Genomic DNA, 71900 nt, shown 5'->3' with positions numbered 1-71900 from the left:
TGCGAGGAGGAGGAAGAGATATTGGAAGAGAAATGGGAGGATGAAGTGATGGTTATGAAGATCAGAAGGAATCTTTAGTGAAGGTGAAAACAATTTATGTAAGACCAAGTGACCAGGGGATGGATGCCACCGATGCCAATCTAGATGGCGAGAGATGGTGATCTTTGTTCTTGAGGAACAGGGAGGCCAGAGAGAATCTGGATCACTGGGATGGGGGAGGCAGCTCCCTGATTCAAGAAGAGTTCAGGGATGGGATGAGGAAGGGGGAATAACGCAAGCCACCTGGAGATCCTTGCAGGAAAGATGGGTCATCAATGTAACAATCAATGAAAAAATTAAGATTTTTCCCCTCTTCATTTCTCTTCCAGGCAGCGATAGCAGTGAGGCCAGCAGCTCCAGTACAGCTCTACCCCGCTCCAAGACCCAGTTCTCCCTTCGCCCAAAACCCAAGTATCTAAATAAATAAATAATAGGGATGGGGGTTGCGCTGTGGGTTAAACCACAGAGCCTAGGACTTGCCGATCAGAAGGTTGGCGGTTCGAATCCCCACGACGGAGTGAACTCCCGTTGCTCTGTCCCTGCTCCTGCCAACCTAGCAGTTTGAAAGCATGTCAAAGTGCAAGTAGATAAATAGGTACTGCTCTGGCGGGAAGGTAAAGGGCGTTTCCGTGCGCTGCTCTGGTTCAAAAGCAGCTTAGTCATGCTGGCCACATGACTTGGAAGCTGTACACCGGCTCCCTCGGCCAATAAAGCGAGATGAGCGCCGCAACCCCAGAGTAGGCCACGACTGGACCTAATGGTCAGGGGTCCCTTTACCTTTATATATTTCAAAAACACTATGAGTCTCCAGTGTGGTCTCTCGTCACAAGGAAACAGACTTTATAAAGAGACAACCTTTCAAACTTCTTATAAATGGAAACTGGGGAAAGCCCCCTCCAAAAGAATAGACTGTGCCCAGTGACTAGCTGATCCACATGCCTGTTCAGTTGACGCTCTAGATGCCTGCTCAGTTGTTCTCAAAGGCTGTTGAAAGAGAGAATGGCCAGTGTGGCAGGCTGTGCGAGCTTCTGGCCTCCTGCTGTTGTGCCCCTAAAATCCACCCCTGGTCTGCGAGGAGGAGGAGGAAGAGCTATTGGAAGAGAAATGGAATGAGGAAGTAAATATAATTAAAGAAAGGGAGAATAGCGTAAGCCACCTGCAGATCCTTGAAGGAAAGATGGGTTGTCAACATAATAATAAATGGAAAGATTAAAAATCTTTTCTCTTCTTTTCTCTTCCGGGCAGCGATAGCAGTGAGGCCAGCTGCTCCAGCACAGATCTCCCTCCCCACCAAGACCCAGTCCCCCTCTTCCCCACAAAGCCAAATAGAAAAATAAAATAAAAATCATTATTATTATTCTAATCAAGTTCCTTTACAAGCATGCTATTCTGTGATCATCCTTTTATCCTAGGCGGTGCTTTTTCCTACGTTTGTGAGCATGAGTGGAAATTCTGAGTCTCGCTGCAGGAGTCGACAGTTTGGCTCCTTCTCTTGTTGTTGCTCCTAGATGGAACTGAGCATGTGCAAAGACAAGACAGAGCCTTCCAAACTGGATCAATAAACGTGTCACCCATTGTCTGAAAACCACTGTCCTAGTCACATGCCAGATTGTCTTTTGTGAATGAAATAAAGTTCTTTCAAATAGTTTTTTAATGTTGGCATTTGTCTGTCTTGAGAAGCAATGGAGTGCGTCTCTGGGGGTGAGGTCAAAAGTCAAGCAACGGTGTCAGCAGTCCCAAAGTGACCTCTCCAGGGAGCAAGACTGGGCAGTGTGTCTGGAGGTCCTGGGCTTCCCAGATGGCCTTGCAGATGTGTCTCCAAGGAAAGCAGAGTTAGGCACCAGTTGAGCTGCAGGAGTTGTCAGAAGGGGTTGTAAACGGCGCCATCCAACCACCTGAGGGACTCCACTCGAGATTTGTGTAGGATTTACTCCTTAGCCTTTTTAGCTCCCAAAGATATCCCACAAGGCAAATTAGGATCAGAGTTTTCCTTCTCCTTGATGGGCTATCTTTATAGGTGGATGAGCCCCATCTGCCCCTCACTTCCCTACACAGCATTGCAGAAACCACCTTCTTGACCACTGGGCCCACGCTTGGTCATGTCTGCTCAATCTGCTGGAGCCTGTCTTTGCACACAGGGGAAGTTCCTGAGCATTTGAGACTCCTTGGCTGCCCTCACCTGGTTTAGGTGGCCAGTCAAAGCCGTTCCCAGGATGTGGCCTCTGTCGCATGCTGACCGTTTCTAGGAGCAAGAGAACAGATTTTTAAATAAAAGAATGGAAATGGTTTATTGAATAGTTACAAACGGTAAACAGATAAGAACATTGGCAGGATTATTGGAATAACCTGCAGTTTAATAAGATTATATATTTAAAGCAGATGCATAAATGAAGAAATTAAGGTAATTTGGATATGCATAAGATATGAAGAATCAATTTAAGGAACTGCAGAAAGAGGGGGAAGGAAGTCAAGTTTTGAAATGTTAAAATGACTGCAAAATTATTGAAATGTATAAACTTAAAAATCATATTTTTTTTTTAAAAAAATATTTCGCCAAAAATCAGACGCCATCTGTTTCACTCCCAACTGGAGCCAAAGGACACAGGCCTGGCCAGGACAGCTTTCCAGTTACAGCTTCTGCGGTGATGAGGCATGTGAGCCTCAACTGTCCTGCATCTACTCCAGCTGAGGAATCGCACACCTCCTCCCCAAGCTAGCGAGCCCCACCTGGGCTGTGGGTCCTTGCCTTCTGTCCCTCCCAACTGACAGTTGTTAGTTCTGGAATCCTGAGCTTGAGGGGAGGTATGTCCCATTTCGCCCCGTGGGACACTCAGCACCCCTTAGCCCCCTGCCTTTGGCGCTGCCGCAGTGATGGCTTTGGTCCCTGAAAGAGCATGCAAGATCTCTCCCAAATCTCAATACATATTTTGCTTTCCTAGACGTCTTGCAAGACTTCAATGAGATCTCACAAGATCTTGCAGGAAATCTCCAATCTGTTTACCTGCAAGCACACACTTTTTTTTTATAAGATATTTATTAAAGATTTTCTTAATACAATAACAAAAAACAAAGTAACGTATAACATTATAATAACCATATTTTCTTCACTTCTTTGGACTTCCTCGCATCTCTCGTTCCTGCGTTCCAAGTTTATCAAACTTTAACCAGCAATTTATCACCTTGTTTCAATTCTTGTTTTATAATTTTCCAATATTGTGTCCCTAATTTTAGATATTTTTACCCAAACCTTAAAAGCTTAATTTTAACATAATATTTATCCAAAATTTATCTTTTCTTAGATTTTCACTTATCTTCATATTCCTTTCAACTAACTTAATGGTGCCATATTATTTATAATCTTACATCTTTCTTAACACTCATACAATTTACAATGTTTTTGTAAATAGTCCTTAAATTTCTTCCAGTCCTCTTCCACTGCCTCTTCTCCCAGGTCTCGGATTCTGCCGGTCATTTCTGCTAGTTCCATATAGTCTATCAGTTGCATCTGCCATTCTTCCAGTGTGGGCAAATCTTGGGTTTTCCAGTGCTTGGCGACAAGTATCCTTGCTGCTGTTGTTGCGTACATAAAAAATGTTCGGTCCTTCTTTAGGAAAGCACACACTTTTACCCCCCCCCTTTATTTAATACACATTTCTCAATCTAACAGATTTGCACATAGGATTCTGTATCACATGAAATGGCACATCTTGTTTTGTTCTATTGTTACATTATTTGTGGCCTTCTAACACTTTGGGAGAAGCCTTCTCTCCCTTTCCCCTTTAAAAATGAGGATCTATGCTTTACACTCAGCAGGAAGGTCTATTTAAAAGGAAACATGGAGTTGTTTTGCTGCTGCCTTTTTGTGTTCTCAGGTGTCCAAGTTAGCCTCCTGGCCCTGCTCCGCCAATATACGACAGCAACATCCTCCACTAGGAATCCCTACTTGGGCTTTCATTGGCCATCAGCAATATCCAGTGGAGCCAGGTGGAGAGAAATGCCCCATCTTGCCCATCTTTGGGTTTTCAAGATTTATAGCCTCTGTGCATGTACAGAATTTATGATTCAGCAAATCTATTAGCCCATTGAAAGAGTTATTTCCTCTGATTAAATTACCAAAGGAAGAGAGCAGGATTGGCTTTTCTCACCAGGGACACAAGGAAGGGGAAGGTGTACGTTTAAGAAATCAAATTCCCCAAGGGCTGAAACTCTGTTCAGCCAATTAAAAAAACCCAAATTCTCTCAGGAGAGTGCTTCATATCTGGCGGGCAGGGCTTGTGTGCTTTGCTCATGATCCCTTGGATGTCCTGAGGCTGTTAGAGCAGCGGCCGTAAGTCTTGGGGCTCTGGGAGTGAGACATTGTCCTCAGAAGGCAAATAGTAACTGAGGTTCCCTTTTCTCTCCCTTTTTTGGCCTTGAACAAGGAGCTGGCCAGTTCAGGGCCTCCATGGGAGAGAAAAGGGGGGCCAGCACTTGTGCTAAAATGAGCTTTCATACGCGGTCATTCTGCCCCACACTCACATTCCAAAATATCTGCATGCTCACCTATCCAAGAGGTGGTTGGTGTTGGGCTGGGGGGGGGGTCCTAGAAGGCTGAATAAGTTGAGAAGCAAAGCACAAGAAGTTTGAGGCATCCTCTTCGCATCCACCCAAACCCAATCTAAACAGCTTAGCTCCAGAACCAGCCCCTCCCTTCAGTTCTGTTCAGTTAAGAATGTCAGTTAAGAGGGACCACCTGTATATTCTTGATTCTTGCCTGAGGTCATAATGGGCATGCACACTGGTATCTGTTTACCTCTAAGCACACACCTTTAGTTTATCTTTTTAAAAATAAAAATAAAATACAGGTTTCTCAATGTACCAGCTTTGCACAAAACAGCAGCTGTTTTGTGATCCATGGCAGTGAAAACCCCACGTTTTATGGTGCCCCCCCAAAAAATGAGGCTTCAGTGCCCTAACCCACAGGGTCACGATTTCTCCAAAGGTCCAATGTCATCTGATTCACTCCAAAGCAGCACCAAACACCCAGAGAATGCCCCCTGCAACACTGGGGTGTGTGAAAACACTACATTTCCTATTGTTAGAGTGGCATACAAAGGATGAACAAGTTAAATCAGTGATGATAGATTGGGCAAGACATGTAGGACATAACATAATGTTTGAGGATTGGGAAAGATTGTGGAAGAAAGGGGTCAAGTTCACTGCATGTACTGTACTAAAGGAAAACATAATGAAAATGATGTATAGACCCCTGTTAAATTAGCAAAGATTTATCATAACTGTGATAACCACTGCTGGAAATGTAAAGAAAAAGAAGGTACCTTCTATCATCTGTGGTGGACCTGCCCCAAGGTGAAAGACTTCTGGGAAAAGATTTATAATGAATTGAAAAAAATGTTGAAATATACATTTATAAAGAAACCAGAGGCCTTTCTTCTTAGAATAACAGGCTTGGAATTGCCCCCAAAAGATGTTAAATTATTTTTGTATGCCACAACTGCAGCAAGAATTTTGTTAGCTAAGAATTGGAAAACGCAAGAAGTACCAACAGTGGAAGAATGGCAGATGAAGATGATGGATTTTTCGGAGCTAGCCGATCTGACTGGAAGAGTCCCTGACCAGAAGGAGGAGGAGTATCAGGAAGAATGGACGAAATTTAATGACTATTTAGTTAAATATGTTAAGTTAAATTGATTGGAAAAAGCTTGCATATAGCGGATAGGCTTAGGATTTAAATATGTAATATGTGACGAATTAATATGTTTAATACTGAACTGGGAAGTAAGAAAGATGTTAAGTGATTAAGTTAATTTTATAAGAATATTGATTTGGAAAACCGTTAAAATGATATGCACTGAAATCCAACCAGGAGGATACGAGGAAGTCACTTAACAATGTTAATTAGATTAGTCTTAATAAGGTTATGATTTCTGTTTGTTTGTCTATTTGTCTGTGTGTTTAAATTTTTGTGAAACAACCAATAAACTATTTTGAAAAAAAGAGAGAAAATACTACATTTCCCAGCACCCCACAAAATGAGCCCTCAGCGTCCTAACCTGCTGGGTTAAGATATCGCCAAAAACCCAAGGTCAGCTGAATCATAACAAAGGGTGCTAAGCTGCGGGGGAAAGCCTCTGCAACGTTTGTCGAGAAAACATTATGTTTTGCCAAATGCTTGGAGAAGGCCCCAGTCTCAAATAGTAACTCAGTCTAACTCAGTCTCTAGATCGGGAGTGGCTTTGTTTTAACTCATTACTGAATGTATTTTAAAAGGTAACTATCGTCAAACAAGGAAAATAAAAAATACCAACATAATTTTGTGATTTTACAAAGCATAATATAACTAATAATTTTCTTAAATTATTGAGGGGGCAGAGCCCCCCCAAACGAATTTTTGAGGGGGCTCGGGCCCCCTCAGACCCCATGGAGTCGGCGCCTATGGAGCCTTTGGCACTCTGACCGAAAACCTGACGCTCTAACCGAAATCTTAAAGCAGCGCCAAACTGCGGAAAATGGCCCCCTGCAACATTTGGCAGTGAAAATAGATATACAAAAGTCAGTGCTTTGTACGGTTCAGCCATCAGGTGTAGCAATGCACAAAGATTAAAGCCACGATAGCCAGCTCTGAAAAGCTGGGGTGATTTCTGTTTTCTGAGGCATGGCCATGAGGCTTGGAGTTAATGACTTGTAACACATCACAGTCATGTTGACACCATGAATCATGTTGACACGATTTAGCGCTTCTACGCATGCGCGAGTGGCGAAACACAGAAGTAACCCTTTCCGGTACTTCCGGGTCACCGCAGGACCCAACCTGAAAAAAGGTAACATGAAGCAAAGGTAACATGAGGTATGACTGTACTGGAAGAAGCAAAGATCCCCCGTGTCGAAGCAATGATTCTTCAACATCAACTTCACTGGACTGGTCATGTTGTTCAGATGCCTGATTATTTGTCTTCCAAAGAAACTACTCTATTCCAGACTTGAAAATGGAAAGCGTAATGCTAGTGGTCAACAAAAGAGGTTTAAAGACTCTATCAAGGCAAATCTTTAAAAATATAGTATAAACACTGACAACTGGGAAACACTGGCCTGCGAGTGCTCCAGTTGGAGAACACTCTTTACTAAAGGTGTCATGGGCTTTGAAGACACTCGAGCTCAGGACACAAGGGAGAAATGTGCTAAGAGGAAGGCACGCTTGGCAAACCCTCACCGTGATCAACTCCTGCCCAGAATCCAATGTCTACTGTGGAAGGACGTGGGGATCCAGAATTGGCCTCCACAGTCACTTACGGACTCACTGTTAAGACCGTGTTTGCGGAAGACAGTATTACTCGGCTACAAATGATCACCAAAGAAGAACAGTATTTGAAAGAATGGATTCCATATACAGTGGTACCTCAGGTTAAGAACTGGATTCGTTCTGGAGGTCTGTTCTTAACCTAAAACTGTTCTTAACCTGAAGCCCCACTTTAGCAAATGGGGCCTCCCGCTGCTGCCACGTCGCCGGAACACGATTTCTGTTCTCATCCTGAAGCAATGTTCTTAACCCAAGGTATTATTTCTGGGTTAGCATGAAGGAGGTGAGGACAGGTGACCCCACCTAGGCCCGAAGTCACTCCCCCAAAGCAGGCTCAAAGCTTCTCAAAGCTTTTCAAAATCAATTTCTCAGCAGCTAAAAGGCATTAGCTAAGCATCAGAAGCATTTCGCTCTGCTGTAACCAAGGTCACTTCTCAGGCTAGCTGACCTTGCCAAAAGGTACATTCAAGTTGCCACTTTTCTTTTGGGAACTGTGCCAATAGAACAAGAGAAAAGAAACATATCTTGGACATGCTGAATGCAAGGCTTCTCATCCCCCTTTCCTGGGAAGGGCGCCAAATTTCCAAATACTGGAAATCCCTATTCAATAGGAATTGTTGGGTGTATTTTTGACGAGATCACTGCAGAACACGTGAGTAACATTTTGCTCTGTGCTACTCAAACTTTGGCTGCAAACCTGCACTCATTGTGATCTGTTTGCAGAGAGGTTAGATGATGAGGCAACAAAATGCTACCCCACATTTTCCAGTGCATTTTTTTTTTAATTTTTCTTTTCACAAGAAGTCCATTTGGGGGGGAAATAGGGTTGTTCTGCTGGACTAGGTACAACCTGAATATGCTGGTATGAGATTGAACACTCCCCCGCCCTCCACACAAAAAAATAGTGGCAGTATGGAAGCACCCCTTAGTCCTGCTTGTCAGACTCTGCAATTTTCACCTTCAATTACCTGTCTTTTCAACGCATAACACATATGTTTACTTGTGCAGTGAACGGCCTGCTCCTCCCCTGCCCTGGCTCACTCATTCCATTTGCTGTCTTCATTTGTGTTCTTGAGCAACTGAACAACTTTAGAAAATGGATAAAGAGTTGGCTGCTCTTTGTCCACCACCACCAGTCTAGCTTTTGTAAGTCATAGAAACATAGAACTGTAGAGCTGAAAAGGACCAAGATGGTCATTAGTCCAACCCCCTGCAATGCAGGAATATTTTGCTGGAACTCACAACCCTGAGCTTAAGGGTCTCCTGCTCTACCCATTGAGCTATACCAGCTCCACTAAGCAATATAACCCCATCTCATGATCAAGGCTAGGAATCCCAAGCACCTCTCCTCTGCCTTTGATGCCCTCCTAAGGCCTCTGCCTCTTCACTCTCTAGTCAAGATTTTGCCTCCTTCAGTAGCAAAATTTATTCCATCCACTCAGACCTCTCTAGCTTTGTCTTCTCCCTCTTCCTTCTCTGGTACCTCCTTCGATCCTTTATTTCTTTTGCTCTATAGCATTGGCTCCCAGTACGTTTCCGAGCACAATTCAAAGTGTTGGTGCTGACCTTTAAAGCCCTAAACGGCCTCGGTCCAGTATACCTGAAGGAGCGTCTCCACCCCATCGTTCTGCCCGGACACTGAGGTCCAGCTCCGAGGGCCTTCTGGCGGTTCCCTCACTGCGAGAGGCCAAGTTCCAGGGAACCAGGCAGAGGGCCTTCTTGGTAGTGGCGCCCGCCCTGTGGAACGCCCTCCCATCAGATGTCAAAGCGATAAACATTCAGAAGACATCTGAAGGCAGCCCTGTTCAGGGAAGTTTTTAATATGTAACATTTTAGTGTATCTTTCATCTTTGTTGGAAGCCGCCCAGAGTGGCTGGGGAAACCCAACCAGATGGGCGGGGTACAAATAATAAATTATTATTATTATGAGGGGTTGATAACCCAGGTATCCTTTGGTGCCTTCCCTTTAATTCAGACATGCCACTGTTTCTCTTGTATGTGTGTTTTTCAGTACAAACACCCCTTTGACCCAAACATCCTCTCCAACGCAATTTCCCTTCTACTCTTTACCTGCAAACTCCTGCAGCATGTGGGCTGCTTACTTCCATTGTCTCAACTTCCTCTCCTCCAACTTCTCGTTTGCCCTACTCCAATCTGGCTTTTATTCCCTGCACTCTACTGAAGTTGCTTTCCTGAAAATCAGTGATGACCTTTACGCTGCCAAATCTATATGCCTCTATTCATTCCTCGTCACCCACAACTTTTCCATTACCTTTAATATTCATACCTTTATTCCTGTTACGTTGCAGGTCTCCCTGATTCTGTCCTCTGCTGGTTCACGTCCAACCTGTCTGATCACACCACGGGGGAGTTTCATCCTCTGCTTTCCCTCTCACCACTGGGGTTCCTTGGAGCTCTGTGCTTGACCGCTACTATTGCCTGCACAGTTCTGTAAAGTAGATCAGTGCTATCCTTAAATGAGAGATCGGCAGATCTTGAAGCTTCAAGGCTATGCTTATTATGAGATAGAAGAGAAATAACAAATGTGCTTACAAATATATTGAGGGAGCTTATTGGCGATTTAATGTTGGATATCTCAAAGAATGTAATTTGAGAAAGAAAAAGGAGAGAATGGTGCCTAGGCCATGAGAATGTACAGGGATGTTTTGCTGCATGTCCCGTTTCTACACTAAATTCCCATTTTACAGACAAGGAACTGAGGTTTGAAAGGGTGCATTTCTCAACGCCATTTTCCAGAATGACCCCAATTACCAAGGTGAAGTGGGATCAGAGGCTGCTCTCCTAAATTCATCCCCAGACTTCAGTATATTTATGCCTAGTTCTCTCTGATCTAACTTGGAAAGTATGTGAACCTTATAACTCTTCTTAGTTACATGTTAAATTCCACAGTAAACTATCATGTATTATGTACCCTTTACATATATAAATATGAGGACATTCCTTGAAGCATCTTCCAAGGGACAAGAATTTTTAAAAAATAAATCTATTATTGGATTACGATGTAGAGGGATTTTATCCCAGGGTTGATGTCAGTGTATAGAAATGTCCTTTGCAGTGGATTCAGCTGCTAGTAGCCCTTGCAAAACCTTTGCGTAAGGGTTTCTGGAGACCACAAGGTTCTGGTGGTTGGGAGGGGAGCTCTCATTAAAAAAATCATGTGGGATGGAGTTCCAAGAGGAAAATATGATGCTAGAATAAAGCACATATGTGGTTACTTCTCTCTGAAGTATGTCTGCCTATCCTGCAGTTCTATAATTACTACACATTTGGTTTCTCTATCACCCTTTTCCTTCTGACTTATTCTGTATGCCTATGAATCAGTTTACAGATATAACATTCCACAGCTTCTCAACTACTTCCTGATCATGATTAAGTGTGTGCTTCTTACCCAGTATTAAAAATTATAATGAGCCTTGCGCCATGAGATCAATGGCTGGAAAATCTTTCTCTATGCATGCATCTTGCATAACTGAAGTACATTCTTTTATTGTTCTGCGTGGGATCCCAGCTGAGCTATTTTCACTCCAGGAAGCAATAGCCCTGTAACCTCGTATCATATATTCTGCTGGTTAAGGTCAAGTTTGGTAAGTGCGGGCTATTGACACTAACTAGCAGAGTGTAACGTATGTTTACACTCTACAGTTCATCTACTAAGAATGTGTGTGAGGCATCCTATTGTATCCTTGCACAAGTCCTCTTGAAATATACTAGACTGAAAGAGAGTGACTGTTCAAAGCTCACTCATTGAGCTTCATGGCTGCAGAAGATTTGAACTCGGCTCTCCCCAGTTCATGCCCAACTCTTCGAGTACTACATTACGTAGGCTCTCCATTAAAAGTACGCAATTTCCTCATATACAAACTATGCCATTTGTAAGAGTTAGTTTGGAAAGAGGCAACACCCCACTAGTTAATCCACAAACCATCAGTTCCCCCAAATCTGTAACTCATACATGGACAATTGCATCAATGATATATTTGCACCTTGGACACTTCCAGACGGCTGCTGCTATCACATACTGGCCGATTCAGGTTACACAATTAAAGTGGATTCAGTGATCTCGCACAACAAACTGGCTCCCCCATCCCAAACAATACTTTTTGCGATAAAGACTTTGTGATAGGAGAAAGTGTGAGATAGCAATCGCTTGGCAGGATGTCATCTAACCTTCCCCAAAACAAATAAAAAAATAATTCAATAAAGAACCAATGCCATCTAATTTCCTTTACAAACTTTGTGCTAACAAATCAGTAAGGTAAAGGTAAAGGTACCCCTGACCGTTAGGTCCAGTCACAGACAACCCTGGGGTTGCGGCGCTCATTTCACTTTATTGGCCGAGGGAGCTGGCGTACAGCTTCTGGGTCATGTGGCCAGCATGACTAAGCCACTTCTGGCGAACCAGAGCAGCGCACGGAAATGCTGTTTACATAGCTGTCAACTTACAGATTTGAAAATAAGGGACCAGCAGCCAAAATAAGGGATTTTGCTCAGCTTATGAGTTCCATCGGCCCTTCCCCGCCTGAGAGAGAGGGAGAGAGACTCTCACCCATGCCGCCCGCGAGCCTGGCATGAAGTGATTGCGGCGCTGCGGTGGCCGCTGAAGCACCGCCCTTCTGCGTCCCTCCCCATCCCCTCCTTTTCCTCCTCCCTCAGGCCGCCTCCTCAGCTGCCGCCGCCGCTGCCGCCTCCGGCTTCCCCTGGCAGCACGGCGGAAGTCTCGCAAGAGAGGGGCTGCCTGCCCGCCTGCCGCCACCCATCTCCTCATGATGCACCCCTGAGGGGGGAAAGGGGGAGATGGAGACGCGGCAGCTCGTGCACGCTCTCCCTTGAGGCGGAGGACCCTGAGCTGCTGCTTCCCTCCTGAGCTGGGTGAGCATGAAACCCGGGAAATTTGAGGGATGTCACCAATCCGGGACAGCAGCAGGACACGGCGCTGGGATAAGGGAGTTTCCCGCCAAATAAGGGACGGTTGACAGCTATGCGTTTACCTTCCCGCCAGAGCGGTACCTATTTATCTACTTGCACTTTGATGTACTTTCAAACTGCTAGGTTGGCAGGAGCTGGGACCAAGCAACAGGAGCTCACCCCGTCGTGGGGATTCAAACTGCTGACCTTCTGACCAGCAAGTCCTAGGCTCGGTTGGTTTAACCCACAGCGCCACCCGCGTCCCTTCCAATTTTAGCAGTAGCCAGAAGCAAATTCTGTGCTATAGTTGGGCAATAGGGGCAGTGCAGGATTCCTATTGATGTACTGATCACCCTACTGCACCAAGGATCCCCTGCTCAAGCTGCTTCAGGTCGTGGTGGATGTTCTCCTGGAGATACCTAGTCTGGTGGTCCTAGCAAATACTTTCAAAAAATTAAATCTTTGTTTAGAAAATGCCTTTGGGGCTCTGAGAATACCCATGCAAAAAATGCAAATGCAAATAATTGTATAATTATTGTAGTTACATGACAGGATAGGAGACTCCCACAATTCCCAGCATCCTTAACAAACTGTAGCTGCTGATATTCTTTGCAGAAAACCACAATTGTGAAAGTGGTATAAAACTAATACAAATGTATAGCGTGAAAGAGGCCTGAAATTTGATTCTGTTCACATTTAAAGGCGAACCTACGGTACCTATTTTGCACTTTCTGAAACAATGCACAAACTGAAACACAGCCATCCTTTGAAATTTGTGTAACTCTGAATTTTGCACCACAGCAATATGTACAAAAATGCATATGCTAGCGCAAACTGTGCATTAAATGTGTATATAGCTGAACGTAATATACAAAAATGCATCATATTAGGGGAAATTGTTTTGCAAAAATGTGCCTAGTAGGCAAAATGGCAAACAATAATGTTCATATTAGGAAAAATTCACACTACAATGCTGATGGATTTTCATGGAGACTTAAAAACAACAACAACTCAGACTGATGTGGATATGTGAATTGAACTTAAGGCTGGAAAAATGAGAGACTGAAATAAACCAGAACTGACAGGTTTGTCCCTAATGTTAAAATAATGCAAATTCAAGAGGATGTATTTTAATTGCATTGGATCTGACTTTTACCCAGTCCCTATAGGAAAGCCAAGTGTGCATGTCTCTGTGTACATGTGCCTCCCCCTTTTCTGCCTGTGTGTGGTGAGTACGTCAGGGTGGGAAGTAACTAAATATTGCATGGAACCCATGGATAGAGTGGCTGGATTTGACCCATGGGAGACCTGATTCCAATCTCAGCTAAGTCAGGTGCCTTCTGAGAGACACACAACTCAAACTCCACTTCGTAACGTGTAAATTTGAAAGCAAGCTCTTGCTTTTAGCTCCCCGTTTGAATCCACCAGAACTTGGTTTCTCCAGCTAGAGTAAGAGACACAGACATGCCTTTCTTTTTCCATCCCTCTAGCCACATCCATCCTTCTGAGGAGGGAGAGAGAAAAACCTCAGAAGGGAACCACCCAAACATATCCATTGGTCCTTTCATCAGGTCCCAAAGAAATTTAAACCCCAAGAGGAGAGGAAAGGCATTGCCAGGCAAGTAAGAATAAGTCCATGGCCCTGTCTTTTCCTTTCACTAGGTGCCAACTGCATCAGATTCGACTGCTTGCCTGAGACCAGACGTGCATCTCCAAGGTAAGGAAGCCTTTTCTTAGAAAGCTTATTGTCTTTTCAGTGTTACGGGTGGTAGGATAAAGCAAATAACATGCAGGGTAAAGTCAACGTATTACGTGGTCTCAATTCAAAGAGTAGAAAGTCTTTGCTCAGCATGTTACAAGTACAATTCTCAGCCTACTACTCTTTTCTAAGCGAATGCTTTGCCTCAAAATGATTTTGCCATTAATAATTTGAATGTCCCCAGATAAAAACATGTGGCATTGGGGTATGTTTCTCCATAAACTCTTGTCATCTTAATTACAAGACAATTACTGTAATAGATTCTAATGAATGATAGCATTTACTTGTGGTGAATTCTAGAGGGGTAGCCAGTCTTGAAACCTTAAAGACAAATAAATACTACAGCATAAGCTTTCATGGACCACATCCATTTTATCAGATACAAATAATTTATTTGGTGACTGGAAGTTCCAATCTGAAGTATTTTCATCAGTATATTAATATAGCATTGACCTAATGTAAGAATACATGTTTAGCATTGAAGTGTTTCATATACATGTACTAAGTAATATTTACAACAGCTTTGTAAGGTAGATCAATAGTACTCACCCCATGCTGTGGATTGGGTACTTTGATGAAGAGAATAGTGGTTTCTTTAAGGCAGGAGGAGGTCCCTGGTTCACATCTTGCCTTTTTCACAAACTCAGTAGGGTTTGGGTTGCTTTTTATGTTTTGTTTTGCACAATTTTATTCTATGGTTCCCCCCCTTTTAAATTCCAGTTTTTGCCCCATTAATTTTCAAAATTGCTGAGCAGACTCTGACACAGGTCTGTGAAATGGGCAGTGCAGAACTAACTTACGCTATTATACCGGGGTTAGAAAGGTTCCTTTGCATTCAGTTGTTCATTAACAATTGGAAAAATTATAAAACAGTAATCCAGAATGTTAGGATATGTTTCAAAGCAGCCTTGGCTTTTAGGTTCATTTTGATTAGAGCAAGAACTCCCATTTATCCTTGGCAGCAAATGGGTCAGTCATATAACAACTGTGCCAGTGCATAGGGCAATCATCATCTCTGACTTTTTTAGAACCAGGAGGACCCACCCAGAAAACTTGCAACATGATTGGAGAGACCAACTTTTATTTTTATATTTATACCAGCAGGCCTCCATGAAGTCCTCAGGTCAGCAACAACGTGCTATATAAAACAAACAAAACAACAAAAAAGTGGCAGTGATCCCTTTGGTGCAAGCACTTTAGATCAGGGTGCAATTTATTTGTGGATTCCAACAATCCACTGAAGATCAGTGGTAAAGGGGCTAAGGGAGCCACAAGTGTTAGAGCATATGCATCTACTCAGAAGTAAGGTAAAGGGACCCCTGACAATAAAGTCCAGTTGCAAACGACTCTGGGGTTGCGGTGCTCAACTTGCTTTATAGCCCGAGGGAGCCGGCGTTTGTCCGCTCCGCAGACAGTTTTCCCCGGTCATGTGGCCAGCATAACTAAGCCACTTCTGGCACAATGGAACTCCAGAGCAGCACACGGAAATGCCGTTTACCTTCCCGCTGGAGTGGTAGCTATTAATCTACTTACACTTTTTGGGGTGCTTTCAAACTGCTAGGTTGGCAGGAGCAGGGACCGAGCAACGGGAGCTCACCCGATCGTGGGGATTTGAACCGCCAACCTTTTGATCGGCAAGCCCTAGGCTCAGTGGCTTAGACCACAGCGCCACCCACGTCCCTCTACTCAGAAGAAATTTCTCTGAGGCTCAGTCTGCAAGCCTAGCCTTACTTACATGGGGCCTAAGCCCAACTGAATTTAATAGGGCTTATTTCTGAGTGGAGAGGCTTAGGGTGGGACTGCTACTCACTGAATAGTGGGGTTTAGGATTTGGAGTGAACCAGCTTGTTTCTGGTTCAACCCCCCCCCCCCTGCAAGTTTGCTCCTTTAAATCCTGTCTCTCTCGTATTCAATAGCAATGTTTTCCAAAGTAGCCTAGCAGATTCTGAGACAACATCTGTTAAAATAGGCTGATTTTTAAATATCTCAAGTCAAACCTTCTTTCTCTCTTTAATGGTATTAGTAAATTATACATTTATCATCTAAATTAAGGGAATTATTCTTCAAATCACAGTGATTTGCAAGTGTGTGTCTACATTTATCAGTCTACCTATATGCTTTCTCCACTGACAAGTTCCAGGGAGACAGAACTCACCCAGTGTTGGTTTCCTGTAGAAGGCGGTCCATGCCACTTACCGTGTTTTGTAGTATTTGAGCTTGTTCATGAATACACGTGTTGAGCATAGGTACAAGTGTAGCTAAATACTCCATCAACCAAAGACCACTGTTCCTACATTGTCTCCAGAGAGACAGCTAGCACTCTATAATGATTTAGAGCTCAAACTAATTTCTTTCTCTGTCTCTCTCATTCTCTGCACATTCTTTTTCTTGTGTCTAGACACCTAGATTACATCCATTTTAGCCAATGGGGAGCTGCTTTTTCTGCATTCTTAGAATCATAGAATTGCAAAGTTGGAAGGGACCCTTAGGGTCAATCTAGTTCAATGCCCTGCAATGCAGGAATCTCAACTGAAGCATCCATGACAGATGCTCATCCAACATCAGCTTAAAAACCACCAAGGAAGGTCCACCACTTTCTAAGAGAGTCTGTTCCACTGTCAAACAACTCTTATCATCAGAAAGCTCTCCCTGAGATTTAGTCTTGTAGCTTGAAGCCATTGGTTCAGGTCCTACCTTCTGCAGCAGGAGAAACAAGCTTGCTCCAACTTCCACGTGACAGCCCTTAAGATGTTTGAAGATGGCTATCATATCTCCTCTTTACCAGGCTAAGCATATTCAGCTTCTTCAACTGTTCCTCATAAAGCTTGGTTTCCAGACCCTTGATCATCTTCGTCATCCTCACTGGACACTGACAAACTGGAACGTGTCCAGAGGAGGGCAACCAAAATGGTCAAAGGCCTGGAAACGATGCCTTATGAGGAACGGCTAAGGGAGCTGGGCATGTTTAGCCTAGAGAAGAGGAGGTTAAGGGGTGATATGATAGCCATGTTCAAATATATAAAAGGATGTCACATAGAGGAGGGAGGAAGGTTGTTTTCTGCTGCTCCAGAGAAGCGGACACGGAGCAATGGTTCCAAACTACAAGAAAGAAGATTCCACCTAAACATTAGGAAGAACTTCCTGACAGTAAGAGCTGTTCAACAGTGGAATTTGCTGCCAAGGAGTGTGGTGGAGTCTCCTTCTTTGGAGGTCTTTAAGCAGAGGCTTGACAACCATATGTCAGGAGTGCTCTGATGGTGTTTCCTGCTTGGCAGGGGGTTGGACTTGATGGCCCTTGTGGTCTCTTCCAACTCTATGATTCTATGATTCTATGATTCTATCCACCTCTGTACGCATTCCAGTTTGTGAATATCTTTCTTAAATTCTGGTGCCCAGAACTGGATACAGAAAACTTAAAATTTGGTTCCCAAGGAAACATATCACCTATAGTTTCCCTAGCAAAAGATGTGGCTGGCTACTTCGCCATGGACTGACAAAGAACATTTGCAATCATTCTGGACCCCTTAGCCTCTTTCTGCCCAGAACTCCAATCTCACAACAATATGCTACACTGAACTCTTAATTTTGTTGAATTTGGTATTCACAATTCTACCTTAATGCTGTAAATGTTTAAAACTCTGGAGATAAACTGGAGCATCTTGATGGTCATTGAAGAGAGTCAGCCCCAGAAGTGAAAAGGTTAGATATAATGGACATTCATGAAGTTGATCTGGTGCTCATCAGTGCTCACATGTGGCTGACAATATTCACTAAATGATGGATGTGTACTTTAAGACGCATATTTTGAAATAACCTCTGATAAATAATATCTCCAAGAGCTCACATGGGCAAAAATGCAAAATTGCACACAAAGAGAGTAATACTGAGTTGATGAAAAGGGAGTTTAACACATTCAAAGTAAAGTTTATAAAGGAGATTTGTGTTCTGAAAGATCAATGTCTGATTTAAGCACACACACCCTCAGCCCACATGAGTACTTATACTTGGTTGGATAAACTTTACACAGGAAACAGTGCTGGAAAAGAACAGCTGAGGACCACGGCAGAGAAAAATAAAGGCTTTTTCATCCCTTACAGTCAATAAAAGAAATGTTTGGGACCCCCCCCCCATTGAAAGGCTTGTGTGCAGCCACTGAGAGGTTTTTTTGGGGGGGTGGGTGGTAGAGGCATTAAATGGTTTTTCTTAAAGAACGTACATAGTCATTATTGCAGACTGCTTTTTAAACTCTTCTCGTCTTAAGAAAATGGGCTGCCTTATGTTGCAGGGGGCTGCTGGTTGAGAAATAGATATCAAAAAGCCCCTTTAGTGCATGGAAGCAAGGGGTCAGGCAGAGAGCCTGCCTTGGAATGCAGGATTCCTGGTGGTCAGTGGTGATTCCTTGCTTTCTTTAATTGCCCCCCCATAAAATAATAATCGGGGAGATGCTTCTGGCAGGTTAGACAACAGGGGTTTCCTTTTTCTCCTGTCTTCAAATCTGCTTGTTTTCTTGTTCCCTTCAAAATCCCAAAACAGGAAGAGGAAACATACATATTTTCTGGCTGGGAGACAAGTGGCCGCTGTAACAAAATGTTGTATGGAGTGTTTCTCTTCAGTGCTTCATTCAGCCAGTCATGCCCTCCTGCAGGACACTCCATCCAGGCCACCACCGCACCACAATCACCTCATGCCGGGCTTGCAGGCAGCATGGGCAAGAGTCTCTCTCCCTCCCTCTCAGGCGGGGAAAGGCCGATGGAACTCATAAGCTAAGCAAAATCCCTTATTTTGGCTGCTGGTCCAGTATTTTCAAATCTGTAAGTTGACAGCTATGTAAACGGCGTTTCTGTGCGCTGCTCTGGTTCACCAGAAGCGGCTTAGCCATGCTGGCCACATGACCCAGAAGCTGTACGCCAGCTCCCTCGGCCAATAAAGTGAGATGAGCGCTGCAACCCCAGGGTTGTCTGCGACTGGACCTAATGGTCAGGGGTCCCTTTACCTTTACTTACCAGAATTGTATGTATACACGGGTGGCGCTGTGGTCTAAACCACAGAGCTTAGGGCTTACCAATCAGAAAGTTGGTGGTTTGAGTCCTTGCAATGGGGTGAGCTCCTGTTGCTTTGTCCCAGCTCTTGCCCACCTAGCAGTTTGAAAGCACGTCAAGTGAAAGTAGATAAATAGGTACCACTCCGGCGGGAAGGTAAACGCTCCCTCGGCCTATAGAGCAAGATGAGCGCCGCAACCACAGAGTCGTCCGTGCCTGGACCTAATGGCCAAGGGTCCCTTTACCTTACTGTCTTTCAGATGTAAGTTTCTAACATAGTTTACACAGTGCATTGCATTAATGCACATTACAGTTCTTTTCCTCTGTAACATCGGAATCAGGAGCGGGTGGTCAAGCCCTGGCCTGATGCCTGGACTCCGTGATGGGCTGGATGAGGGCCAACACACAGTAATATCAAAAGTAATACTATTTGTGTTGGCTAGTAATACACCACTGCTGAGCTGCTAACTTATTGCGGGGTCTGGAAGAACCTTAATAGATCTTCTTGTTAGGGAATTCTTTCCTGCTATAATTCAGTGCAATATTTTCCTTTGCTTTTACTTTCACCCCTGTTCCTCAAGCTATAGCCAGTGATTCATTGAGATCGTTATGCAATGGGCCATCCTTCTTCCAGTGCCTCTTAAAAATAGGAAATTACTGGATGCTCTGCCTCCAGGAATAACCAAAACTTCTTATTATGCTGTTTAAAAGAGCTGCGTCCTGGGGCTTTACTCTGAGGGACTGGCCAACTCGGCCAACCTGGAATCAATTTGTGGCCCCTGGATAGACTTTAATTACAAGCAGAGTCACCTTTATGGCTGAGAACGGCACCCAGGAGAGAGCTGCAGAAATGTGTTGTGTCTTTTTTTAATGCCTCTTTTTGGTCTGGCAGACTTTTAACACAAATACTGCAAAACAACATTTTGGACAATCCTTCCTGAGGTTTATGGTGACAGTTTGGGGGAACTTAAATGCTACTTTAGTCGAAAGCTTTGACGCAATCTTCATTTGATGATTTGCCTGGGAATGCCAGGGACTGGAGCACTTGCAGAGATAGCTAATTTCTGTGGCATTTTGGTAAGAGGGGGGAAAGTTTGGAAAATGAAATAGCAGAGATGTCCCTTGCATGACAGGTGGCCAGACTAACCGCAGGCTTTGGAGAATGGCTGTTTCAGCAGAATAGTATGTTAAAATGGGGGGGGGGAGGGAGGGAGGGAGATATTTAATCCTACTGTTCAACACTGGAACTCCTGTTCGGTTACAATTTTCATATTGAATCAATGACTTGCTTCCATAATAAGAAGTGCCAGAATGATTGTCAACAAGAATAAAATGCAGTAATAAAGATACACAAACATATTAAAAACATAAACAGAGTAAAAACGTTCAGTCATTGGTGCTGCTCAGACACCCAGGAAAAGGAAGTCATTGATGAAAGGGTGGGAAGGCTGACTCCAGGTGGTCCTCCCTGGGGGGTGAATTTCACAGGTGGAAAACGCCTACAGAAAAGAGTTGCCAGCCTCTCCACCTCCCTCGGTGGCGACACGCAGAAGGGCCACAGATGACAGGTTCATATGGGCGAAAGGCAGTCCTTTAGCTATAGGGGTTCCAAGTCATAGAATGCTTTAAAGGTCAGAGGACTTATAACTTTGAAAAGAAGTGGACATTAGAATATTGCCAGCATTTCATAATGCTATTTGTTTTGCAGTTATCATATTCGTTTTGGATTTGTCTGCTTCAAAAAAATCTATTCCTAGATGTGACTAGGTGTGACTGTTCCTGCTTCCACAGTGGTAGCAGTGCATTAGAACAAGTTAATATTACATTCATTTTTCTAAGCAACTCTTAACTGAAAAGTGAGAATTTCCTGCAGCTGGTGGTTTGTTATTCATTCTTACAAGTGCACCTGCATGTAGTGAAGGCACAACCGCAGGAAACAGACATCACTTTCCCCTCTGCTGGGCTTTGATACTGACGGTTGTCTGGTGGGGAGAAGGATGTGCGGAGGTAAGCAGGGTGGGGAAGGGTTTAGAAGCCCTTATCTGTGCACCCCGTATACTCTTAAATGTGGGTCCCCTAGTCTGCATTTTATATGTGATTGGGAAGACTTGCATGGTAGGTCTAGTGTTCATAGAATCATAGAACTGTAGAGTTGGAAGGGGACCTGAGGGTCATCTAGTCCAACCCCCTGAAATGCAGGAACATGCAACCTTCCCATGTGGGGATTGAAGCTGCAGCCTTGGCACCATGTCCTAACCAACTGTTCTGTCCAGGCCGTTGTCCCGTCTTGATCTGCTCTCATTGGTAGGCCCCATAAAACTACCTGAGACCCTGGAGGCAGTGGCGTAGCGTGGGCTGTCAGCACCCGGGGCAAGGCAAGTAATTTGCGCCCCCTAACCCGTGGATTTGCGCTCCCTAACCCTAACCCCCAGATGTTGCGCCCGGTGCGGCTGGCCCCCCCTGCACCCCCCATGCTACGCCACTGCCTGGAGGGCCACTGTAGTACATGAATGACAGCCCACTTAGAGGTAAAATGGACCCAGTGCATAAACTGACTTTTCATTTGGTACCTGTCTGCTCAAATGTCTGATTGCGTCTCTTTTATTTAGGCACAGTTCACTTCTGTGCCTCAATAACGTTTAATTTCAGAGCTCATAAGAGTAAAGCATGTCACAAAATTTAATTAGTAATTAAAATAATTAGCTAATTTAAAGCATGTCACAAATTTTAAACAGCAATTAAATAAAATGAATTACCTAATTTAGCTAAATGTAAAAGGTGCCTGGTTGAAGGATGTGCTTGATGTTCTGTGCAAAACACATCCAAATGAAGATGGTTTTTTTTTTGGATAATGATGCAGGTCACAATCCACCAAAACTGTGCTGGAATTCTTGTATATAGAATTCGAATCACCTGCAATTTTACACAAAGGCTGTGTGCACACCACACATTTAAAGCACATCCCTGTGTCAAGAGTCCTGGGAACTGTAGTTTGCTTCTCACACAGCTACAGTTGCCAGCACCCTTAAAAACTACAGTTTTCATTCTTCTTTTTGGGGCGGTTGTTTTAAAGTTATGGTGTGTACACAAACAAAAGATAATATCTGGTTTGAATGCTTTTGATAAGAGGTAGAAGCAATATTGTCACGCAGGTTTTGCTTGTTTCTACCAGAGTTTACTTGCAAATTTTATTCCACCTTCCTCAACTTACACGATACATTACTTGTGTTTGTGTTTTAAATTGTTTTATTCATATTTTATAGGAAATAAAATAACACTCAACATAATCGCAAAAAGACAAAATAAAAGTTTAAATACATTTCAGACAACATTGAGGCCACCATTTCAGAAGTGAATTAGGACAGATATCAGGATACGTTTATGAAAATATCACACAATTTAACTGGAGTTTGACAAGATCCAGTAGACGAACACAAAATATGACCTTGAGTTATGTGCTCAAGAAACATATTTTTTGCTAGTCAGTAATATAAACAATAAAATGGCGTTTTAAGCATTCTGACGTGTAAATAATTTTTCTGATGCCAAGATTTGGCAGAATTAACCAACCTAAAAGTAGCTCACATCTTATGTTTTTGCTTAAGATTACATTCAGGGTGTGTTTCGTGATCTAAAGGAGGCAAAGTCAGACTAGTGCAGCTATAATTCTTAACATAAAGGTAAAGGTAAAGGACCATTAGGTCCAGTCGTGACCGACTCTGGGTTTGCAGCGCTCATCTTGCTTTATTGGCCGAGGGAGCCGGCGTACAGCTTCCGGGTCATGTGGCCAGCATGACTAAGCTGCTTCTGGCAAACCGGAGCAGCGCACAGAAACGCTGTTTACCTTCCTGCTGGAGCGGTACCTATTTATCTACTTGCACTTTGACGTGCTTTTGAACTACTAGGTTGGCAGGAGCAGGGACCAAGCAATGGGAGCTCACCCTGTCACAGGGATTCGAACTGCCCACCTTCTGATCGGCAAGTCCTAGGCTCTGTGGTTTAACCCACAGCGTCACCCGCATCCCTAATTCTTAACATAGGCACCAGGAAATAAGGATTCATAGGAGTGTGCTATAAGACACACATACACTGGTCAGCCTCTTTGGTTGGGAGGTACTTTTGGGCTCCTGACCTGAGAACCTTTTAAAATTAATTTATTCCTTGTAGTTCTCTGGTTAACTAGAAATAAGTTCAAAAGTCTTTACTGGAATAATGACTATAGCGAAATCAAATTATGGATAGTTGTACAAAGCTCTAAATTTAAAGTAGCATTTAATCGCCACTTGGTAACTGGCCCACAATGTCCTTTTGGAACATTGTTCATCTGAAGCAGCTGAATGCAACTCATCAGATGGTAAGCAGGAAACTCTAATCCAAAAATTGCTTCACATATGTAGTAATCTAGTTTGTCAAGGAAGGGGTTTAGTTAGGATAGCCTTCAGCCTATGTGCCAATGAGAGTTCAACTGTCTGCAGGGCTGGACTGTCGTGGAAAAGCTACATTGCATGACCTTACTGCATGTGTAGATCAGCTGTCAGACTATGAATTTCCAGAAAAGGGCTGTCTGGATAATACCTGTCCTGGAGTATTTGCTTTCATAATAACACTTCTTTTGCTCTTTCCAAATTAGCCTTACGCATTTCGTAATAATAACAGAAACAAGATGATATTTTGGAATTTCCTTCTGGGAGTTCTGCTGCACGACCCTCTCCAGGGAGCTCTGGCACAGCTGCCGACTCAACCGGAAAACTGCTCTGGCAAAAGTCAGATCTCCTTCAGTCACTCATACAAGATTGACGTGCCCAAGTCCTCTCAGATCAAAGTGGACCCAGACCCACGTCCCCTCCAAGATGACAGTCACACACTGCTGTCGACTGGTGAAATGCATGAGGGCGAGGAGCAAAATATTATATTCAGGCACAACATTCGGCTGCAGACTCCCAAAGGTGACTGCGAACTTCTAGGCCAGCTCAAAGCTTTGTTGGAAAGGCTGGAGAAGATAGAGTTGGAAGTGCGACATCTGAGGGGGATCTGTAGTCCTCAGAGGTGCTGTGGCAGAGCCCAAGGTAAGAACCATGTGTGATGACCACAACTTGTGACTGGCTAAGTCAAATGCAGCCCACTAGTTATGTTTTGTGGTCTTTTGGGTGGTTGACAATCTCCCCCCCACTCCATGTTTTTGCAGCCTCAGGGAAGCAGTAAAGCCAGAAGACCTATTGAATTCTGCGTGGCCTCTCATTTGTGTGGCAGATGGATTCAGCTTACTGCGTCACAGTTTTTGTACTGGAACAGTGGGCTTTAATGCTATAGCATCTGCCATGCACTTTTAACTTCCCTCATAGTGTACAAAATACGCAGGATTTCAGGGTAATATACCCAATATAGGCCCTGATATAAAGGGAGAAATCCTCACAAGTAAGGTAAAGGTAAAGGAACCCCTGACTGTTAAGTCCAGTCACGGACGACTCTGGGGTTGCAGCGCTCACCTCGCTTTACTGGCCGAGGGAACCGGCGTTTGTCCGCACACAGCTTCTGGGTCATGTGGCCAGCGAACCAGAGTAACGCACGGAAACACCATTTACCTTCCTGCCGGAGCGGTACCTATTTATCTACTTGCACTCTGATGTGCTTTCGAACTGCTAGGTTGGCAGGAGCAGGGACAGAGTGACGGGAGCTCACCCCGTCACAGGGATTTGAACTGCCAACCTTCTGATCGGCAAGCCCTAGGCTCCGTGGTTTAGACCACAGTGCCACCAGCATATAGCAATTGGTAACTCCATGGTTGTGCTCTTACTAGGATGCTTTTCATGTTCGTTGTCTTTCTAGTTTTGGCTCTTTGTCTCCCTTATTGCTTCTTGTGGTTCTATCTCTCATGTTGGGCAGAAGTTTCATCCTGCAGCGGCCACGGAGTTTTCATCCAAGAGATTTGTGCCTGCAACTGTGACGAAGGCTGGGAAGGCCAGGACTGCTCCCGCCCTACCTGCCCAGGAAACTGCAATGGTAACGGGCGCTGTGTTGGCGGCAGATGCATCTGCAATGCACGTTATGCCGGCGAGGACTGCAGCCAGCTCCTGTGTCCTGAGAATTGCAGTGGAAATGGGGTCTGTGTGAATGGCGTATGTCACTGCTACAAGGAGTTCATTGGTGAGGACTGCAGTGAGAAGAGGTGCCCCAACGACTGCAGTGGGAATGGATATTGTGACACTGGCGAGTGTTACTGTGAGGACGGCTTCATTGGGCTTGACTGCTCTAAAGGTAAGACACAAACGCTTTTTTGGATGGAGGCACATAAGAAGGGAGAGGTAGCAGATCATATAATTTAGTGCAAGGGTTGGCAGCCTAAGGCCCATGGGCTGGAAGCGGACCACAGATGCCATTTAACTGGCTCATGAGCCGCCCCTGAACCGAGCCGCCCACTCGGCGAGTCCCCATGCACTGCGCTAAACCGGCACAGTGCGGCATGATGCCTCTCTTCCGTGGCTCCGGAAAAAGCTTCTGCACATGCCCAGACACAGAAAATTGCTCCCGCACAGGAACGATTTTCGGTGTCTGAGCATACGCGGAAGCGGTTTTCGGCACCGTGGACATGCACAGATGTGATTTCCGGCATCGCGCTGCGCTGGCCCAGCCCACGGAGTATCTCCACGGGAGTGATCCGGTCCATGCCTGGTAAGCCTTGCCTACCCGATTTAGTGGGAGCCTTTAAGAATTGAGCCACCCCATATCTGCTAAGCTCTGTTACGTTGTGATGCCGTGATAGGAAGATGATTGGAAGCGCATCATCACAATCCATTAGGAACAGTGAATTGCATTCTCCAAGGGCTGGTTTTGATATAGCCATCCATGCCTGTGAAGTAGGCTTGGGGGAACCTGAAGGTTTGATGAAATATATAAAACAATATCCCCCGCAAACACCCCCCCCCAGGTAAGGGGAACCCTTTTCTCAAAACCAGGCATATGACTGGGCATGTTCAGTGGGTGTGGGATGCTGGTTTACTGTTGGAGGGGAAATGGAAAGGAGAGACTTGGATCCCGAACTGAAGCTCTACACAGGGCAGCAACGTTTTTGTCCTGGGTCCCACTCACCACTCCTTACAAAATGAAGCAAAACCCAGATTTGGCAATTCAGGATAAGCGATGGAAAATGTTCACAGCATACGTTGCACGTTCATATGAAAAATTCATTTTGTGCACAGTGTGGAATTGGGTTTTGGTGCTGGATTAATTTGTTCTATGTTAATAAAAATTAACTTTAATGCACATATTATGAACAGGCTTGGTTAGGCACAACACTTTGTAGAGATCCTATTATGTTCTAGGCTGACTGCTTACCAGTTATGCATCTTACTGTTCATTAATTCCATATTAATATGCGGAATATTTGTTGTAAGATTGGTGTGTGTGGAATAAAGAGAGAGATAAACCAGAAACACAGAAATCAAGACCCCACGTTAAGAGCAGTAAATTAATAAAGCAACAAGGATTTCTTTTCCTTAGCAATATTTTTGGATTGGGGTGGGCTGAGTGATGCAGAGAGCTGATTAGCCAGACAACAGGAGATTGACAGAAATGCCTCCAGGAGCCCCTCTAAATTCAAAGGGAAGTATTGTATAAAATGTATGGGGGGCAGGAAAGAGTGTGCAGCTTTGAGAGTTGGGGGGGGATATATATATTTGCTTGCTATTTTCTTTGACAGAGGGATGCGGGTGGCGCTGTGGGTTAAACCACAGAGCCTAGGACTTGCCGATCAGAAGGTTGGTGGTTTGAATCCCCGTGACGGGGTGAGCTCCCGTTGCTCGGTCCCTGCTCCTGTCAACCTAGCAGTTCGAAAGCACATCAAAGTGCAAGTAGATAAATAGGTACCACTCTGACGGGAAGGTAAACGGCGTTTCCGTGCGCTGCTCTGGTTCGCCAGAAGCGGCTTAGTCATGCTGGCCAAATGACCCGGAAGCTGTACGGCGGCTTCCTTGGTCAATAAAGTGAGATGAGCGCCACAACCCCAGAGTTGGCCATGACTGGACCTAATGGTCAGGGGTCCCTTTACCTTTACCTTTTACCTCTTTGACAGATATGTGCCCCTATTGCTCTAGCACAAGAGCCTCCACTGGTCTTTGATACAAGAACCAAGGCTCTTGTTAATGTGGGGTCTGAGAGATGAGTTGCTTGTTTCCAACCATTAGACACAGATATGTCAGAGGACATAGGACATAACTGAAGTACCATAGGTCCTTGGTGTTCTGAGAAGTAGGTGGAGACCAAATAATTGGAATTATGACTTGGATCATTTCTGGTTTAATCATACTGGACACAGCTTAGAGCCCATTGGATGGTCTGCTATATTTGATATGTTGTTGGTGATGCCCAGGTTGTTGGTACCGGCACTAATTGCTGAACAGGTAGAAGTGGCGTAAGTAGCAAGCCTAAGGTTGCAGTCTGTCCTGAGCAAACCCATCCCCCCTCCCCGGAAGCAGACACACAATTGGAAGTTTATTTCTTTATTGGCAAAGCACTCCGTTATAATCAGCTCCCAAGGTGAAAGAATCACACACACTGCTCCTGCTAAAGTAACTAGCTGAGCACCTCCTTCTTCAGACCTGTGCTCTGGTCCCAGCAGTTGGAGAAACTGTGCGCCATGCCTCCTCCAGCCCATGTAAACCCCTACTTCTGACATGGTACACTCAAGCAGCCAGGTACTTCTCCTGCATGGCTTCTTCTGCTGCTCCCTCCTTGTCCTTGGAGACACTGAGTGAAGGGACAGAGGAGATTCTCTGGGGCCATCTCTTTCACCTATTTCCCTCCCCTGCAGCTCCCCCGCCTCCTTTCCTCCCGCCTTGGACTGCCCAGCCTCTCCCCCACCTCACAGGTGACACAAGAACCATGCAAATCAGTGGCCCCTTTCTCTGGATCATCCGCCCCTCCGCCCAACCTTTGGTGTTGTCCTACCTGTCCTTAACTCAGTATTGCACCAGTTGGGTCAACCAAGAACAACCTGCTCTGTGCTGGGCAGCAAAAGGGGGAGATTCAGACAGGAGACACGAGAGCACAACTAGGTATCATGGCCATGGGACTCAATTGCAGAGATGTGAGGAAGGTGATTAAAAGTGCTGCATGGCTGGGCAGCAGCAGGGGGGAGGAACTGAACTCGTGTGTTCATTCCAAACTGTTTTTGGTTATTTTTTTCACTCAAATGTGTTTCCAATCTGCCTCAGAGTGGTTATAATAAGCAGTTTGGGGGCAGAAGCAGTGTAGTTCAGCTACCGTGCCCTGCCTGCTGCCTTTTAAACCCTCCTCACCACCGTTTCAAAAGGATTCAGTGACACAAATCCAAGTTTGGCCCCAAACTATTTTTCTTCTTTCCTCCTCCATCCTGTTCATCTATGAAAACAACTCTCTCTGCATTGTCTCCACTTCTTGCTTCACTACATTCAAAGCTTCTGCACGTTCCTTTAAAGGTTGGGAACGATGCCTTGTTGAACCTACCTGTCACATGAACTGAAGAATGGGCAGAGTCTCCTCTTTGCATGAACACTATAACTGCAAACAGTGACGGAGGAATTTGTAAGTTTAGGCAATGCTAACATTTAACTGGCAGTAATGAAAAGGGGAAATAAGAAACCCAATTTGTTTCAAGGGAAAATCTCACTCATGAATGCAAATTAAAATTATTTATCATTCTACTTGATGTCATGATCATTACCTAAGCAATTGATTTTTGCCCCAAATGTGTTAAATTATTGCCAATTTAGATAACATTTGAAATTCTCCATACCACAGAATAACCATTAATTTATCACCAGGAATAAGGAAAATATACTACATTTTAGGCACTATTTTTATAACTAGGAGCTGTAGCCAGACTGTAAAACTGTTAAAAGTAGCATCTTGATCATCTACCTGTTCTTACAATGCCAGGCTTGGCTTGATGAGATGAGAGAACGGCAGAAAGCCAGGAACAGTAATGTGTTTACAATATACACATATTGTATGTGTGATTTGTTGGTAATTGCTTCAGTATCAACCACCAAGAGATGTTTCGAGACTGATTTTTTTGCTGTTAGCTCAGAATTCAAATACTGGCATTGTCTTCGGCTGTAGTCATAACAGCAGAACTTAAGTTGTGGTCACAGCTCTGCATTCATACTGCAAAAGCTTCAAAGCAATGACGTTGACTACTGCTTTATTGTGACTTTAAATTACGGTGCCATTTACAAAATTATGGAGTTGGTGGCCAAGACATTTAACCAAGTGGGCTGGCAATGCAAAAGCATGTAAAGTTAAGGTTTTGTTGTCAACGCTCCAGCCTACAGCACCATGAGCTAAACCACAGGGATGTAGTGATCACACACACATCACTGGCTTCTGGCTTACCTTGCATTTTCTTCTTTGTGTGTGTCTGCATTTTGAAAAATCTATATAACCTCCGTAATTTGCTAATAGAAAATGAAAACACTGCCAGATCCAATGATTGGTCTCCCACAGTTTATCTATTTTTGCATGAGGATGTGGAAAAACTGATAGTGCAGCTTAAGAGTTGCTAGATTTTACTAGACTGCGAACCCTCATTTCACCTTCTGACTCACAAAGCCAACTTGGCACACTGTTCCTATTAATGAATGTAATACAGTGACAGTCTACAGCAGTGTTTTTCAACCTTTTTTGGGCAAAGGCACACTTGTTTCATGAAAAAAATCACGAGGCACACCACCATTAGAAAATGTTTAATATTTTTTTCTTTAATGGCAAACAAAAATGTTGCGGACCGTTCTCTGCTCAGCGGGGGTCGATCCGCTGATCCCCGCTGAGCCGGCGGATGACAGCTCCATCTCCGCACTGTGTGCGGAGAGGGAGATCTCAGAGCCCCGCTGCTCTCTATGGGGAATCGGATGAGAGCGGACCGCCTGTCCGCTCTCATCCGATCCCATCCAATCTGATCCCCACCCAGGACGGATGGAAAATAGGGTGGACATAGTCCGGCGCCCGCCTAGTGGGCGAAAATGTGACTTTTTTTTTTAAAAAAAAAAATCTTTCGAATTTTTCAATATTTCCCACGGCACACCAGGAAACATCTCGCGGCACACTAGTGTGCCGCGGAACAGTGGTTGAAAAACACTGGTCTACAGCACTGGGGAATATACTCTTGTTGAACTCACTATTTCATCCCTTTGAATGATGATGCCCTCTTCTCCCCCTCCAGTGCTTGCTCCCCAGAATGCACGAGTCCTCAAGACCACAGAAGATTCCCTGGCCATTGGCTGGGATAAGGTGGTGGATATGGATGGTTATCTCATCAGCTACTTTCCTGTTGGGTATGAAGCCTCTGTCAAGCAAGTGCGAGTGTCCAAAGATCAAATCACCTATGAGATTCTGGGTCTTCTTCCTGGTACAAAGTATATTATTACTCTCCGCAATGTAAAGAAGGGGATTGCCAGCGACCCAGAACTCCTGCAAGCCAGCACAGGTAAGAACACTAAAAGCAGTCCTAAATTATGTGGTGCTTGGTTCACACCAGCAGATTGCAAAGGGAAAACTTTGAAAAAGCGATTCAATTCAGGCATGACTCCAACCTTGCTTAAAGATTGCTATGGTTTTGATGCGGTGTTGAAATTTACACATTATGATTGTCGATTAGCTGACAAACTACAGCTGAAAACTATGGTTTGAAGTCAGTTTAACAACCATGATTTGTGCTCATTACTATTTGGTACGATGTCTAAATTGGAAAAGCATTGCACCTGAGTTGGAGTGCCACTCCCAACAAAAACGTAAAGCAGACCATAGCAACAAACAGTGGCTTGCTTGTTATGCATGCTTAAACTCAAACCATAGTTTTGGTATAATGTCTGACCTGGTACTATGACGGAAGTGCATAAAACCATGCACAACACAGTGAAAGTTGATAGTGAGAAGTTTTTCTTCCTCTTTCACAATACAAGAACCCAGGAGCATCTGATGCATATGAATGCTGGAAGATTCACGACAGTCCAGAGAAAGTACATATTCACACAGTGCATAATGGTTAAATTATGGAATCTGCTACCACAAGACATAGCAGCAAATACCATAGATGGCTTTAAATAGAGTTTAGGGAAATTCATGGTGGATAAGGCTGGCAGACGGCAGCTACAGTTTCACCTCACTGTTGAAGGCCATGCATCTCTCTGAATGCCAGCTGAGGGGAAGCCCAAGTGTGGAAAAGTTCTGCAGCACTCAAGTCCTGTTTGCGGACTTCCCAAAGGCATCCAGCTGGATCCAGCAGGGCTCTTGTGTTCTTAGGAGTTAATGGGGAAACTGCTGGCCCAAATTCCCTCTCCCTTTCCCTATCTGCCTTTCATCTAAGCAAGTGCATTACAACCAAAGTTCTGTTATAATTACTGTATTCCTTAGAGAGCAAGGGGATTGATTGTAATAATGTGCTGTTTCAGCTTTGCTTTCGATTATTCTCTCTTTTCTAGAGGTCTCTGCCATTGGTGCTATATGGGTGACAGAAGAGACAGATAATTCCCTGGAAGTGGAGTGGGAGAATCCTTCAACAGAGGTGGATTATTACAAGCTGAGGATCAGCTCTTTGCTCCGGCCAGGGGAGGAGAAGGAGGTGCTGGTCCCTAAAAGCAGTGATGCCAAGAGCAGATATGTTATCACTGGTAAGTGGTAATGTGGTAAGTTTCTTACGATCAGGAATGAGGTCAATGAAGAAGATCTGTTGATTTTTCTCACTGTTAACTGGAAAGAGAACTGACATTTGGTTGTTTATTTAGGCCCCATCTGCACTATACTTTGAAAGCACTACCATACCACCAACCAGTCACAGCTTCCCTGCAAGAATCACGGGAATTGTAATTTTGTTAAGAGAGACCCCTATTCCCCTCAGAGAGCTACATTTCCCAGAGTTCCTTGGGAAGACGGATTCAGTGTTAAACCACTCTGAGAAATGCAGCTCTATAAGGGGAATAGGGGGTCTCTAGATGTTGTTGGACTTCAACTCTCACCAGATCCAGCCAGCCTGGCCAGAGGTCAGGGGTGATGGAAGCTGTAGCTCAGAGTCAGCATGGCGTAGTGGTTAAGAGCGGTGAACTTGTAATCTGGTGAACCGGGTTCGCATCCCCGCTCCTCCACATGCAGCTCCACATGTAGTGGTTAAGAGCGGTGAACTCGTAATCTGGTGAACCGGGTTCGCGTCCCCGCTCCTCCACATGCAGGCTAGTCACACTTCTCTGAAGTCTCTCAGCCTCACTCACCTCACAGAGTGTTTGTTGTGGGGGAGGAAGGGAAAGGAAAATGTTAGGGTAGTGATAAAGCGGGATATCAAATCCAAACTACTATTCTTCTTCTTCTTCTTCTTCTTCTTCTTCTTCTTCTTCTTCTTCTTCTTCTTCTTCTTCTTCTTCTTCTTCTTCTTCTCAGCAACACATGAAGAGCCATAGATTACCTGCCCCTGGCATAAAATAAAATAAAAATATGCTTATATAGGTCTAGGCATCTGTATTGAACATGGTCTCTAAGCAGTTTTTACACAGTTCTGATTTATGTGCATTTAATAATAATAATAATAATAATAATAATAATAATAATAATAATTTTTTATTTATACCCCGCCCTTCCTGGTTTAAAAACCGGGCTCAGGGCAGCTAACAGCAAATATAAAACATTGATTAAAATACGACTTAAAAACAGCATAAAATACAACATAAATGCATCATCAACGTCAATAAAATTCAGAAATTCAGGGGTCATTTTAAGGAAAAAACCCCCCAGTCAAATGATCACCAGGGCTAACTGGCCAAGTTGGTCCTACAAGGCCAGCAAGGAGACCAGGGAAGAGTTTAAATGTGGGGTTCCAGAAGGGTTTCTTCATTAAAAAAAGGAAAGGGAAAAGGGAATAGAGGATCAGGCTAGTTCAAATTGAAGGCCAGGTGGAATAGCTCTGTCTTACAGGCCCTGCGGAAGGAAATCAAGTTCTTTAGGGCCCTAGTCTCGTGGGACAGAGCATTTCATTTATGAGCTACAAAAGTGTTATGCAACATTTTAAAAATAAAAACCCAGCCCAGTGTCATCTGTATCCAGCGTTAGCCATGATCGGAGTAGACCCACTGAAATTAATGGGCATGACTTATTTAGGTCCACTAATTTCAATGGATCTGTCTGAATAGTAAGCACTTAGATGGATAAAACCAACTGAAAACAGGACAACACAGAGCTGCAGGCCTCCAGCAAATAAATGCCTTTTGAAACAAATGTGTTTCCCCTCCAGCTGGTGACACAAGTGTTGCAAAGAACAACCATTAGGGGATTTCAGAGGGGAAGCCCTGCAACTGAGTCTCAGGGCTGATCTTCCCACATGCAGATCAAAGCCTCCTTCCTCTGGGATGGGTTTCACTGTCTCACTTAGAACTGTGAAGAGGAGAGATGCAGCTTCCCCTTCCCCTCAGATCAGGCTAGACAAATCCTGCATGCAACAAAGGAAGGGCTTTGAAACACATCTAGTAGGGAATACGGAGAGAAATCAAAGATACAGCTGTGTCTCAGAAGAATTTACCTCTTTCTCTTCTCTTTATAGGCCTGAAGCCAGGAACCCAGTATGTCATCACCGTCATATCTATGAAGGATGAGATGGAAGGGAAGCCGTCCTCTGTGAACGGCTGGACAGGTATAAATCTAGGGCTTTGGTGACATCATTCCACAAGCACAGCTGCTACTGGTTGTCACAATTGCCGTAGCAATTGCTCATACAGTGTGATCCTTTGAGCCTTCCAAAGTGTCCCAATTACTCTCTCCAGGTGTCTCTCTTCACAGTTAACTAAAATCTGTGTACAATCAGGACATGAATGGGCAGGGAGAGTGGGATCTCACCCCCTGGCACCACTTCAAGCCCCTCCATGTTGTTTGGCTATTCTGCACAAAGCTTCTGTGCACAGTCTCTTCCATTGCCAAGGACAGTGTCTGTGTGCACCATGCAGCTGGTACACACAGAGGTTCTGTGTTCAAGACAATAGACCAATGTATGGTGGCTGAGGGTGGTGCCTGCCGCTGCAATCCCAGTTCTCCTCTCTGTGTTAATTGTAGACAGAGTTTAGTCGTTTGCCCAGAGCTTGGGTTCAGAAGGGTTTGCAACATCTCAGCATGGGCTCATCCACACTTCTCCTTGTCCCACTGCCACCCCCCCCCCCAGGGAAAACCACTCTTAAGCTCTCAATTGGAGCAAACAGCAATTCTCCAGATTGATGTTTGCTCTGATTTGTGAAGAGGCCATGATAGATAGATAGATAGATAATACTTTATTCGGCTATAAGCCCACAAGGTAAAACCAATCAATCAATAAAATAGCATTTTACATTCTAAAATATCAACTAAAATATTTCAACGCATAATCTCCTTCACATTACATACAATCTCTAGATGAACCGTATTGTGGCCTTGAATATAAAGATGGTGCATAGAGTTTACTAGATTTTTAATAGTCATGCAGCATTCCATGAAGTCTTTTATATGAAAGAACTGAAATCAGGAATCTGGCAACCTGTAATGTTCTATAAGAGTCAATGTCCTGGAGTAGATAGGCTAGATGTAATTCAGGTGGTTTAGCAACAGTTTCCAAAATGATTGAACTCAGAATCCTTGATCGGGGAACAATATATAAAGGACAATTAAACAAGATATGATAAAGGGATTCTATTGATTGGTTGTCACATGCGCATAAAACAGAGATTTTACCGTTAGAAAATCTATTGCTCAGCACATTTGAGGGGAACACATTAAATCTGGCTCTAACAAATGCAAATCTATGCGACGCAACCGATAAGGTAGACAGATATCGAGGTATCTGGGACATAGATGTAATGCCCTGATTTATCGGGGAACATGTACCTCCACCTGTAGTAAGATTTTGTTGCAAATCAACCTCCTCCAATCTTTGTTTGATGACCTTTTTAGCCGTAATTAGATCTAAATTTAGTGTATCGGAAGGAGAGATTCCATAAGACAACAGTTTGGAATGGATTTTTGTTGCCCATGGGCTGGTAAATTCATCTCTCCAAAGGCACTGAATAAGATGGTAATTAGGCAATTTATGCCAAAGGGACAGCCAATAATTAAAGGCATGTCTCCACATCAGAATCTCTAAGGAGGGGGTCTTAAGTTCTAAGCGAATAGCAGAGTTGCTTACACAGGAGGGTAGTTTCAAAAGGCGTCTGAGAAAAAGATTTTGCAATGTCACCAGAGGCATGAGGTTTACAAAAGTGCCCCATAAAGGGACCGCATAGGCCATAGTTGCAACCACTTTTGCACTATAAACTTTTAAGGCGGATGGAACATGCATAGCCCCCTCAGTAAAGAAGAAGCGTAATAGAGCGTAGGTAAGGGCTTTTCCCTTATTTTGTAAGTATGTGATATGCTTCCATCCCATATTATGCTGGAATGAAGAGGCCATGAATTAACAGCCCTCCCTCTGCTACTGGAAATGTAAGGATTCATCAATGGAATTACCAGACCACTGTTTTTTCTCTAAGGAGGGCAGACCCGGCAGCGCCAGATGTTGCCTGCACCAGATGCCTATAGTTGGCAGCCTTGGGTTTGACTTTGGATCAGTGTTTTTGTTTACTCCTGCTGTCTTCAGAATTTTCTTGCCAGTGGGAGGAAGTCAGACTAGAGCACTGAAACTCTGCTTCCTCTTGGGCAGTAAATCATTGCTGTGGAATGTCCTGATTTTGCAGATGATGTGTCCATTTTAACAGTTTTGATTTGAACATGTTGTGCTCTGGGCTGGACATGAGAAGCACCATTTCTTCCTTTGTAGCTACAGCAAAATAGTTCCTAGAAACTGGGAAGGGAATCTGAAAGGCAAAATATATCAAGCCAACTGTTTGGTCTATATTGCCAAAAATACAAACTGTCCAGGGGTTTGGTTGTAAAAGCAAGAGCTGTTTGGATCCATGTGGGCTGCTCTTCAAGCTCAAGAAAGAGTGCACATTTTCTGTTACAAACTGTTCTGCTACACCGAAGCTAAGCACCCTATATAGCAATGACTGGTGTCAGGAAAAAGCTGCCACACACAATTAAAGTTCTAGAAGTTGCTTTGCAAGAATTGCACAGGTGCAACTAGAATTAGCCATGTGCACAATGCAACCACGTGGACAGGCACAGTTTGCACAGATCATAACAAGAGAATTGGCAGCCTGCTGGGAGGATTTTGGGTGCCCATTTTGGGGAAAGATTTCGTCCCATCATTCCCTGCCCATGTGATTAGATCATTTTCTCCCAGCCACATAGGAGCCAGTCACAGAAAAAAGGCTCCCATGCTGTTTGGGCAACAAGGCCCTGCATTAACCCACTCTTTGGCGCTTAATTGGAGCAAACATCAATTTGGAGTTTTAAAGGTTTGAATTTAGAGTAGGTTTTCGTGGGGAAAGCTCATAGCTTTAAATCTCAAACCATGCCTGGAAAGAGTGGAGAAAAGGTAGAGGCGGATGAACCCAGAGTGACTGCTTAAACAGCAGTGAAGTTGCCCCCCACCAATGTGTTTCCCCACCTGCTCTTTTCCCACCTAGCTGTTCACATCAGCACGGCTTCATTAGTGTCAGATCCATCTCTGTTAAACCAGGGTGCGTTGAGGGGACTGAGATGTCTTTACCCTATGCAAAGGTGTTCACACCTTGGCTAGAGACGAATCAGGAATGGCTTATGAAGTTGGTTTGAGAAATGACAACTCAAACAGCAGTATTTTAGAACAAAGTAAAAGATACACGCACACATTTTGATAAAGTCATGTGAGCACGGATTAGAAACCCAGCTCAGGAAATGCAGCGAGAGAACAGCAAGCAGCAGTGCGAATGTGCAGCCAGTCATTTTGCTGCCTCCTGGAATAGGAGCATTATAAAATGGCTCTAATCTTATCATTCAAACTCAGGATCATCACGGATGGGAACGTGGGAAGTCTTACTCTAGCACCACTGTGCAACTCTTTGGTTTAACATCTTTATTTTTAAAAGTATGAAAAAGTGTGAAGTATTTCATTCTTAAAGGTTGCTTGGATGGTTGACCATGGTGTAAGGTCTCTGTGAGTCATATAGCCCTGTTTGGGAATTCTGCCTGCATGTAAAAGCAATATGAGATCAGGAATGAGTGCAGTAACCTTCAAACACGCCCGCTTGCTGTCCTCTTCGGCCTCTCCAGCATGGAAGGGAGCCTCCTGTATTTATGGCGGCTCCCTGCCCAATTTAGACCCTTGACCTTCCCTTACACCAAACCACCCAGAGAATCTCCCCAGTATGGGAGGTCCCCACTTCAGAACTTTGCTCTCCAACCTGTGGAGTGTGACAGTCATGACACCAGCAGACTGGTGGAGGAGCTTCCTACACTTGTCTCCTTGCTCACATGTTGCTTTTGCATGCAAGTAGAACGCCTGAAGGGGGCTACTGTCGAGCTCTGAAAGGGTTCATAATATAGACAGGTGCTGATAAGTGTTTGAAATCAAATGCAGAAGATGCTTCTGCTATGAAATAAGGTGAAGGAGCAACCTTTGGTGGTAAATTTTTGATGACTAATAATAATAATAATAATAATTTATTTATACCCCGCCCATCTGGCTGGGCTTCCCCAGCCACTCTGGGCAGCTTCCAACAAAACATTAAAATACAGTAATCCATCAAACATTAAAAGCTTCCCTATTAAATGATTGACTGGTGGATTGACTGAGTTGGAGACAGACAGAACTGATCACTGGAAAGGTCCCCTCATCAAGCTCCAGGAGGTGCTTTGACACGACTACCATTGATTTCATATGGCCAGACTGTGTTCCGTGTTAACCGGGGAGAGCAGGGAGTGCCACCTGGACTTTATGCCCTTGTGCATCAAAATGCTTTGAGTTGGTTTGCCTCGAAGAAATGGCTCCTGGAGATTTATAGAAATCTTCTCAGGATCACTGCCGTGACTAAAAGTCCTTATTCCTTTCACAGATATTGATGGCCCAACTGATCTGGTAACCAACCAAGTAACAGAAGACACAGCTACCATTTCTTGGAATGGGGCCCAGGCTCCAATAGATAGATATGTGGTGAGCTACACCTCAGCTGATGGTGACACCAAAGAGATCTTTGTGGGGAAGGACAAGGAAACCACTACCCTGATGGGTTTACATCCAGGCATGGAGTATACCATCTATATCTGGGCTGTGAAGGGAACCCAACAGAGTAGGAAAGCAAGCATAACAGCTGAAACAGGTAACCCAGAGATGTGATATTATGAAGTTTTGTGCTGTGTTCCTTTCTGCCTGTATTTTGTTTCTTATTTTCATACAGTATGTAAGGTAAGGTAAAGGTAAAGGTACCCCTGCCCGTACGGGCCAGTCTTGAAAGACTCTGGGGTTGTGCGCCCATCTCACTCAAGAGGCCAGGGGCCAGCGCTGTCCGGAGACACTTCCGGGTCACATGGCCAGTGTGACATCGCTGCTCTGGCGAGCCAGAGCTACACACGGAAACGCCGTTTACCTTCCCGCTGGTAAGCGGTCCCTATTTATCTACTTGCACCCGGAGGTGCTTTCGAACTGCTAGGTTGGCAGGCGCTGGGACCGAGCAGCGGGAGCGCACCCCGCCGCAGGGATTCGAACCGCCGACCTTTCGATCGGCAAGTCCTAGGCGCTGAGGCTTTAACCCACAGCGCCACCTGCGTCCCCTATGTAGCCCTTGTTAAATGTTATAAAATTTTAGGATCAGTTCATCGGGGAGAATGAGCACTTACATTGTAAGTCATTGATGGAAGAAGTTGAGAGTTTTTCACATTGTGAAGACAAGCTTCTGAACTTAGGTCTAGAAGTGTGCCAAATGGAGATTCATTGCCAAGCTCAGGCCAACAGAAGGAACTACTGCCAGACCAGTGAGGAATTTCTTGACTACCCTAGGCCAGAAAGGGTCATATACGATACTACCTGATCTCTGTGAATGCTTCCAGTTCAGCTGTGCTAACTGATCTGAGCTAGAAGGAGAGTGTTCCTGCCTTTTCCTTGATGGACAAGCATTCTGTTAAGTAATTTACTTGCATTAGTAAAGGTAAAGGGACACCTGACCGTTAGGTCCAGTCGCAGACGACTCTGGGGTTGCGGCGCTCATCTCACTTTATTGGCTGAGGGAGCCAGCATACAGCTTCTGGGTCATGTGGCCAGCATGACTAAGCCGCTTCTGGCGAACCAGAGCAGCGCATGGAAACGCCGTTTACCTTCCCGCCGGAGCAGTACCTATTTATCTACTTGCACTTTGACGTGCTTTCAAACTGCTAGGTTGGCAGGAGCAGGGACCCAGCAAGGGGAGCTCACCCTGTTGTGGGGATTCAAACCGCCAACCTTCTGATCGGCAAGTCCTAGGCTCTGTGGTTTAACCCACAGCGCCACCCGCGTCCCAAGCACCACCCGCGTTGCATCATCAATGGCTAATTCCACCTTCCCAGATTCTGCCCCTCCCTCACATTAGTTAATTCAAATTCTTACGCATCAAGATGCACGTATGCACGACATTTTACTTCCGAGTAAAAAATCTACTTGCCAGTCTAGCCATGGCAAAGTAAAGTCCCACAGATCAAAATAATAAATGACAAAGTCTCAAGAAGGTTATAACTGATATAGAAAGAAAACAATAATAATACCTCCATTTTGGTTCACAGAGATAGATGGCCCTACAAACCTGAAAACAGACCAAGCAACAGAGAACACAGCCACTATCTCTTGGAATAAGGCATTGGCTCCTATAGACCGGTACATACTTAGCTACACCTCTGCTGATGGAGACACCAGAGAGATCACAGTTGGGAAGGATAAGACCAGCACCACCTTGACTGGGCTGAAGCCAGGCATGGAGTATGTCATCTACATCTGGGCTTTGAAGGGGAGCCAGCAGAGCAAGAGGACAATCACAAAGACACTGACAGGTAACTTAAGTGAGGAGCAGTGGAGAGAGGTGATGGGATTGTTGGTTTTTAATGATGCGGTTACAGAACTGAAAGATGAATTCCCTGGATGCCTAGATCCAGGTTTGGGGCAATTACTCTTTAGTGAGAGAGGCTTGGCAGAGATTTAATATAGCAAAACGTGCAGCAAAGTATGGAAATGTTGGTGTTAGACCTTTAAGATCTCCCCTTCTAAACCCCCTTCCAAAGTCCCCCCCCCTTCCCCTAGCAAAGAGACCACACATTTGGCAATTTAAAAATAGTTTACTTACAAACTCTTCAAAGGTTAGATTCATGTGCTTTTCCATAAAGCAGCAAGAAAAGATGGGCAGTAGAACTTAGTTTCAAAAATAGTAAGAGTTTCTAAATTATCTGTATAGAAACACAAATATGGCTTGCTAAAGCCATCCAGCTTAGACATCCTTACGGGTCAGGTTCACATGGTGGAGAGTGAGAGAACAGAGTTTGGTAACCCTTATTCCCAAGGTGAGAGGATGTGATGCAGCTACGCCTGGCAGGGCAGCTTACTCCATGGTCTTAACCCCTCCGTGCATTAACTAGAGTTAAGCATTAACAAGGCTGTCAAATCTCTGTTGGCTCCAGAGCTTTTTTGGGTGATGCTGACAATAATAGTTATTTCAGTAATCTGTTCCTTAGCCCTATAATGGAATGCCCAGGAGTATTATCCTCGCTTAATTAAAAAAATAATGCAGGGCTGTTTCTAAAAGAGGTTTTGAAATTACAGCTGAAATAAGAATGTAGTGGTCAGTTTGTTAAGTGGACTTGCTACTCTGGGCATTGTACAGCTGTGTTTGGATATCTGCACTGGTTTCTGTGTTGGTTTCAGGGCCCAACTCATTTTTAAAGCCATAAAACAGAATCAGAGGGGTTTTTTTGTTTTTTTTTAAAGCAACAATGATACAAGCGAGATTAAATCACATTTCTAACACCATGTATGCTTTGACCCTTAGCATTGCTAAGGCTTAGCAGTTATGCAGCACTGAAAAATTTCTGCTCTCGATGCTTCTGGCTCTGTGCTACATCACCCCATAGGGAAATATGGATATCTGCTCTGTGGACTTCTCCCAACACTATATGTAATGGAATACTAATGGAACTTCCTTCATTATACAAATAGCAGTATTATGGACATAGTGAGATACTACAAAATTTGCAGAAGCAGTACTGCACAATACTAATGGCAAGCCTACTGACATACCTTGTCCTAGGAAGGTGAATTTGAGGCCCTGCAGCTCCCTCTGTTGTCCACATGTGAAGAAGCTTGCACTGGACATTTTTTCAGGCTGTTTCTCTGCCAGTTTCCCTCTCCTGCAGCCAATTTTGCCTGCTCAGAGTCTTCATATTACAGCATAATTTATTTTTTGAACTGCCAAATTCACGCACACCTAGCTGGACTCTCTTATTAGACAACACTAACTTTGCTGGGATGTGTGTGCGCGCACGACTGGGAACTTGACTTCTCGAAGGGACAGTAAGGTAAAGGTAAAGGACCGCTGGAGGGTTAAGTCCAGTCAAAGGCAACTATGGGGTGCTGTGCTGATCTCGCTTTTCAGGCCAAGGGAGCCGGTGTTTGTCCACAGACAGCTTTCCAGGTCATGTGGCCAGCAGGACTAAACCGCTTCTTAAGCTGGAACATCCCCTATATCAGATTTGGCTAATGTGTGACCTGGTCAGGTGATCCCTGGCCATTGGCCATGCTGGTTGGGACTGATGGGAGTTGGAGTCCAACCCATCAGCAGGGCACCATGTTGGCTAGATCCACAGTCAGCTTAATCATGTATACTCAGATCTGAGCCCCATTGAGTTCAGTGTGATTTACCTCCAGGTAAGTGTTCATGGGAGAATGAACTGAATGTTTTCTCACCATGCTCCTGGCGGATGTGTTCATTTATCCCACATCACCTCTGGTAAACAGGCTTTGTGGATTCTTATATTGTTTCAAAAAACCGCAAAACCTGTTTGACCAAATGCAACTGTGGGATGAAAGATATGTGTGAACCAAATGCAACTGTGGAATGAAAGATATGTGTGAACCCATGGGGGAATCAAAGTCTCTATCAAACTACTCTTAAAAACTAAGAGGAGCTTTACTATGCTCATGAAAATAAGTTTTGTTTTAGTGGGATTGCATTTGGATGGTGATGTTTACAGATACTCTGACATGTGTGTAATTTTTTGTAGCTGTATGGCTATGGAGATCTGATAGTTATGACAACTCTATGCTGTCACTATCAACTCTGTGTTGTATGTTTGCCTTGAAATAGCACAGCCTGCTCTTACGGCTGCAGTTCAAGAATCAACTAAACAGGAGGTTGGCAAAACATTGATTTATGTGTCCTGGCATTTTTAAATTTTATTTTATAGTAGCCTATGGGCTGAGCTTGCTCAGCTACCAGCCAGAAACAAGGATTGGTCTGGCATGTGTGTTGCTGTTTGTCTGCCAGTTTGCCAGCCATGATGAGAGTTCCAGACATGTGGAAGGGCAGCCAGAGAACACAGAACCACAGGCAGCTTTGTGCGCAGAGCTAACTTCATAATATTGGAGCTTCAGCACAAGATAAGAGGCTGCCTGCCCTCATGCAAGGCCTTCCGGCCTCTTCAACTGCCGCAAATCTTTTCTGTAACTGATTTATGTAAGCAAGTTCTTAGATAACGAGTCTGACAAAAATAAAATCCACCCATTCTTTCTCACACAGATCTGAAGTACTCATTACTATATTTTTCCGTGTATAAGACGCCCCCATGTGTAAGACTCCCCCTAATTTTTGGGACTCAAAATTAAGAAAATGCAGTATGTATAAGACGACTCCTTATTTTAAACTTCAGAAATTTAGGAAAAAATATAGTCTTAAACATGGAAAAATATGGTATACTACCTGTTTTTTAAATGATCTTGTGAGATTTTTTTTCCTACTTAAGCCAGGTTGAAACACATGTTCCCATGTTATACTGATTTATTACCCAGCGTAGGGGCCAAAGTAGTTACTTATTATATGAATTCGGTACCCTGCTGTTCAGTTAAAACTTTCAGAGCAGCTTGAGAGCAGTAAATAAAATCAGCAAACATGTTATATAAAAAAATTAAAATTCAGTTGTAATTGAAAGAAAAAGAAACTCTTGAAAAGCCTGGATAAATTAAAATTATTTTATCTGGTCATCAATCTCATTTTTGGGGGTGGGGCACTTTATGCATTACCATAAAAGAATAACTGCAGCACCTCAAAATGATAAAAGCGGCTTCATTTTTGCATTAATCTAAATACATTAATTTATAAGTATAGTTACAAAATTGTTATAATTAAAACTAGGGTTTGCTATCCTTTGGCCCCCCAGATAGTCTCTTGCCATTGGCTGGGGCTGATGGCAGCTGAAACACACCGTGTCTCTCTCCATAGCGGGGGAGTCTGTGCCCAGGTGACCCCTGTGCTTGCTCAGTCTGCTCCCCAGGGCAGCTTCAAGACCCCTGCCAGCCTTTTCCATGTTTCCTACCTTTGGACTTGACTTGGAATGGGCACAGCCTTTCAGTCAGGAAAGTCTCCTCAGCGCCAGGCAGGCATCCCTAAGGAGGGCATTCTGGAACTGGTGGCCACCACAGAGAAGGCCAAGGGGAAGTCGATTTCCTTGTTACCCAAAAGCCATCTTGCTGAGCTTAAGCAGAGGAGCTATAGTGCACAAGAACTGCTCTACTATTTCCCCTCTGATTACTTTTCTGGTCAAATTTCTTTCCCCTAGCTTCTGCTCAATGAATGGGAGATGAGACGTTGCTATGGCCTCTTCCCCCTCTCCACTTAAGACTACAGCCTCTTGCATGGGGGGGGGGGAGAACCTTAGTTAAGTCTATTTATTTGCTTGATTTAGGGGGGGAGCAGACACCCCCTGCTCCCCCTGGCTATTCCCATGGCCTCTTGCAGCTGATTTTCATTGAGGTGGGGGGAAAGCTGTGAGACTGCCATGTAAAATCTAATGTGGCTCTAAATAATTTCTGAAACCACATTCACAAGTCTAGTCTTTTTTCTAAATAACATGTTATAAGAATTTTAAGGTCTTAGATATATAATAAATGTTCATCAATGTGCCAGGCAGGCACGTACGTGAGTGTGTGAACCGCATGTCTGGAGCAGCGCAGGGGGACAGTCCTGAAAGCATTTTGACTCCCAAGCTGACCAAGTGTTTCTCTGCAAGGAGGGAGGAGGTGAAAGAAACCTTCCCATTGTCTCAGGAATTAGGTACGGTAATTGCCATCTCAAAGGAATGGCCGGACCACCAGAAAGGGCAATCAGATAAGGCATTATCAGATAACTTGGCAGACAGGAAAAACAGCAACATTCAAATTTCTGTTGTAGACCGCCTTTTTTGTGATGTAGGTATGATGTTTGTTGGGGGTGGTCTTGGGCTACACCCTTCTGTGATGTATGTTTGGAGGGGTGGTCTGGAGCTTCAGGGCAGGGAATTTCAACATGCATATATAAGGCCTTGTGCGCCATTGTTCAAGGTCCTCCTCCTCTCTCCTGTGTGGGTGGGGAGCACCCTGTTGCAACAGATCAATAAAGATCAGGCTTACTAGCTGCTTTGCTTCTCAATATTCTCTGGTTGGTCTCTGTTATTTTCTCCTACTGATAGAGAACCTACAAAAGGACTCTATATGGGCTCTTGGGTACCCCATAAGGGAAAAGGAGCAGGTTTTTTTTTTACTTATCTCAAATGTAAACACTTTGTGATAGCTTGATGGCCCTGGATGTTTCTAATGGCCTGGTTCACTACTTTGAGGCACTGAAGTATGCAGCATCCCCAAGCTCCTTGGGCTGGAGGCTGAATAAAACAGCATCTTAGTGGAAATAAGATGTATGCTAACCCAGAGACAGAGCCGGCATGAAGCAAAGGTGGAGAAACGGCTACTGTCTTTCGCAAAGCAGGATTGGGTGTGTGTGTGTGCGCGAGTGGAACTGATGCTGCTTTAGACTGTTTTGCAAAAGATTTTAATACTCCTAACAAGGAAAATAAAGGCAGACCTTGGAATTTCTAACCACTCAGGGAATTGTGGAGGGGGAAATGGTTCTTCCAGTAGTTTGTTCAATTCCTCTTAGGAATATGGGGAGGTCAAATCTCTTTCTTTCTACACAGGTTATTGTAATGAATAAACCATATAGCAGCTTAAAACACCTTCACCCGCTTTGTCTTTTGCCTAGAAATTGACCATCCCAGGAATGTCCGTGTGTCAGATGTAACACAGTCCAGTGGATTGGTCACTTGGACACCACCTGATGCTCAGATCAGTGGCTATCTTCTCACCTATCGGGAACCAGATGGTACTATCAAGGTAAGTCTGTAAATTGCTATGTGAGCAAATGTAAGATTAGCTAAGCCAACAGTTCAAAAACGCACAAGCTTTTCACCAGTGAACCCAGATTTGATACAGAGATTCGCTACATATGCTTTGCATTTAATGTTTTTAAGTTATATGAAAAGTTGGTACAGGTGGCATAACTGTAAAGCAACACTGAATCATCATGAAGATTTGGCATGTAGCCACTATATAGTCAGGGGCCCCCTTTTGCCTCATTTTAGTTCTGAAAATGTCCAGCCCACACACAAGATGGTTTATGATATACAATTATAATAAGGCATTAAAACCACATAAAAGCAAATTATAGAAACAGCAGTTATAAAAGCAATCTTGAAATGCAGCCTAGAGATAAAACAGTATTTTTACAACCTTTTAAAAAGCAGAAAAAGAACAGTTGATTTCAGAGATTAAAAGTGAAGCTTTTAATTTGAATTGCTCCATCCTTGTGTTTTGGGAATATAAATACAGCCTCTTCTCTTCAAATATTGGAACTTATTCTATGAATGCTATGAACTACGAACCTCAACTATTATTCACCGAGTACTGTGTGCATCTGACTTGCTCCTCTAGGAAGGGCAGTCTGTGTCTTTTTGGATCCTGTGGAATCAATTCCAATCAGCCCCAGCCAGCATGCCTGATGGTCAGGGATGATGGAAGCCACACGTTCCCCTACCCTCCTCTAGAAAAACTGCATTTTTCACTTCCCCATGGATCACAACCATCCTTGGGTAGCCAGTCATCTCTCTCCCTGCCTCTTACAGGGATTGGAGGTGAAGGTCAAGAAGGGCTGGAGCCAAATTGTCAATGAAATGTAATTTTTGCCTCTCTTTTCTTTTGTGTGTCAGGAAGTGCGGTTAGGTCCTAATGAGGAAAGGTTTGTCCTAGAAGGCCTTACTCGAGGAACCAAATACACCATACATATCATGGCCTTTAAGGGAGACCGCTGGAGTCGAAAAACAACTACCACCTTTTCTACAGGTAGGTTTGGGGAACTGCAGCAAAACTTCCTCGACCTGTTGTTCAAGATTGTGCTGAAATTTCAGGATTTTAGCCGCCTTCTTGGGGTCTCCAGGGGAAGAAGTAATTTGCACCAAACGGAATCTTAGTAGGAAAATATGTGACTGAAAACCATAATCACAAATCATACACATTCATTTTTATAACCAAGTATTTGATGATATCATCAGGAGCAGAATGGAACACAAATTGAGCTCAGATTAAACTTAATATAGTTTTGTTTGCCAAACCCAGTACTGAATTGAGCTGAGGGAATGTGCCCATCACCATCTAACATGTATTTTTGCTTTGAGAGGTTGAACTCCTGTTTCTGGTGATCTGAGAAACATTATGGGTATATTTAAAAGAATCCTAAGATCAATGTCTTAATAGCCTATTCTGAAGACATTCTAAATTTGATGATTTTGCACGTCAGATTTGAATAGTAATAGTGGAATAAGTTTTAACAGGTCAAGAACTGGCGGCACTTTCAGATCTTACATAGTAAATATGCCAGAATTTCAAAGTACCGCATACATGTTTTCCAGTTTTTAATTTTCCATAATGTAGATGTGACTGCTGAGCCCCTTAACTGGAAAGTAAACTCAGTTATGAGAGTGATCATCAAGACACCAGTTAGGAGGAGCTCATCTGTGGTGAGCAAGAAGGACTTTTGTTTTAGCTTATACCCGAGACCTTTTGTGGCAAAACGAATTCAAGGATGCTAACCATCTGTGAAGCCTCAACAGAGAATGAGATGGGAGAATCTTATCATCAGCTCAGAGACGACCAGAAAGTAGGGACCCTGTTTTAATTCAGATGTTAACATCATTATTAAATAAGTTTAAAAGGTGAGGCTCCAGTATAAAACCTTGTTTGATGCTACTATATTTGGGAATACGGTGGAAGAAGAGTTCAGTGTGATGAAATCTTACATTCAGACTGGTGTTTGAATATAACATCCTTACACAAAATGACGAGAGGTGTGCTGATGGAGCCAAAGGCAACCTTAAAGTTGACAAAAGCTACAAACAAGTCCATTTTTTAAATGTTGGCATACTTAAGAATTAAGTGGGCAAGCACAAAACAGTTGTCTAATAACAAGTAGACAGCTTTAAAGCTGGATTGTTCAGAAAACCCCTTCTTCAAACTTAAACAGGAGTATTTTCCATGTAGATTTATGAAATATACTCGGAGTCCTGCAGTGATTTCATACTCTTTATTGCAGCTTATAAAAAGAATAATCAATTTCCCCCCAAAACCTCAGGCTTTTATATACAGTGGTACCTCGGGTTACATATGCTTCAGGTTACAGACTCCGCTAACCCAGAAATAGTGTTTCAGGTTAAGAACTTTGCTTCAGAATGAGAACAGAAATCGTGCTCCGGTGGCAGCAGGAGGCCCCATTAGCTAAAGTGGTGCTTCAGGTTAACAACAATTCCAGGTTAAGAATGGACCTCCGGAACGAATTAAGTACTTAACCCGAGGTACCACTGTACGTACATTATTTACACAATGAGTCTCGTCTGATTGGCTGATTCTGCTTCCCTCCTGGAGCCTGATTGGTCTTTTCCTGCAGACCAATCAGCTGTTGCATTCTATGATCCTACCAGCCTGATTGGTCTTCTCCTGCAAGCCAATCAGTTGTTGCATTCTAGAATCCCACTTACCTATTGTTCTAGGATCCAAGCTTAGTACATAACAATATACTATAATATCTATCCATTTATTTGGTCTTTGTGAGTTCATGACTCAAGTGAGATTTGAAGTGGGAGCTCACAAGTCATGCTGGGTTTTCTGCTACACTGCCTCAACTCAGAAAGATATATGGACAAAGCCATCAGGGTCACAGACCTACTGTTTATTTGAAAGGAACAATTGTATTCTTCATCCTTCATTTGCTCCCTGAGAAGCATATAAGCTGAAAAACTGACAGTGGGAAAAACAGTAAGAGAGAAGGAAAGACAAGGGTTTGGAGAGATGGCTATAAGCAAACACAGCTAGACATAAATGCTGTGCAATCCTATGCATGTCTTCTCAGAAGTCAATCCTATCACATTCCATGGGACTTGCTCCCAGGTAAGTGCTGGAAGTGACAGAGTGCTGATCAATTTGCACTGCAGGCTGATGTAACTGCATGAGAAAGAGCAGACAGAGAGAGGAAACGCCAGACTTCCTCGGCTGTCTTCCTTTTGTTGACCTTCCTTCAGACGGATAATCTTAGGGTTGGTGGTTTCCCTTCCTACCCATCTTCCTTCTCCTTCATGCCTCCCTGATGACTTTGAGCTCTCCCTCTTGAGGTGCAAAAGCAAGGACCGCTTCTTGCATCTCCATTGTAGGTAGACAGAATTAGAGATATTTCCTGTCGAGCCTGCATTTCTGGTAACAAATATTAGCTTGCTTCTTTTCCTAAACTCAGTGTGTCTCAGTGTGATTGTATGCAAGGTAAAGTGTGCTCCTCCAGCAGGAATTCTATATCCAGTTCAGTTTCTGCTGGGTGTTCCAAACAAATGCTAACAGTAAGTATGTACAGGCTGGCAGCCTTAGCCTTGATTTATGGAACCGCATTTGATCATGTTCATGCCTCCTTTTGGGTCTCCCTGCCCTCTGCTATTCGTGGTCTGTGTACAATAGGGGATAGATTTATTTGGCCTATTCTTGCTCTTTCCGACACCAACTGAAATTCAGCTATCAATTGAAATTTGCAGTTGTCCAAATTTTGCAAAGCAGTTGTCAAAACAAAAAACCGTATATATAAAGAAAGGGAGAGTACACAAAAATGCACACATTAGTGAAAATAATGCATAAAATGCATTTGATTAAGCTGTGTGCAAAAATGTGTATTAGGAGGAAGGCACAGAAAATGCATGTGAACTTGCATACAAATTCCCCCTCCCCAACATTTTTGCAAACTGAACTTAAGAATGGAAAACTGGAAAATCTAGAGAAACGGTGGCCCTGGCCTCCTTTATATTGCTGTGCTGTACAAATATTCTTTGTTTTTCATCTTTCTTTTTGAACTTGCTCACTTGGCTTCCCCCCTCCTTTGCTCCTGCAGTCAGTTTGCGCTATCCCTTCCCTGCGGACTGCAGCCAGACCCAGGAAAACGGACACTCTGCCAGCGGCATGTACACCATCTACCTGAACGGTGACGTCAACAGACCCCTGCAGGTGTACTGTGACATGGCCACTGATGGAGGCGGATGGATAGTGAGTTCTGCTCTTAAACAGCTCTATTTTCTATCCTTTCACAAAGCACTCATGCGACAGATTTGGCCCTTTTCACCAAGGGGAATGAGGCAGCATCACTTGGTGGTCATATTGCAACCAACCACACCAAAAGCATACTTGCCTCTGCAGGACCTGCACAAAAATTCAGGCAGTATTGTGGGGGATGAGGTGAGTAGCAGCACGCAGGTCAAAGCACAAACCCCTGGAAAGCTAGCAGTGGTAGTCAGAAATGCAACAGCACAAGGCAGGGTCTTCATATGCTTCAAAAAGCCTATCTCGAAGTTTCGTTGTTAGGGGTGAGTGGATGTCCTGCATTGCTTCCTGTTCTTGCTTGTGGGCTGGTTCAGCCCTTTGGTTTCCTCTTTTCTGCATTATCATTTAACCAGGAGAATTTCTAATTTGGGAACTGGTTTCTCCACGCTGTTTACTTCGTCTCTCTCCCCTCCCTGCCTTTACAGCTTACTGATATGCATGAGTTCATGCACACAATGGTTTAAACTCTGCACAAAAAGAAATATTGGTGAGATAAGGGGGTCTTTTTCCTCCTGTGATTTAATCAATAACCACATGAAGTGGGGGGTGGGGTGGGGAGAGAGAGGAGAAGAACCAAAAGCTGCATAGAGCTGCACAGGTGCCATGGAAAGAAAGAAAGAAAGAAAGAAAGAAAGAAAGAAAGAAAGAAAGAAAGAAAGAAAGAAAGAAAGGACCACAAAGGCATTGGTGTTACTCTACAAACAAAATAGAGATATTCAGATGGGGAGAATTCTATAATTCATGGTCAAATTAAGTTGGCCTCATCAGGTTAGGTATTTCTTATTGCGCCTGTTGTTTGAGCCTTCTTATCTTCAGTTTCCATCTCTCATCCTATCATTGGTGTTCTGTGTTCAAGGGACCAGACCTGTCACTTGGCTTTTGTTTGCTTTCGCAGGTCTTTCAGAGACGGAACACAGGGCAGCTGGATTTCTTTAAGCGCTGGAGGAATTACGTTGAAGGCTTTGGAGACCCTGCTGGGGAATTTTGGCTTGGTACTGTATCTGCATTCTGTATGTGACCAGGGAAGGGTGCCACAGTTTTTGTAAAAAGTGTAAAAAGTGCTGCTGCTCGTGCATATATAGTTATCTGGGCTTTCTGGCCAGATGGATAGGTGAGCTCAGTGGCTTAGGGTGGGCAGGGCGAGAGGGGCTGTGGCCCCGGGTGCAAGATTTGTAGGGGCGCAACTGCCAGTATCACCAACTAGTTGCACTGGAGAAGATGCACAATGGAGGGAGTGGGAAGGAAAGGAACCACAAAAAGGAGGGGGGGTCTCTTTCTCAGTGCTTTCTTTCTTGGTTTCAATTGGTGGATGCTGCTGCTGCTGCCAACACCCCCAAAAGTCCTTCTCCCCTGGGAGCTTGTGTGTGGGTCTTCAGCTCTTGGGGCGGGTGCGCTGGCAGTGCCAAGCAGCAGAAGCCTGTCTGTGCTGGAGGACTCTTCAAGCTGCTCCCTTCGCATACAAATCAGTTGCCAGGAGCTGAGCAGGTAGAGGAGAGGAAGGGCAAACGGAGGGAGAGGAGAGATTGGAGAGGAGCGAGGGCTCCAAGCAGGGAAAAGCAAATCACTCAAAGCAAATCCCTGGGTCACCCACGTGTACCTGGGGGGCGGTCTTCAAAGCCCCCCCCCCCGGCCAGCCCTGTCTCTTCCCAAAGGAGAGCATGCACATCTGGTGAGTGCCCTGCAAGAGCTGCCATTGACACCTCTACCTTTGTCCCCGCTGCCTTCGAGCTACCCTGCCTCACCGCTCAAGTCAAGCTGGCCAACAGACTGCCCCGGCCAGCCGGCTTGCGCTTGGCTCAGGCTGGTGGTGCAGGGAGCAGCCCCCAGGCAGCAGGAGAGGTGAAGGCACATTGCCTCCGAAGAGCAATGCATTTATGTCGCAAAAACAATGGGTGGAGTTCAGCTAAGTTTACTCTGGACATACTGAAATTTATAGCTTTGTCATGAAAACTTTCTGGCTTTGTTGCCTGGAAATATTTCTTGCTGGCCACGGACAATTGGAACTGTGGTTGTCTGCAAACTTACTCTGGACTGTTACTTTCAGGCCTTGAAAAGCTGCATCAGCTCACCAGTAACGTCCCCGTTCCCTATGAACTGAGGGTGGATTTACGAACGCACAATGAGTCTGCCTACGCCGTCTACGACCTCTTCCAGGTGGGCTCCAGCAGGGATCGATACAAGCTCTCCGTGGGGAAGTACAGAGGCACCGCTGGTAAGGGAAACGTTATTTGGCTTGCAGTATCGTGTGTAGTGCTAACGGAAAAATCCGCGGGCTCCCTTGGACAAAAACAAAGACACCAACCAGGATAACTTGGAGCAAAACAGCAGCCTATAGGTTTGGCCTTTATTGATCTGTTGCAACAGGGTGCTCCCCTCACTTGCAGGAGAGAGGAAGGACCCAGAAAAATGGTGTGCAAAGACTTTTGAAATTGCCACCCTGTAGATCAAGACCCCCAGAAACATCATACATACATTACAGAAAGGAGGGGTTGAGGGAGGAGTTGTGGTGGTAACCTGAGTGTCCTGTCACCTGGCTGTTTCCCCCTTTCCCCCTCCCCATGAGTACTTTCCAGGTGACAGGGGGGAGTTTGCAGTTTCCTGCCCCCAGAGGGAAGAGCTGATTATTGTCCTTTGTTCCAGTCCATGCTGAATCCACTCCCATATGCAAGTTCTTTGTGATCTTGATGGTCTTCTGTCTGGGACCATCAGGGTTGGCATAGCAACTGGGCAGGGCTCCTGTGTATGTGCTGGTATGCTGAAGGGATTATGGCTGCCCTGTATCAAACTTCCCCATTTTGTAGTCCTTCCTTCATGGAGTAAAATAAAAGTGGAACGGTGCAAATCCGATGTATGGTTGATTTTCTATGAATTTATAACAGAAGCATAGCGTATGTAGTGTGTGAGCGTGAGTGTGTGTGAAGTTTGTACAAACTGAATGATTGGGGGGCGGTTTCCTGCGACAGTAGACACTGGACACAGAAGCAGTGAGACACCCTTCACTGGGTGGAGCTAACTAACTTGTCAGGTGTTAACATGGCCAGAATCGAAATAATTTATGTACTGACCTGGTGCTCCCCTTCTCTTCTGGGCCACAGCACTCATTGGCCACAGCCAGCACATGGTGCTGAAGTCCAAAACAGCTGGAGGGCACCAGGTTGGAGAAGGCTGGTTTAACAGTATAGTCTTATAGAAAGCACAAAGCTTTATTTGCAGTTCTTCCCCATGAAATCACTTTATGACCTGTGTACAAAGAGAGAGATATACATGTGTGGTTTTATAGATGGAGCAAAACCACACCTGTGTGCTATATACATAAATGGGAGTATGTGTAAAGAGACAACACTAGCACAGACAACATAAATTTTATGCCTAAATCGAGTATGACCCTGGCACTTAAGGAGCCAGTAATATTTTCCCATTACCCTTCCAACAAAAATCATAATCCCCTTTAGTAGGTAATATAGCATATTTACAGAAAAACACCTTTGCCACCTTTCTCATACTCCAGTTGTGTTTGTTGACTCCATCAGTGTAACGATTTCTCAACTTCCCAAAAGCCACTCCTCTGCCAGAAGGGATACTTTTTGGTGCCTCAGTGGTAGGTGCTATGAAGAGATTTATTACTAGCTATTTATTCGCTTCATTGTTAGTCACTCCTTTAACTGTGCAGTCTTAGGTCTGTCTACTCAGAAGTATGTCCAGCTCAGAAGAACAAAAAAGGGGCTATTACAGAATTCCCCATAATACTTTTAATAATTTACTTCCAGTATATCTGTATAATCATGCAGGTTTACTAGCAGTGAATAAAGTCCACTGTGAGCTGACTACATTTCCAACATCCATCTAAGCTGCACATTTATGCAGGAGAAGCCGATGCTGATACAAATCTTGTATAGCTGGCCATTTGTGTTCTCTCATTTTAGCAGTAGTTGTGTAGTTGAGAAAAGTTACCTTGCATTCCTGATTCCTCTAGGCAGGCTTTCGCAGCTCTTATTTCAGGTACCCAGGTGTACTTGGGTTTTAATGAAGCCAGGTTCCCCATAGTCCTAATGCTGCCTTTCTTCCCCCAATTCAGGGGATGCCATGACTTACCACAATGGTTGGAGATTTACCACCTGGGACAGGGACAGCGACATCGCTCTCAGCAACTGCGCAATCACACATCACGGTGGCTGGTGGTATAAGAACTGCCACTTGGCCAATCTGAATGGCAAATATGGCGAAGACAAGCACAGTGAGGTGAGTACTGGGCACTCTGCCCAGCAAATGTGGGGAACCTTTGGCCCTCCAAAAGCTGCTGAATCACGACTCCCATCATCCCTGGCTATTGGCCATGCTGGCTGGCGCTGATGGTAGTTGTAGTCAGCAACACCTGGAAGGCCACAGGTCCCCACACCCACTGCATGGTTCTCCTTTTATATATCAGGTATGCAATTTTTTTCCCAAGTGCCTACTAAAGTTCTGGCAACATGAGGCACTTCCCTGCAGTTGTCATTAAAGTTTGGAACTGCCTTAGCAGTCTCACAAATGGAATGGAAACCCTTTCTATCCTGCCATCTCTTAACTCTGAATTTATATCAGGAGTTGTTATGCCTAGGGCTGAAATGTTTGATTTGTTTTTCATTGGATCCATCCATTAAAACATTTTACACATGTCTACTCAAATGTGAGCCCCACGGACACTTATTCCCAGGTAGAGGTGTATATAGGATTGCAGTATTAGGTTTTCTCATACAGTTGTTAGGAAAATCTGAAAACTGAAATTCTCACAACTTAATCATGAGCACAGACTCCCCCCCCCCCCAAATATGTCAGAAAATGGCTGCTGAGGTCTGGAACAAAGAGCCTGAAAGATGGGAAGATGAGCCCTTGTGCCCTTTTGCCGCATTTCTGCTGAAAAGCACATTGCAGCAGATTTATGGAGAAAGAGGAGCCACAGAGCAGTGCCTTAGTGGTTTAGAGACAACTATGACTCAGGAAAGGCTCTTCCTCCCCAGGTTGAATCTCACAGGCAGGTGGTAGCCTTTGGCAAGCTCTTCCTGCACAAAGAATAAGAGGCTAATAATAGTGACCTACCTTCCTAGATGCGGGTGGCGCTGTGGGTAAAACCTCAGCGCCTAGGACTTGCCGATCGCATGGTCGGCGGTTCGAATCCCCGCGGCAGGGTGCGCTCCCATCGTTCGGTCCCAGCGCCTGCCAACCTAGCAGTTCGAAAGCACCCCCGGGTGCAAGTAGATAAATAGGGACCACTTACCAGCGGGAAGGTAAACGGCGTTCCGTGTGCTGCGCTGGCTCGCCAGATGCAGCTTGTCACGCTGGCGACGTGACCCGGAAGTGTCTGCGGACAGCGCTGGCTCCCAGCCTCTTAATAATAATAATAATAATAATAATAAATTTTATTTATATCCCGCCCTCCCCAGCCGAAGCCGGGCTCAGGGCGGCTAACAACACCAAAAATAGTGCGACATTATAAAAACATTATAAAAATTAATTAAAATCAAGATTGATGGCAGCCATAAAGTTTTGTAAAGGTTGCCAGAGGAGGGAGTCAGGCTGCGCCCTAACCAAAGGCCTGGCGGAACAGCTCTGTCTTGCAGGCCCTACGGAAAGATGTCAAGTCCTGCAGGGCCCTTGTCTCTTGTGACAGAGCATTCCACCAGGTTGGAGCCGCAGCCGAAAAGGCCCTGGCTCTAGTTGAGGCCAGCCTAACCTCTCTGTGGCCTGGGACCTTCAAGGTGTTTTTGTTTGAAGACCGTAGGTTCCTCTGTGGGGCATACCAGGAGAGGCGGTCCCGTAGGTACGAGGGTCCTAGGCCGTATAGGGCTTTGAAGGTTAAAACCAGCACCTTAAGTGAGATGAGTGCACAACCCTAGAGTCTGGCAAGACTGGCCCGTACGGGCAGGGGTACCTTTACCTTTACCTTGCTAGATTACAAGACAGTGTATGTGAAATGCTTTGATCACTCAGAATTACTATGCTCAAAAGTATTGCACACTTTTCTTCCTCCTCCTCTTCTTTCCACCCTTCCTCATACAAAGACAAGAATAGCTAACAACATTCATAAAATGCAGCATAAAAGTGAAATTAAAACCACAATTCATAGTAATACATGATAACAATAGGATATGACATCAGTGTTCAAGCCAGTGGAGCAGGAAACATTTTAGACAGTTAGACAAACAGAAGTACTCCATCTGTGCTCTGAAGACCTGCAAACATCAGCTGGTGAGGGCACTCTGATCTGGAGAGACTTTCCTAGATGGCAGTTTATCAACACCTATTGAAAGGTTTTGGGGACTGGTTCTAATCCAGGGGGCTGTTGTGGCAGCTAGACTGGTGATTGGGATCAGCTGCCGAGACCATATAACACTGGTGCTGAAACACCTACATTGGCTCCCAGTACGTTTCCAAGCACAGTTCAAAGTGTTGGTGCTGACCTTTAAAGCCCTAAACTGCCTCGGCCCAGTATATCTGAAGGAGCGTCTCCACCCCCATCATTCTGCCCGGACACTGAGGTCCACCGCCGAGGGCCTTCTGTTGGTTCCCTCATTGCAAGAAGCGAAGTTACAGGGAACCAGTCAGAGGGCCTTCTTGGAGGTGGCGCCTGCCCTGTGGAACGCCCTCCCACCAGATGTCAAAGAGATAAACAACTACCTGACATTTAGAAGACATCTGAAGGCAGCCCTGTTTAGGGAAGTTTTTAATGTGTGACATTTTAATGTATTTTTACTCTTTTGTTGGAAGCCATCCAGAGTGGCTGGGGAAACCCAGCCAGATGGGTGGGGTATAAATAAATTATTTATTATTATTGTTGTTGTTGTTGTTGTTGTTGTTGGCCATAACAGTAAGTGAAAAATAATATGGTTGAAATGGTATTATTTCTACTATAAACATGGGCAGGAGTTTTAATTTTTGCCCACAGATTCAAGAAGTTTCTTTGGCATGCAAAAGATCCCTTGGTGTTTCCAGTTAAGAGCTGGAAAAGACTCTTGCCTGAAGCCCCAGAGAACCAGTCGACAAGGACAAGCCCGGGGTCTGACTTGGTGTAGCTCAGGGCAGTGTCCTTTGTGTGATGCTTGATTACCTGTTTTTCTCTTTCCAGGGAATTAACTGGGAGCCATGGAAAGGCCACTTGTTCTCCATCCCTTACACTGAGATGAAGTTCCGTCCACGCTCACACCCAATCTTGGGTAGAAAAAGGAGATCTCTAGCAGGGAAGGAACCCAGGGTTTAAAAGGGATGAAATGTGGTGCTTGTCAAGTGAAACATGGCGATGCATTATCATGTAACCATGTGACGTTGGGCTGCTTATTTTAGTACATTTATAATCGCATACAACTGGTTACAGGCTTCCTCAGAAGAATTATCTGGTTTAATTGGTTGGGATCAGCACAGAACCTGCACTGCACTATGGGTGCAATTTGAAAAGAATAAGATAGGAGACTAAGGGCTGGCTCAGAAATCTTCTTGTGGAGGGCCATGTCTATCGCGGCTCCCTCTGCTTGTTCTGATAGCTACCATGGATCAGGAGGGCCCATTCCAGCCCTCCAAAGGTTCCATGTTCTTGACAAGAACTTCCCCCACAGCAGGATCTTGCTTTTTCTTGCCAGAGAAAACAAAGAAGTCACCACACCATCTCTTTTCCTTCTTTGCTCTCTCTCTCTCTCTCTTTGGTGGATTTGCTTATTCCGCTCAACAAGGACCCGATTGGTCTGCTGTGCTCTGATTTCTGAGATGTAGCTTTGCAAAACCCAAGGTGCTAATTTAACATATTTTTCTATCCATGGTGTTCCCTGCAAGACAGTTGTCAAGTCACCAAAAGCCAACAGTATCAAACTCTCAAGCGCTGCTGAGAATGATGCGGTTGTATCTCAAAGATGCCTCTCCTAAATAAAGCACGACCTTTGCTCTTTTTCAGGGCTGACCCTGTCCATGAGGCAAGGTGAATCAAGAGCCTCAAGTGACAAAAGCCATGAGATGCAGCCCCACCCTGCAGGGAGAGAAGTGGCAGCAGCACTGGTTTCTGGCTAGATCTCACCGAATCTCACATGATCTCACTGAAATATTGCAAGATCTCACAGAGCAAGTGAGATCTCACTGGAAGCCAGCACTGCTGTGCAACACAGATGAGGCAGGCTTCAGCAGGGACGGGGGGGGGGGGAGTTTCCGTTTCACCTCAAGCAGCAAAGCAGAATGCGTTGCCCCTGTTCGTTCTTGTTCTTTGGCTCTATTCCCATGTGGGAAATTGTTTCATCCCCTTTTCTCCCACCCTCTTTTTCACTTGAGAAATTGTTTCTGTAGTAAGTCACAAAACTGTACCATTTCATACTACAAGTGTTCCTCCGTTTCCTCCTGCCCCAAATGCCTTGCTAAGGGGAACACTCCTCTCAGACATGTAGTTTTCTATGCGCAGAGATATTGTGCTAAGGAGAAGCCTCTGTTCTGCAGCCTGAAGTGACTCAGACCTGACTTAAGTTTGCCAAGCCATGTGTAAAACTTTAGTTATAGCACCACCTAATGTTGATTTCAAGTATGACTAAAGGGGCTTATAGCAAGTCAGTATTTCTAATGTTGTATATATGCTTTACTAGGGGGTGCGCTCCTACTTGTTCTGCTCACCAACACGTTCACCCCTTCCAGCTTCCCCTTCCCACCCTGTTCAACTGCTAAGCTCACCTTTTTCACCTTCCCAACACCATTTCTGAAGCCACTTCTCTCTTTTGTTCTGCAGTTCTGCTTTGCACACCTGTTTTCACCTTTCGCTTTCGTGTCCTCTGCACTCTTTTTCTGCAACCTCCTTGTACACAAACAATCCCCAGAGTAATCTCGTGCATCATCTCTGAGGGAATTTAATATATGATTCCCTGAGGACCTACGCGTGTGGATAAACAAAAGAATCGGCTGGGTACCTGGATTCAAAATTTGGGGCTAGCATACTGAGAGCCCCAGTAGCAGAGATTAAACTCACAAAAGCTGCAGTACAGCGTTAGGACTATAGATTGTTCATCTGCACACAGCAGCTGACCTCTTTCTACCCCTCTTGCAATGAGCAGACCATACACCTTTAAGTTTCAAATGCTTTACTTAACAGATTCAAGGTCTAAGTCATGCAGTGTTCCATGCAGCAGCAAGGATAATACAGGCAAGAGACCCCTCCATAGAAAATACAGAATATAGTTCCAAACATGTGCTGTAAGCTTTGGAGCAAGCTCACACATCTCCGTCTTGTTACATTATGCGCACACACACACACACACACACACAAACACGGGAAGTACAAAGCCTTTACTTTCTCTGTTTCCGGGTGTGACCTAGCTGAGTCTATCTAGCAATACAACTCTGTAGTCCTTTCCCCCTCCATGCACTAATTAGTAGTTGTGCATAGTTATGTTTGACTGCAGTGTCCCGCATCTTTCTCCTTCCATACAGGCAACCCCCAACTTGTGCAGGGTTGTGTTCCGGGTCATTGTGCGCTTGCGTGAAATCGCATGCAATTGAAACTCTGCCCCCACTCTTTCCTTTTAGTGATGTATTTTATTACCTTTCTGAGTCATTTCTGGGTTTGGTGCTATGTGTGTGATTGCACACATATTGGTCACACCTAAAATGGGGGTTGCCTGTATATTGCAACTATTAAGCATCCTTTTCACCTTCTCTTATGAAGCCACCATCCCCTCTTATGCCAGAACCTTTTGTGTCCCTGCTTTCATCTCCAGTGCCATTCTATCCCTCATACTCCCTCCTTTTTCGCAATCTCTTTTGCATTTCCCCATTTCCCCTCATGTTCCCCTTCCCCTTCCTACATCATGATAACCTTCGTACCTTTATTCTACCTAATTGTTTAGTTAGAGAAGCTTAACTTCAGTTGATGGATGTGGCACATGTCTGGGTGTTTGCTTGTTAATAAAAATATCTCTTCTAAATTAAATCTGGAACTTCATGTTCATATTTGCTTCATGTGGCAAATATGCTGTATGAAGGTGCTATGAAATATGTTAGGGCTCCACATCCTTTATCTTTCTCACATGAGGCAGCTGAGGAATGGAAGAGGGGAAATAGCCATATTTTTTTTTCTGGCAGTCTCCTTCTCATTGCACTCAGACAATAGCAGAAGTTTGAGTAAAGCAGAGATGGAGAGAGAATGGGATGAAAATTGTGGTTTTAAACAACAGCAGAGGTTTGTGTAAGCAGGGATAGATGTACACTGAGGGGTTGGTCTTTAAATCACAAACAAACCAGGTTTAACAAGGAGAAATAGCAGAGATGGGGTCAACCCAGAAGCTAACACAGCAGAGCCTTTCCAAACTCCCTTTTCATAGTTCTCAAATTTTGTTTTAAATTCCATTTTCCCTCCTCACTGGTACTCCTTCCTCACTCTGCTCAAACTTCTCAAACTTCTCAAACTTCTCAAACTGCTCAAACTTCTGCCAACAGTGTGACGCAGCAGCTAAAAAAGCCAATGCAATTCTGGGCTGCATCAATAGGAGTATAGCATCTAGATCAAGGGAAGTAATAGTGCCACTGTATTCTGCTCTGGTCAGACCTCACCTGGAGTACTGTGTCCAGTTCTGGGCACCACAGTTCAAGAAGGACACTGACAAACTGGAACGTGCCCAGAGGAGGGCAACCAAAATGGTCAAAGGCCTGGAAACGATGCCTTATGAGGAACGGCTAAGGGAGCTGGGCATGTTTAGCCTGGAGAATAGGAGGTTAAGGGGTGATATGATAGCCATGTTCAAATATATAAAAGGATGTCACATAGAGGAGGGAGGGAGAAAGGTTGTTTTCTGCTCTTCCAGAGAAGCGGAGATGGAGCAATGGATCCAAACTACAAGAAAGAAGATTCCACCTAAACATTAGGAAGAACTTCCTGACAGTAAGAGCTGTTCGACAGTGGAATTTGCTGCCAAGGAGTGTGGTGGAGTCTCCTTCTTTGGAGGTCTTTAAGCAGAGGCTTGACAACCATATGTCAGGAGTGCTCTGATGGTGTTTCCTGCTTGGCAGGGGGTTGGACTCGATGGCCCTTGTGGTCTCTTCCAACTCTATGATTCTATGATTCTATGATTGTTTAAAACTGCCACATCTTCCCGCTTTATTCATACCTCTGCTCTTGTTTAAAACCACCATCTCCCTCTCATTGTCTTTCCACCACTGCTTTACTCAAACTTATGCTGTTTTGAACCACCACTTTCCCCCCTCTTAGTGTCCCTTCCTTCTCAGTCCCATTCTGTGGGCACAGCTATTGTGCAACTTGCCTTCCCTTTAACCCCCTTCCTAACCCCGACTTCATGCAAATCTGGGATTGTGATGATTCCCTACATATCCTCCAAAGGCTAAGCTGATTTCATGCAATTCCGGTATTGTGGTGCAGCACGACAAATCCTCCAATGGGGGCTGTGCGATGACAGCCTTATAATTTTATGTATATAGGGAGAGAAGATGATGAGCTTTATGTCCCTCTCCTCCCACTACCAGAATTTTCCCAACATGATACTCTTAATTTTGTGGAGGGAGTGGTAGGGAAAGATTCTTTTTCTTTAGTAAAAACATAACTTCTCCCTATCACATATGTGAAACAAAGTTTGTAATCTCTAGTGGTTGTATCGGTTCCAAGTCACAGTGAAAGCAAATGTGGGACAGTGATTGGATTTCTATCTAGTGGCCTGGTTTTAAATCCCAGCTTAGCCAGGAACACAGAGGAGAGTCTTGGACAAGTGTTTCTTAACTTCCAGTTTAAAAATGGTTATCAGATTTTGGGAGAATGAATAACTACAAAAACTGTTATAAAAACACTTTAAATAACAAATACCGAGAAGTCCAGGAGACACAAATTTCACCAAAACTATACATGGTCCCAAGTATCTAACTTGTTGGTTTTTTGTTTATAAATAACTCTTTATAGACAGAAACATAATAGTTTAGTTTAAAGAAAGCTTTAAATTCTGCTGTAATCAAGTTAGTACCTGTCTTGTTTGCTTCTGCATTCTGCTTAAATTTTATTTTTGACCAGTATGGTTAATTACTTATGCTTGTTAGAAAAAAAATGTATTTCTATACGATTGCCAATTTTGATACTTACTGTGGATCTTGAAACATTTCAGAAATATTTCACATTGTTTAGCAAAGTTTATAATTTAGCCACAGAATGTAATGGGGAGATCCTTATTACTTATAAATAAAGATATTTTAAAGTTATATTCTTAGAATTCTTTATGAAATCCAACCTACACAGAACATAAAATGGCAGTTTTAGTCTAGAGTTCTTCATCTAGTTGAAGCCAATGTACCTGCTGAACTTACGTGGTTTCTTGAATCTGAAAGGCGCCCAACTCAGTTGGCCAGTGTCCGCACACATGCTCTGTTTTGACAAATGTTTTTACACTTTAGAGTAATACCTGTAAGATAAGCTAAGAGAAGATGATATGTAACAGCAAGTAGACCAGTTTGACTCAGGCACAGGAGTTGCTGCAGCACATCAAGAATCACACGTTGTGGTTGTGATGCTGCACTGATGTCACGATTTGTGACTATGCCAGTGTGCTAGGCACGGCCACAGCTGAGCATCTGCCCTGGGAAGAGGAGAGGGAGGCAGGCACAGACAACATCAAGGCTTGCTCCAGTCAGACTGTCCCGTCCCTGGCCCAACAACCTTAAAAGTTCTACCATCTGCGTTAGTCCTTTAAAACTGTGAACCGCCTTAGTACAAAGGCAGTATATTGACCAGTTGCTAAGCTTTTTCAAAGCAAAGGAATTGTCGCATGACAGGGATGAGCTAGGAAGATTACGGTAGTGGTTGCAGTCCAATATATTGGTAACAAACCACTGGAATGATTGCTGCCAGAATGGAAAGAATTCTCTTATTGACTAAATTAATCGACTCACTGCATTTATGTAACTGTACATATCCAAAATCTCTGTATCTGTGCCTTTTTGTGAGGTAACACAATGGAAGTAAGCACGGAAAACCACTCTTAATTAGAAGCAAGGCCACCTGTAGTATTTTTTCATTTACTGTGACAGAAACGGCACCAGAGCAACCTCAAAAAGTAAACAGCTATGTCCTCAACTTCATCACTCAATTTAAGTTGACCCCCCACTTAACTAAGATTCAGCTGCAAGGGCCTTCTGGCAATTCCCTCACTGCGAGAAGGGAAGTTACAGGGAACCAAGCAAAGGGCCTTCTCGGTAGTGGCGCCCTCCCTGTGGAACGCCCTCCCTTCAGACATCAAACAGATAAACAATTATATAACCTTCCATAGGCACCTGAAGGCAGCCCTGTGTCGGGAAGCTTTTAATGTCTGGTGTACTGTGTGGTGTTTTATATTCTGTTGGAAGTCACCCAGAGTACTGGGGCAACTAGATAGGGAGGGGGGGTACAAGTAATGAATAATAATAAGGCTGTAAACTTAAACACACAAGGGAATGTCTCATTGAATTCAGTTGGAATTACAGTGGTACCTTGGGTTACATACGCTTCAGGTTACATATGCTTCAGGTTACAGACTCCGCTAACCCAGAAATAGTATCTCGGGTTAAGAACTTTGCTTCAGGATGAGAACAGAAATCACACGGTGGCAGTGGGAGGCCCCATTAGCTAAAGTGGTGCTTCAGGTTAAGAACAGACCTCCGTAACGAATAAAGTACTTAACCTGAGGTACCGCTGTACTCCTGGGTAATTGTTTAGGCTTCTGCTTCATTGCTTGCTTAGCCTGGCAGTCCTACACAACAGGCACAACAGCTGACTAACAAGAACCAGACAGGCCTGTACCACTTGCCTTACCAAAAAAAGCTACAAATTCCCTGTGTGTGTGTGTCAAGCACCCAGCACACCACACAACAACTGGGTGTTATGCTTGGTAGGTTACAATTTGTGCAGGCCTGAATCTGTGGACAAGAGCTTTTGTGATTGTCATCAGATTTCAGCTAAGAAAAGATAAGCATTTCAGCTCCCTTTTCATCTCTGCGCAAACAGCTTCCCTGCGGCCAGTAAAATAATAAAACTGTTTTCTTTTCTCTCCCACCCAGTAAATGAGAAGTAGAGGCTGAGACACAATAAATAATCGGGTTAGTTTCATTTAAATAAATTTATTTTTTAAATAAAAGGCTTGTTGGGTTGGGTGCTTTTTTTGTTTTTTGTTTTGCATGTGTGCATAAAGTGTGCAATATAAGGGCAATCTCGGAATGCATATACAAAAACAAGGCACAGGACAAGTATTGATGAAAGAAAGGCAGTTAGTTGCACCACTGCCTAAGCAGGTGGACTTCCTAGGAGTATCTAAACATATACCAGCAATTGCCTGGACAGGGCAATTAGCATTCCATCTATAGACAACCTGAAATGTTGGCCCAAGTTGAAATTTCTCCCAAATTCCTAGATATGCTGATGGGTATGAGGCCCTCATAGAAACAAGTCTCATAGCTCTACCCCATTCACGTTTACACAGAAGCAAGTCCCACCGTATCAAAGGGGCTTGCTCCTAGGTAAGTACACACAGGGCAAACAGTCAGTAACTCCAGGGAGTTAGATATGGGCTTGAGTGAGGCTTTGATCTGCTGTGTGGAACCTGGGGAAAAACTCTGTCCAGGATCGGAGAGGAAAGGAAGCTTTGGGATGAAGACGGAAATGGAGACACCACTTCTATAGCTGAGGAAGAAAAAAAGAAAAAGGGAGGGACGGAGGCGCTGAACCTCACTGCCTAGAAATCCTGCTCAAGGCCCCCTCCCCAAGATTTAACCAGACTCGTGAGACTGTGGGCTAGAAACCTAGAACCCGTTGAGGAGTTGAGATTCTTGGTTATATGGAATTCTGTGGCAACAATAGGGAGTACACAAAGCCCTAATTATAGCCTTTTGGGCAGATATTGTGGTGGATTTGTGAAATCTGGCATCAGGGTTAGGAGACTCTTGTCATTTGTCAGGGCGAAGGTGCATGCAATTCCACATCCATTTCCAACAGTGAAGAAGCAAGGTGCTTCCAGGAAGCCCACAGGTAGGGTGTTAAGGTCGCTGCCTTCTCTCATTATCTGTCTCCCGGCGTGTGGTACAAAGACTTACACTCCCTCGAAACCTAGAGGATCCCTTAGGCCACTGTTTCTCAAACCTGGGTCCCCACTGTTGTTGGACTACAACTATTATCTCTGACCACTGGCCCTGCTGGCTAGGGATGCTGGGAGTTGTAGTGCAACAACAGTAGGGACCCAATTTGAGAAACTGAGGGTGAAAGCCACTGATGGCCTTGTCCCACTCCACTAATCCCCTCTTAAAGCCATCTAGGCCAGTGCCCATATAAAACCTTTCGAAGAAGTCCTCTGTCCCTGTGGGTATGCATATGGTGACAGCGCTGGTTTGTAAGTACATGTGGTAGTTTGTCAGGGCATAGTTTGCTAGTGCCAGTCCAAGGCTTGTTTAAGAGTCACAGATACCTGTCCCTTAATAGCTAAAAGAGCTGGCAAGTCTGTTCAAGCAAGTTGTTATGTACACGTTGGACTAGTATGTCTGCTGGCATGGCTGTTAGCTCACGCCACCTGTTTGTGATCGTCAGTGTGCATGTAAATGTGTGCCCAACTGAAGACTCCCCAGATCATCCCGGTGATGGGCCAAGATAGCTTCTTCAATCCAAACACCTTTATAAAAAGGAAAAGGGAGGAAACAGCTGAAGGTCAGTGCTTAAAGGGGAGGGACCCAGCATGATCTGTCCTCAGTCCTAGGCTATGTGGCCCAAAGTGCAATGTGAGACATTTAACAGAAGGGTGTGTGTGTGTGTGTGTGTGTGTGAACACACACAAGCTCCTGTCCACCCCTCCCTTTCTCTAGGCCAGCAGCGATGGCCTCTTTTCCAGCATGAGCGCTTTGGGCTGTGCAGAAATCCACAGGTCCTCTTCCTTCTTTCTCCTCCTCATCTTCTTTCTTCTCTTCTCACTCGTGCTATAGCTACCGCTGTCCTTCCTCCGACCACCACAGAAACAGCAGTGGCAACAGACAAAGATGCCGACCAGGAGCACGAGGGTGGGGAGCCCCAGAAGCACAGCCAGGCAGACGGTGTTGTAGACCCCCTCCTGGTGTTTGGAGAGGATGAAAGTCCAGATCGAGTGGAAAAACTGACTGATCTGCTCCATGGCTGGAGGAAGGGCGGGTGGGATGTTAGATCACTCCCCTTGCCTGCTGGGTCTCTGTCTGCTGCCCAGAGCACATGGGTCTCGTGTGCAAATTCCTCTCACCAGCTCCTGCGCAGGTGGGAAATGAAAGGTAAAGCAAGGCTGCCATTGGGTATCCCCTTCAGATATTAGCCAAAGACCTCTGCTGGTAAGGCTATTATGACACTCCACAGCTTTAATAGAGTCAAGGTGGCATATATGGCTCTCCCACTTCCATTTTATTCTCACAACAACCCTGTGAGGTAGGTTGGCTGGGAGACAAGTGAATGACTCAAAATCACCCAGTGGAGCCTTCAGATGTTGGACTCCCATTAACCCTTGACCCATAACTAGGGAGGGCGGGAGCTGTAGCTGAATGACATCTGGGGGGTGGGGGAGGTTTAAAGCAGGCATTTCGTACAGGCCAGTAACTCAAGATTTGTATAAGCTAGTGCTGGGGCTGAACTTTGGAACTGGCAGAAGCCTGGCCTAAACAAGAGGGATGACACTCCCTCCCCCTTTCCTTTTGCTTTTCAAAAGTAGGAGCCAAATTTCAGGAGGTGGGGGGGGAGGTGAGGGGAGTCCCCCCTTCAAATAATCTGGAATGGCACTATGCTATTGTCCAAGCAACAGCTGGGGTGGGAAAATGGCAACTGCCATTGGAGATAGCTATGCCCCACTGTCAATGTCCCAACAATATCACAACAGCTCTTGTGATGTGACATTTAAAAAAAGGCATTTGGAAGCAGCAGGAGTACAGACAGGTTTCACCTCCTCTCACAAAAGGTGAAATGCCACCTGCTTTTCATTATTATTTTATTGTTCATTCCAGTTCTATACTGCTTTATATTTTTAGGGGGGAGGAATAACAAAGCCGTTTAGAGCTTACATTAAAATGTTAAATAAAACATTGCAGAAGAAAATAAAATGTAAAAGATAAAAATAATAGTCTGTGAATGATGCCACAAAATGGGGGTGGCGATTTACCACATGTAGGTATAACTGTAGTCAACCCCCCCCCCCATTTTGAAACTAGCTTCTCACCCCTTTCAAATTCACCATGAATCAAACTGATGAATCAACTCCTGATTCAGGCAGGCAGTGTGACTTGTTTTGTTTTCAAAGGGCTGAATGGACTTTTTTCAGTTACATGTGTATTTGGCCCTCTCTCTTTTTCTCTTTCCCTTTCCCTTTAAAAGGCAGTATAAAATCCAAATACCTTGAGAAATTGCTTCAGGGAGGAGTGAAGGAGGGGTGCCAACAGAGGCTTCCAAGCCAATCAGCGCAGTGCGCAGGTGTCTCCTGCAGTGAACATACAGAACCAAGTTTGATCTAGGAGAGAAGATTGTACATTTAAGCAAAATCCGCAATGGGTGCTTCGTCAAAAAGTTCAGTGTTCAAATTATATACACCTGCGCTCCCACCTTCCCAGACTGATTCTGACTTGCTGTTGAAGGCTATCATGGGCCACACAGAGCCTGACAATGCTGTGAGGAACAGCCCTAGGGAAAAACAGCAGCAGGAGCAGCAACAGATGTCATCAGAGGATGTCAAGGGGGCAAATCTCTTTGGTATTTTATTTGCACTTCCTGTGACCCTTGGCTCAGCCTTAGTCACTTTCTCTTGGGCTTCCAGGGCTACTGTTGCCCCAGCTCTTATCATCAAAGCCTGTGCAGTTTTGCAACTTTTCATATGGCTCCTGTTTCTAAACACACGTCTGGTTTTTGCTATAGCCACAGCATATCAATGAATTTCTACAATGGAATAGGTCGTGAATAGATAGGTCTGATTCTCATCCCCAGTACAAACACTAGGCATGTGGGTGCTTTGGGTGCGGGGGGCTGTGTGTGTCATGGCTTTCTGTCTCCTCCCCCACTTCCTACCACAGATCACACTGCCAACATGTGGGGTTCTCTGAAAGGACTGTTAGCAGAGTTCATTCTGCAACTGCAACTGCAACTCACTTTCCTACTAACTTCTGTTCAGCACAAGTATTAGCTGGGGCTGCAGTAGCAAAGAGGGAGGGAGGAATTAGGCTGAGGTTACCAGACGTCCCCGTTTCCCGGGGACAGTCCCCGGATTTACAGATCAGTCCCCATACAAAATCCATTGAAGTTGAAAAGTGTCCCTGGATTCATTGACAAAAAATCTGGTAACCTTAAATTAGGCAGCTAGGTGCGTAGCATCCTCCTATTGAACAAATATTTTTTTATATAATCCTCTATTAGGTATAGCAAACCACACATTATCAAACAGACACCATATACAAATTGTGCAAAATACGAGCTCAGCATAATAAGGTTTATCCCGGTCAGATCTTTAACTCCAGAGAAAATCAATTTGCATAAATAATACAATACAATTGAACAAGTATCTAACACCCAATGAACTAGATCTGCTCATTTTCAACATTGATTTCACTTCATGAAACCTCTCCTGCCTAAAGCTTCCCAGTGGCAAAGTTTCTATGTTGCACTGGGGTTATAAGCTTGACCAGTTTTCTCTAGCTCCAACCTGGAGACATATGAAACACACAATTGTCTTGTTCAGACTTTTGGGGTGTCCACTGTGGTGGGTATGCATTTGGTAGTCCTGAGCTCATAGACTCGCCTCTTTTCCTATCTGATTCCAGCAGTAGGTATGTAAATACATGAACATTTGCACTATGGCAAGACTGCCTACACAACAATACCCTCAATGGAAGGCTAGTCTAAGATAGATAAATTTCAGTGCAAATTTCAGTGCAAATGTTTCTTGTGCCAAACAATTCAGAAACAACACCTGAGCAATATATCTAAAGTAAGTGTCGAACTTCTCAAAATGAAGCATCCACACCACCAGGATGCACCACACCATACAAGGCACATGAGCATCATGTCCAACCCAATGCTTTGTTTTGGTGTAAAGCAGTCAAGCACAGCCAATACACAAATGGGTAAATAAGCGGAGTTTCCACTATTTTTGTTTTAAGCAGTCACTGTTTTGGAGAGAGATGACCCTCTTGACTCTCCACTTCCTTTTTAAACTTTCCCCTAATTTTTAGATGTTTTCTTTAGAAGTCAAATGTGACCACGTGGGACTTCCTTGGCAGCTTAGCTTGGTGAAATCAGCACATTGCTGAACCTACTGTCTGGTTTTATACTGAACTTAAAATAGAACTTTAAAGAAACTGAAGCCTTAGCCAGTAAAGTTAATTCACACAAGACGTACTGAAGGTACACTCTTCTAGATGTCTACTTAGAACTAAGCCACACAGAGTTCAATAAAGCTTATTCCCAGGTAAGTATGCATAGAATTGCAGCCTAAAGTAACTTTTCCTGTTGCTAAGTTTGCTTGGGGCTCTTCTCAATTTAAAGGTGCTTTGGCCCTTTTAAAATTAGCTTTAATTTGGGTTTCTCATTTAAGATTGAACTGCAGTCAATCAAACCTTAACTGTTATAGCATAGATAAACCACTGCAAGATAAATTGCTACAGAATTACCTCTATAGGAATCAGCTTCTGACTTTTGTTTGTGTCAGCTAAATAAAAACCTTCTCCTTGCAGAGATGATTAACTTGCCTGTCTGTTTTATTCCTCTATGCTTTCATTGCCTTCAGCTTGCTTGCTTTTATTATCTTAAAGCTGTGCCACAATGCAGAAGGCACATTCCAGGCTTGGAGTAGTAAGAGAAAAAGAGGAGCCGCAACACTGCAAAAGACCACACATAGTTGCGTAAAACGTGCATATGCTAATCTATCTGTATAGATGCAAATTTAAGAAATTGGTTACTATCATTTCAGCCAAAATATTGTTGCATGCCGCCCTAACCTCCAGGCAGTAAGAGATTCCAGGGGCTCCAGGCACTTACCCAGGGTTTGGTTTTCTCAGAATGAGAAACAGTAGAGACTGTGGTGCTTAGATTTATTTACATATCATATATGCAACCCAAGCCTTCAATGGAGGGGCTCACAGCGTTGACACCCCAAGAGGGTCTTGGGCTCAAGCCCTCTGGTTTTCATCTGCTCGAGGTGAGGCTTAATTGCTCAGCTACCATCACCTGGCCTGGGAGCGTGTGTGTCCCATGATCTACATCTGCAAAACAATCAATCCACAGCTGGGCCATCTCCAAGAATTGGAGCAGGAGTCAGCTTTGGAAGGCTTAATTGCACAAGGCCATCTCCAGCTCCTCAATTACAATTCTTCTGCATTTCCACTACAACAGTGTTTTAAGAACTTTGTTGAGGGGAAAACGAATACCCATTAAGCCTGTCTGTTGGGTTAAGAAATGCTGGTCATTTCTGAAGTTATGTGATCTGTGTGGCTTCTTTGTTGATGGAAAACAGGAAATATGCACACCAACAAACCATGCTTGTATGACTAATCTTCTACAAAGCTCTGTTAAGAAATTATATTATGTTGTATGACTGGTCTAGACTGTTAAGCAACTTAATTATATCTTTATATTGAATTGTACTGACTTTCATTTTAATGATTATAGTAATTTAGTTCTGGTACTACTTTTCTCCGGTATCATTTTTCTACTATTTTCTCCTATACCCCTCAAGTCTCAGTGGTTCTGGCCATTGGTTCCCTCAGGCCCTGTTGACACCAATGGGACTCAGGTTAGTCATGGGCCAGACCTAGATATTTTGGCACCTGAGGCAAATGACAAAATGGTGTTGGATAGAAGAGCTCAATATTCCCCCCACATCTGGCAACCAATGCGCCCCTTGGGTTTCCGATAGTACATGGGTAGAGGAGTTTAAAAAGCCCGGGACAAAAAATTCACGCCCTGTATTTAGCATAAACTCTGCAAGTGTATACTCCATTATGATTTTATATATATATATATATATATATATATATATATATATATATATATATATATGCATCAGAAGGCTTAGTTTGGTCAGAATCGAGCACACATTTGCAGAGTTAATGCTAAATACGGTACATTGCTTCCAGTAAATGAGCCAGCATAGAGGATTGTGAAAATTTGTGTCCTGGGAATTTTAGACTCATCTTTCCATCTGAAACCCAAGGGGCACATTTGTTGCCAGATGTGAAATACGTTGGCGTTATTTTCAGTTCCCCTACCCCACTCTGAAGATCTACATTAGGCACAAGAAGGGGCGAGAAGAACAAATATCTACATTGGGATCCTGCTGCCTGAAGCTGTTGCCTCAGCTTGCCTCATTGTGGGGCCGGCCCTGCTAATGCCCCATTGACAGCAACAGGATTTAGGCATAACTAAATTTCTGTTGCTTGGAGCCAACGTTTTCTTATTTCAATCCTTCTTACAGCAGCTTTAGTTGGTGGATTATACTGTATCACCAAACTAATCGACACCACATCAGCGTCAGCTGAGAGCCCAATTTATTTATTGGTTGGCTTTATAAGATGTTATCTCCCTGTTCTGCAATCTGATGTTACTTGAGGTCACGGAGAGCTGCATGAATATCTAAATGGACAAAGGGAGCCTCAGCACACCCTGCCAAGCCCCCACATGGCAGAGAGCCATGCGACTTGCCTGAGGATGCTCAGGAAGTTTCAGGCATAGCCAAGAACGGAACCCCATTCTCTCCTCAATGTCTTCTTTCCCTGAAGCACAACAGCCTCCTTCTCCTCTGACCTAAATAGACTCTTCAGCGCCATCGGAAGGTGTCAGCCCTCAAACACATGCACCCCAGCCCTTACTTCAGGTTTACGAGGCTTCCCTTTCTCTTGTCAACAGGGGACAGAGAATCATAGAACTTTAGAGTTCGAAGGGCACCTGAGGGTCACCTAGTCCAACCCCCTGGAATGCAGGAACGTGCAATTGTCCCATATGGGGACTGGACCTGCGACCTTGGTGTTATCATGGTCTAACCAGCTGAGCTACTGCAACTGTTGCTTGGAAGGGGAATTTTTCAAAAACCTTCCAAGAGAATATGAAGAACAATTCTGTTAGCTTTCCCTTCTGATTTCCCTTCAGTTAATGTTTAACTATCAAAGCACGGCAGTGCGTGACACCAGGGCCCATTTTAATATCAATCAACTATAAATATTAGATTGCAAAGAGCTGGTGAGGGGTACAATTCATAGTTTTAAAAAGGTAATGGTTGAACGCAGATCCTGGCTTAGTCTGAGCTTTATCCTTGTTCACTTCTTTAATTCTTTCATCTCTTCCATTCTGCT

At 44.3% G+C, this 71900-nt stretch overlaps 2 protein-coding genes and 1 long non-coding RNA gene across 8 annotated transcripts in view; 1 reads left to right on the top strand and 2 right to left on the bottom strand.

Annotated features, from left to right (window-relative positions):
- Positions 1 to 349: 349 nt before the first annotated feature.
- On the bottom strand, positions 350 to 6220 carry LOC309372509. Its single transcript, XR_014169538.1, has 2 exons — positions 4582 to 6220; positions 350 to 2281 (listed from the first exon to the last, which is right to left on the bottom strand). It is a non-coding gene; the product is annotated as an uncharacterized lncRNA (long non-coding RNA).
- Positions 6221 to 23723: 17503 nt separating this feature from the next.
- On the top strand, positions 23724 to 58039 carry TNN (tenascin N; the record flags this gene model as incomplete). The annotated part of the gene is made up of 14 exons (XM_081915467.1): positions 23724 to 24126; positions 24944 to 25315; positions 30255 to 30518; positions 31513 to 31701; positions 33615 to 33704; positions 38008 to 38271; positions 39704 to 39967; positions 45193 to 45323; positions 46196 to 46328; positions 49405 to 49556; positions 50506 to 50602; positions 51655 to 51822; positions 53686 to 53849; positions 56713 to 58039. 14 exons carry the CDS (start codon positions 23724 to 23726, stop codon positions 56842 to 56844), a joined length of 2823 nt encoding a protein of 940 aa, XP_081771593.1. The 3' UTR covers positions 56845 to 58039.
- A 5640-nt stretch (positions 58040 to 63679) lies between these two features.
- KIAA0040 overlaps positions 63680 to 71900 on the bottom strand; it is a 19223-nt gene continuing 11002 nt past the window's right edge. For 3 of the 6 annotated variants that reach the window (XM_081915224.1, XM_081915225.1, XM_081915226.1), the window contains exons 2-4: positions 69592 to 69785; positions 66963 to 67075; positions 63680 to 65833 (exon numbers count right to left, since the gene is read on the bottom strand). In XM_081915224.1, coding sequence (XP_081771350.1) covers positions 65420 to 65725 — 306 coding nt within the window. In that variant the 5' untranslated portion in view covers positions 65726 to 65833; positions 66963 to 67075; positions 69592 to 69785 and the 3' untranslated portion in view covers positions 63680 to 65419. The remainder of the gene's footprint in view (positions 65834 to 66962; positions 67076 to 69591; positions 69786 to 71900) is intronic. The other 3 variants (XM_081915223.1, XM_081915228.1, XM_081915227.1) reach the window with 1 other exon arrangement.

The sequence above is a fragment of the Podarcis melisellensis genome (assembly GCF_964234715.1).
Source record: "Podarcis melisellensis genome assembly, chromosome: 6".
NCBI classification, from domain to species: domain Eukaryota; kingdom Metazoa; phylum Chordata; class Lepidosauria; order Squamata; family Lacertidae; genus Podarcis; species Podarcis melisellensis.
The sequence above is the reverse complement of the archived record's forward strand: the minus strand, read 5'-3'. Positions and strand labels throughout refer to the sequence as shown.